At 43.9% G+C, this 72,089-nt stretch overlaps 4 protein-coding genes and 1 non-coding gene across 9 annotated transcripts in view; 3 read left to right on the top strand and 2 right to left on the bottom strand.

Moving 5' to 3' along the window:
• LOC111273890 (transcription factor Atoh7-b) overlaps positions 1 to 7,812 on the top strand; it is a 22,157-nt gene extending 14,345 nt beyond the window's left edge. For 2 of the 4 annotated variants that reach the window (XR_002688094.2, XR_015310149.1), the window contains 3 exons: positions 1 to 2,888; positions 6,279 to 6,405; positions 7,628 to 7,812. The exon at positions 1 to 2,888 is cut by the window's left edge and continues 613 nt beyond it. The gene's annotated coding sequence lies outside the window, so the exon portion shown is untranslated. Of the gene's footprint in view, positions 2,889 to 6,199; positions 6,406 to 7,627 lie in introns of those variants that run through there. The other 2 variants (XR_002688092.2, XM_022855909.2) reach the window with 2 other exon arrangements.
• On the bottom strand, positions 3,335 to 13,983 carry LOC111273889 (DNZDHHC/NEW1 zinc finger protein 11). Of its 2 annotated transcripts, XM_022855907.1 has the most exons (8): positions 13,349 to 13,983; positions 11,972 to 12,801; positions 7,153 to 7,303; positions 6,294 to 6,403; positions 5,499 to 5,673; positions 5,052 to 5,244; positions 4,222 to 4,440; positions 3,335 to 4,071 (listed from the first exon to the last, which is right to left on the bottom strand). In XM_022855907.1, the coding sequence occupies exons 2-7, from the start codon at positions 12,100 to 12,102 to the stop codon at positions 4,370 to 4,372; spliced, it is 831 nt and encodes a 276-aa protein (XP_022711642.1). In that variant the 5' UTR covers positions 12,103 to 12,801; positions 13,349 to 13,983; the 3' UTR covers positions 3,335 to 4,071; positions 4,222 to 4,369. The 2 variants fall into 2 exon arrangements, with proteins under 2 accessions (XP_022711642.1, XP_022711643.1); XM_022855908.2 differs by lacking the exon at positions 13,349 to 13,983 and having other exon boundaries at positions 11,972 to 13,315.
• A 10,882-nt stretch (positions 13,984 to 24,865) lies between these two features.
• On the top strand, positions 24,866 to 27,573 carry LOC111273887 (F-box/LRR-repeat protein 14). The gene has a single exon (XM_022855904.2). The coding sequence runs from the start codon at positions 25,792 to 25,794 to the stop codon at positions 27,310 to 27,312; it is 1,521 nt and encodes a 506-aa protein (XP_022711639.1). The 5' UTR covers positions 24,866 to 25,791; the 3' UTR covers positions 27,313 to 27,573.
• A 12,815-nt stretch (positions 27,574 to 40,388) lies between these two features.
• Positions 40,389 to 48,001, top strand: LOC147753777 (uncharacterized). Its single transcript, XM_086967458.1, has 2 exons — positions 40,389 to 42,372; positions 42,853 to 48,001. The coding sequence occupies exons 1-2, from the start codon at positions 42,078 to 42,080 to the stop codon at positions 42,879 to 42,881; spliced, it is 324 nt and encodes a 107-aa protein (XP_086823584.1). The 5' UTR covers positions 40,389 to 42,077; the 3' UTR covers positions 42,882 to 48,001.
• An 11,126-nt stretch (positions 48,002 to 59,127) lies between these two features.
• TRNAK-CUU (transfer RNA lysine (anticodon CUU)) lies at positions 59,128 to 59,200 on the bottom strand. Its single transcript has one exon. It is a non-coding gene; the product is annotated as a tRNA-Lys (tRNA).
• Positions 59,201 to 72,089: the final 12,889 nt, after the last annotated feature.

Here is a 72,089-nt window from a genome sequence, read left to right as displayed (position 1 = left end):
ACAAATTGTTGAGAACAGAAATTAATCTCGAAGTTATTTGTTTTAATTACATAATTTTCACTATGCGATTTTATAACTAGCGCGACTCACTTTATTTTATCTAAAATTTAACTAATTTCTTCGCTCTCTCGATGTTTATTCATTGAACAATTAGTTCTACAACATTTGCGTCTTTCTTACGCAATTACACACATATTCTTATCGTACCAAAACAGAAACAAAGATCAATACTTGTTTACCTTCCAGGTAGATTTCTGTCGAATTACCCTTAGCAGCTCTAGCTAATTCCGTCGAAATTGCACAGCACAAGGTCAGATGTCGTTTGCAAAATAGCTAACCAGAACATCAGGTGACCACTGACCTTTATGCAGTCATTTAGCGATCTGCCGCTGCATGTGACGTCCATGAGGCGTACGCCGAAACGCACTTTCTCTCGGACCTCTCAAAGCTGAATAGTTTCGCCAGGCATTCCATGAGCATCGGTGTCTCTTCGAGCGATTACCATGATAGAATCCGACACCCGCTAGAGTGAATCTGTTTACTGACTCCAGGCGTGTTTCTTCCCCAGAACCTCTCCTAGCCCCTCGATGTAGCCTTCTATTGCACCTTGTGATGGCACCCATCTTTTTACAATGCCCCCTCATCGGTGTATGTTTACCCCCTTCGTCCACCAGACAATTGGCTTAGGGGTACTTTTTATATCATGTCTTTCCTCCGCACCGCACCGCTCAGTTCGGTTGATCTAGCGAGTACGCGAAAATTTGTCCACTTCGTTCAACAGGGGTTTCAGCATGTATGGTTCACTGGAAGGGTGGCTGGATCGTCCGCCAAAGCGTCGACTCCAGTGCGCCTCAACGAGCTGCTGGAATGCCGCCTCTCGGGTCGACTTCAAAAATTCAAGTCGATTTACCGATTAAACGCTTTTTAGACGCCGTTTATCGCTAGCTGATATCTATGAAGCGAGATGCACTCTAGAGGTATTTGCAGATGGCGTTCCATGACGATCGTCGGTAACGGTAGATGTTCTCTCGGGATCGGGTAGTGATTATTCGAGTAGGTCGCTCCTTTTCCGCGTTTTTTCGGTAGTCAACAAACATCCCCTCTTTCGTCTATTATATGTGGACTATGGGTGTTATAGGTGTGGGTATGTGGGATCAAGACTAAGCGGCGACCAATGATGAGGTCCGGAGTTTTTGTGACATCTGAAGCGTAAACAAAATAAGCGTCGACTTCGGAAGAAAAAACACTTCTAACTATATATGAGCCCGTTTTCACGTACGAATCGTTTTGCAGAAATTAATCAAATCAGTCTGTCGTGTGTTTGTTGAATCTTTGCCAAGAGCAGGACGGGTACTATATTCAATATTAATATAACAAAGATGCGGAATATATAATGAAACTTGAACCGAACTTTCATCCTAATCAGTAACTTCAGCAGAAACGTTGCGACATAGATATCGCTTTAGCTTGTTTCGAATTGAACTGTTTCAGGGGTAATTGAATTTTGGTAATAGCGAACGTTATCGTATAGCGAACATACCACAGAACGATAATATTGTCATTACTCCGTAAAGTGCTGCTCTATCGATTCCAAGTCTACATTTTTCTATAAGCAAATGTAATAGAAGATAATAACTGAAAGTATGTTTGTGCGGTATATACGTTAAAAGAGCGCATATTTTAAGTGGCAGAAAATATATATAAAACCAGAGCAATGAAAAATTTTTATTTGGAACATAAAATAGAGAGAAATTGCAACATATAATCGTTTTCTATTGTATTCTGATACTGGTAAATAAAAGGATTTGGACGACAGAATAGCCATTGTTCTAGGTACTGTGTCTTGTAAAAACATCAACGCTATGCCACATGGGTATTATAGGAACACAGAAATTGTTTGTTGTGTTGCACATTCTTTACTGTAATGATATGTGGATCTTTTGCTACATTATCAGGCGCGAAATGAAGACCCTCCAGTTGTCATTCATGATACGTTTTTGACCCGTTTACGGAATTTTGGCTTAAAGTGATTTTATTAGGAAACATACTTCTTCAAGATGTGCTAAACAAAACATTTTACATATCTCATCATTGACCAGGATGCTATTTGTGTGAAATGAAGAACAAAAGTAACAGTTCGATAAGATTGATTTATTTTTTGGGAACTGTGTTCATACACAACACTACAACGCTCCATAAAAACCTACGAGGCGTATACTAAAATTAAACACTTAAGCATATGAACATGTTGTTTCCAAGAGATCATGGCCTAGCTTTAGACGAAATGTACTGGCACTATTAGATGTCATCCAGCTATTAAAATGAAATCACCTACATAAAATTCTCGCCTTCTCACCATCTCGCCTCCTATTAGGTACACCAGGCCTCGGTAGCGCAGTAGGCAGCGCGTCACTCTCATAATCTGAAAGTCGTGAGTTCGATCTTCACGTGAGGCAAACCCGTGATCTTTGCACAAAATTAGCTTCCCACAATAACTGAACATCTATACCGACTCAAGGATTCTCTCCGCTACGAGTTACATTTAGAAATTTCACGTGAAACGGCATCGTCAAGCGCACGAAATAAATATGAACAGTGTCGTAATCACAGGCGTCGTTGGTTCAGTAGTAGAATATTTGCGTGTGATTTTGGTAGGATGGGTTCGATTCTACCAAAGTACACCGCGAATATCCCGTAACAAAGATCGAGGTTTGGCTCGGGTCAAGGTTTTTTCGTCGCTGTTTAACTACAGACTTACGTAAACTACAACCTAAAGAAAGAAAGAAAGAAATATTATAGTCTGAGTAATTCGACAAATTGTGGAATCAGACTGAGTAGCCCGCCTTCAGAACTTTCAACCATGTTTTTGAAATTGGAAAATATGCACGGTTAGTTTTTTGGTTATTAGCCACAAAATGTTTTTCTTATGGAACCGTATCTGACGTACTGGATCAGCAGATTATTCTAAATACTTCTTGTACCTTTTCGTTATGAAAGAAAATTTATTGTACATCCACAGTCAGTGTCACTGAAAATCCAGAAATTTCCTTGTTTCGTGTATTATACCCATCTTTGCAGCGGGAATTCCATGAACAAGAGTGTGGGAAATGGTAAAAGATTTTGCTTAGTGACAAATGGCTGAATAAAATTCAAAAGTTATTCGAATTCTGGTGAATTGATCTAAACGTTGAAACTGATGAAACGTGCACAAAAGAAGGTGTTTTGGATGAGTGGAGCATATGGACAGTTACGCCTTTAAGCAACAACGCTTTTTTTGATGTGAGGAGAGAAGCGTTTTCACTGCTACTTTCACTTGCAGTAATCAAGATACATATTTCGAATCAAAAGTTTTGTTTATTTCAACGACATCATAACTACTAGATTGAAATATATACACGATCCAGATGAGCGGAAACACTTTGTTCCACCCTCATCGCATAAGGATAATTACCTAGATAAGCTATTACGTACATTCAACTGCACACCCAATTATACTTCTTATGTACTATCAGTTACAAATGTAAAGAGAAACATAATGTAAGTACGTAATAACTTTGGTTTCACGTTTACTATTCTTATATATATATATATATATATATATATATTGGACGATATGGTCTCACATGACAGAGAGATAAATACATTCATGTTTACCTGTTAAGATTGCCATACATTGAGCACTCGCTCCTACGATTCAGTGGTGTCATTTTTTTTTGTCTACAAAAGCGCACTTCAGCTTCATGTACAGAGGGGCAAGTAACACGACGAAAACGCTCACTTGCTTTGTTATTCCACTTTTTAGCTTCAGATTTTCCAGAAAATTTATTTCCGTGTTCGAACGCACCGATGACGACGACGCGAAACCGAGGATCGATCATTTAGCTCGCTTCTCTTGGGGCCATGCTGATGATTCTAAGGTTTATTGCCACAAGAAAATTGTCGCTCGTCCGAAGATAACTCCAACACATTTTCGTGTCAACGCTTTTCTGCTTTGCTTACTTAGAATGTACATTCTAAATCCTTCCGTGTCATCATGCCAAAAGGTAGCAGCCATGCCTATGTTTGGGTTACCTTTTCGAAACAAAATAGGTTTCGTTACTTGAGCAGGCAAAAAAAACTTAGTTTTGATTCCACCTCTTCATATACGGCTAGCCCTCCCTTATACTGAAGACACGAGAACTTTACCACGACTATGAACATTCATGTATTTCAAATACGTACTCAAGGTAATCTAAATGTGCCATAAGTGGAGTGACGTTGTTCCTGGCGGGTGTAAATGACCGTCACGGTGGTCAACCGCCGTTCCCTACGGCTGCCATTGTAATGGTGGTAAGGCAATTGCACCTGCATATCGGTCAGGGGCCGTAGGTCAGACTTCGTATGATGAGCAGGATGAACGTGGCGGTGCTGTACACGGGATAGCCCACGTCCAAAGCGGTCCTGCAATAATCGAGCGAGGAAAATAAAAGGAAAAATGCGCTCAACATGAATGTCATCCAATCAGCCTCTGTTACTGTCTGATGCCACATATATCACTCTCTGTGGCGGTTTGTTTTAAACTGACGCTGTGGATCCTGTTGCATATAAAGCACAAAGCACGCACCCCATGCTGTTAAGAAAATTCCGAACCGGCTAAACTCAAGACAGTACTACAACGATTTAATTGGATCCAACCGCAGATCAGGTCACGCACTATCCGGTGATGTGCAATAAGATAACGCGGAAGAAAATCCGATTGCTGTCAGAACAGATTCTCAAAACATCAGGTATCTCTCACGCATTATAATTCAATGAATGGCATGTCATTCACGGTTAGGGAAGACACCACGTTATCCACTATAGGAACTTGATTTTTGAAAGGTCAATAGAGAGGTTCGGTAGCATCACAGTTTGGCTTACTTCATCAAGATAAAAAAGGATATAGCATTCGGAAAAATTTACGAAGGTAATTTGAATATGATTTTTTGAAAATTTGAGTTCCACAGAGACGACTTCAGGGAAAATGGAACAGCTATGAGAGGTAATTTGTTAATGGTTAATAGGATTTGTACCTCTGCCGCAGAGGTCTCGCATGCTACCACGGCAGGATTTGCTCCTTCTGTTGTTTTGCTGGTGTACGGAATGGTCACCAACATAAGCGGGAAGCTTGCCTTCCTGTGGGCCGTGCATGACGCCGCCCAGCTGACCGCAGAAAATGGCAACGACGAACAAGCCAAAAAGCAAACACTCCACGAGAAAGATCACCTAAACGGACGAGCAATGCACAAGGAACAATAATAAGATCAAAAATGAAAATTTTTAGCAAGCTTTCGATTAAGAATGACGAAATGTTGTGCACCTACACATTTGCTCATGGATACACCTAATGCATTTCTTACCTTGGTAAGAGGTCGACAACCTAGCTGAACTTTACTTATTATGAAATTATTCATCATGTGGCTGCTAGATACCAGGACGATAAATGAAATGGCAACTGAATAAATTCGTAACTAATTTACCGTGTGCATTAGCCGACTCTGACGATACTCAGAAAGGGATGAACTGTCAGCTTTTGGTGACTCGAAGTACCAAGAGATGCCTATTACTATTGTTCCGTACAGGCAAGTGATTACCGTGTATACCAGGAACTGCAGGAAGTACTTCCGATTCAACTCGCCCACGCAGTTATTGATCCTGCAACAGTTTCACAAAAGAGCAGGACTTAACTCTAAATCCGAAATGTGCTAGGTCCTCCCAAAGTTAAAAGTATCAACATGGTTCTTTCGAGATAAAAAAAAATTGGAAGATATTTATGTCTATGTGTATGTCTAACAAATAAGAAAAAATGTCGTGCTCAAAGAGCTAGATAGTTAATAGATATCCTCGGCATACTATACCGATACGTGTTTACATACATTGTTTTTATATAACCTCTAGCGTCATCGGTAGTTACAAGCTTGCAAAGAAAACATGCATTCCTTGCGATCAACACAGAAGCCAATGCTTGTCAACTAAAAACTGTTAATTGTTAGATAATCTAGTATAGTACAACAGGAACTGACTTTCAACGTGTTAGCCGGCGAATTCGATACTCGTTTAATATAATAATAATCTATAAACTGGTTTAAACCTTCTTTTTTTCACTAGTGTGCGATTCCAATCAACCATTATAGTCAGAAACGTTTTTTTTTTTGTAACAGTAGCACCGGTAATGTTCCAGAGTCACTAAACACGCGGCATACCATTTATTTCCCCCGTGATTTTCATCCCGCGTTATCCTGTATACGGCAAAAATGCAGGTGGTTTTTACGTACCAAGGACAGTGATGATCCACTCCTCGTATGCATCGGTCGCATATTCGGCAGTGGTACGCGTGGGGAGGTCGAAACGTCTCGCAGCGGATACAAATTGTCCAATCACCGTTCTGTAAGTTTTACCATTATTATGGAAAGGATGCTGTATACTAGATATGTATCGTACAATATTGTTTATTTACTATATTTGCTTGTACCATAATAGTTTTTAGACGATTGCTCGGATTCTGATAATTACGTACGCTTGTCTATTGTGCTAACTAGAATGAAATAGTTACAATTCGAAGATTGCTCGCTTGATATCTGAAGTTACTGAATTTGATGCTTACTGAATCGTGTCCGTAAGACGCTGAAGACTTACTGCGCAAGACCTTAACAACAATCACTGATCCCAACTATTTCGTTGTTGATAAACTTGATCTATATCAAGACATTAAAAATGCCTAAAAATGTGGTGTGGGTTAACATGATTGTTGCAAAAAAACACCTTGTTGGAAATGTATGAACTACTAAGCTAGCTAAAGTGGCGAAGGTGTGGTTACCAGATGTTCCTTCTGGTAAAACATGGATTTTAACGCCAAAAATGCAATTCATATGGTACATAACTACATCTAGCAGGGATATGGAGTACTTTACGATTGAAGCAAATCGTTTAGTTATTATCGTTAATTAAAATTATACATGGTACGCAACATAATTTTCAATGTTGTCATCATTGCTTTGCATTTGTAAGCCATTGTTTCTTTTCTAATGAATAGAAGCGGGCAAGTAGGAACAAATTTGCCTTTTTATATTTTGCTATACCCAGTACCGCTTTAACCCAACACGTGTTTTATCGGCCATACATTTAATAACTCACACAATATCGGTTTTGTAGTACAGTTGAAAAGTCGATATCGGTTTTTGGTAGCGGCACAACCCCTGGATCTCCAAAACTGGCGCGGCCGTGAGCCCACAGCGCCAGGATTAAGAATGTGTTGAATAGTACGAAATGCACTGCGCCCCATAAACTGCAAGGAAAAATATAAAGAAATTAGTCGAGCTTTAATATACGTATGAAAATACCGGTGTTCATTTTAAACATTATATGGGGTCATCCATTCCCGACGTATCAATGTTTATCAAACGTTTGCGTTACAACCAAATCGTCGATCGAGGTAAACTGCTGTTTACAAGAACCTCCAGAAGATGCGGTTTTATCATAGACTTGAACAGAAGCATTGAGTTTATCGAGTTTTTTTTACAATCCGAGGCCCAACATTTAGAACGATACCCGGCACTTTACAGTAGGCATTCTGCACCTTCTAAAACATTTTTCCGCTTTCGTGTGGAAGGGTTTTAAGTTCCTGGATCTGTAGCTGCTGACTTACGTCTTAGACGCTCAGGAAGAGTCCGTATGGAGGAAGTAGCTGAGGACATGTTAGGGAATCCGAACACATCAATTTCTCGCTGATCGAAAGCCTTCTACGGTTGAAACTGGACGACTTGGATAATATGTGGTTCCAACAAGACGGTGCTACCTGCCATTGCGCATTCGAAACCCCATGGTTATTGCAGAACAAATTTGGTGAACGTGCAATTCTCTGCGGGGCACCCACATCATGCTCGCCCCGTTCCTGCGAATTCATGAACGCGAATCCTGAACTGACTTTATCCTGTGAGGTATTTGACAAGCAAAATTTATAACCTTCAACGTTGAAGGAGCTAAAAGGAAGTATCCGACAACAAAAGTAGGCAGTGATGCCAGATTTTTGTAAAAAAATTTATAAGTGTGTGTATCATTTTAGCTCTGCAACGGAATGCCGATTCTGTCGTCCGAATGACGTTTTGTATACAACATTACGAGAAGCATGGCCATTTGCATAAAGATCTTAATACAATACATATTCGATTTAATTTTATGCAAATAAATTTCATTTCTGTGAGCTGCGTAAGGTAAATGCGTCAATATGATAAACTGTGGCTTCTGTGTATATTTAAATAAATTCTTAGTGTTGATATTTATTTCTATATTTTGATATTTATCTTCAATACCCACTGGTGTTGTCTGCTGGCTTTGAAAACCTGTTTACATCAAAGATACATAACACCGAACTTTTTTTTGTTTCGCTGTTGTTAAAAATTGCGTATAAGAGTACGTCCCATTACATACAACAATAATTCGCAATAATTACAATAACCGGTTGGATTCAAAAGCATAGCACACGGCACCTTTAGTTTTCTGGTCTTGTTTTTATATTTACTCGGTGTCCAGGGTATTCCAGGATTTTTGCCATTAATAATCGGCATGATAAACAAAGCATTCGTTTCTTACCATTATAACTTGTCTGTCTATTTTCTAACCTGAACCTTTTGGCTTATTTCATAAATATTAAGTCGTTTTTCTTTTTAGCGTATGCCTGCGTGAGGCCAGCACAAAAGCCCGATGGAGACCTATTGATCTTCGATAACACAGGGTAGCAGCAAGCAAACTAAATCAATTTTGCATTTCTGCACTTCATAGAGCAGGATCGAGCTATAACTAAATATGAAGGACATTATGTAACCTAAATATGATTAGCTTATCGTTTAGCTTATCGTTTTTATAGACATAGGTTATTTTGTCAGCCTGCAAATGCTGAGAACCGGTTGACAAAACACAATAGTCCTAATTTAAATCGTAGCGCGAAAACCGTAGCACATGGAATATGAAGAACATTTCAAAGTTAGCAGTTAACAGGCAAAAACTACGTGCTAAACTACCTTGATGCGGGCTCACGGAGATACCCAAAGGAGTGAGCAATGCTTATTGTTGTGTTGGACCTATCTCAATCAATTCAAAAACACTAGTTATGTTGTTCGAACTGATCCGTTTCTTTTCATTCATATTCCTGCTCAGTCGTCAGCTATGATGACGACGACGACTACCAGCGACTATATACGCCCAAGTGCTACGGTCAAACTTTAACACAGTGAGCAATCTCATGCACAATTCCAGAACTGAGCATAATACCAACTGCATCGTTAGAATAGAATATTATACTTCTATGACTAATAACATCTGCTTAGCTAGTTCGTCTACGGCGGCCGTGAGAACGACTGATTGGCTTGAGCAATGGTATCATACAATAAATAAAAACATGACTGCTGTTACTTTAAAGGACAAAGAAATCAACCCGAAAAATCTGCCCGCAAAACTGTTGACTGAGATCTAAATACGTTACGTGACATAACGCTATACAGTACGTTTGTAACGAGAAAAACAAGTAGCTTGGACAAATGGAAAGCGTTGCTAAACCTTACGGATAGAGAATCGTTAAGAATTTTACCTGCTGCTTCATTCAAGAAACGAATCAGCGTATGCTTTACACTGTATTGCAAAATATAGTTGTATAATTTTCATTATCGTAATAGAACCGCATTTTGATGTTTGACGGATGATCGAGTGAATTTAACTGACCCGGGCTTATTCCTTCTAATGTAGCAAAGGGGTCATACCCAGGTATGACACACCTGACGAGATCGACATTTGCATTTAGAGCGCTACTTCCTCTCGACAGCGATTCCTGCTTGAAAAATATCAGTAGAAGGTAATTTACATCAGCAGCCTTTATGTGCTGTTTGTCAAAACTTGAGTTACCCAACTAATATTACCTTACCCTTACACCCAACACTACCCTTACGAAATTTTAAAGCACTTTGTGATCACAGGCGTACAGCAAATCGCGTGCTCGTTAAACTTGACAGACAGTTGCAACTTTCAACTTACAAATACTGATAGATACATAAATTAATTGCTAAATGCAAAATGCGGATAGGCTCAAGTAATATAAGAGTGAATCAACAGGCACAAGAATACTGAAATTGAGCATAAGAGTACTAAAGATAAACGTATCGAAACTAAAAGCCGTGCATTAGTTCCGTTTGAGAATTGTGTTAAAAGATGTTTTAACGGAATTGAGCCAAGAATCGCCCTAAGATTACACCTGAACAAAACGTTACACTGCAATATACTGCCAGCATCAACTTTTGAACTCGTAAAAACAAGTTTTAATCGTAAAAAACATAATAACAGCAGTTTTTCGAGTATATCGTTTCTAGCCTAACCAGATGGATTGGACGCGTCGCTCCGCTAGTACAGTCGACGGCTTCCTTAATTTTTATTCTGAAGCTGTATAATTTTCCTTGTAGTTAAAATTATAGAAACAATTAGGGTCAGTTGCATCATACCCGAGATCAGTAAGAAAGCGCACAAACAAACAGTTGGTGAAAATGTTTTTTTCCTGGTAAAAAGCGGTCTCATCTTCTAAACGGCTAGCTACAACCGAAACAACAATGGTTGCACTTCCACTAAGCCGTCTGTTTTCAGTCTGTTTTGAGAAACGGCTAAAGCCCATATATATATTTTATACAATAGATAAATTATTTTATACAGACAGCTTTCGGACGGCAAAACAGAAACTGAAAAACCTCCAAAACGTCACAGATGCTATGGAACTGTCACAATTCTTTTGCTATGCTAGTGAGTGAGAACGCTTTAGCCACATTTATAGTAGACGGTTGTGAGGTGAATGACTATTGCAGACTCGTAGCGATGGAACAGAATTACAGATTTAGCTGACGACTATCTCATGACGTTCACATCTTTGTCCCTCGTTTTTTTTTTTTTACTAACGATCGTGTTGTATGATTCAGAACGAAGTTTCATCATTTCACCGACAAGAACCAATAGGGAATGCAACCTCATACGCTGTCGTAACCCCATAATAAGATAGGCAGAAACAAGAAAATATTAAGTTGAAAAATTTCCTCGACTTCCTATTATGACAAAATTCCTGTTGATTTAAGATGTTTTCAGTTGAATCAATAATATATCCGCCGCAAATAACGGCTATCAAGTTCACATTCACGATGGCCACTTGAGTTTATGGGCAACAAGACAAAGGTTACACAGTTACCAAAGTATATATACCCGACGGAAAAATGTTCGTAGGTATTTTTTGCACGGGGGCAAGAAGTTACATTTAATGGTTGAAATGCTTTATAATAGCTGGAATTGTTTAGTGAGTTGGACCCTTTATATGGACAAATGGTCCACCCTTCATTAAGAGCTACACCTTGGCCACCCCTCGCTGTTACCTAACTTATCGTGCCAACTGTCGAATGACCTCTGAGATTTGACCATGCTTGTAGGCGTCAAAGAGAGTTCTGAAATGACCAACGCACAAGTAGCAGCTGTTCGTTCGGTCCAACCGATTATTGGGGTTGCATAGTGCCGTGCTGTTCTAACTATTGTTACCAGCTTACTGCATTGACCTTCTAAGTACCCTCAGTGGGATTGTGCTCCTTTCACCGCATTTCGAGGAGGCACCTCAACGGAGAGAGGAAGGGAGAGAAAAAATCAGGTAGGATTAAAGAAGAAGAAACAGAGAATCCAAGAGAATACATTTCGTACCCCTGCAAGCCAATGACTTGGTCATTTGTAAGCTCACATCATACAAACACAAGAAGAGTGTAACAATCGGTGTCCGTTTAATGTTTGTCGCTTATGAATTGCAAAGGATAGACGTTTTTTGTTGATTGAGGATCTAGCTTTGTTCACACTGTACCTGTATACAAATATATGGTTATCGATTTGTTGAGAGAATTAAACTCTACCGAGCAACTACATCGCATATGAGTCGCCTCGACTTGCTCACCTGTCAGCTAGAACCGGTAGAATCATCCAGTAGATTAGCGCGTACTCCGCATACGCCACGCACCCGTATATTACCACTAGACATGATACACCGCAGACGTCAAATTTCGACATGTTTACACTGCGTAACATCAACAGCAGCGACCCACAGCGACAGCAGCCGACAAGAACAACAACATCGACACGATGAGAACCAAGGGCAATTTTAATTATAATATTTCACTGGCCATTGGTGGCCAATTCGTACATCACCGGTTATCGCCCTGAGCTACTGTTAACACCCGCCTATACTGCCGTATCTGCAATTCGTGCCGGCAGTGAACGTCAGGCTCGTCTCTTTATTTTTCGTCTGGTTTTGCACTCGTCTACTTCGTCGGCATTGTTCCACTGTTGTTTGTCGGTTGATGGACACCGCAGTCATCGACTGCGTCGGTGGGCTCCAGCCCGCTCTGCTCTGGTTTTCTGCAGTACTCCTCTTGCGTTGTCGCTGTTGTTGCGTACAATATTATTTTTACGCCGCGAAGCTTGTTGTGTCTACTAAGCAATGCTCCGATTATTACAAAATGGATACGGCTATTGACGGCGGCAGTGGTGTTGTGCCGTGCCACTGCTAACAGTGGTAATAACAGGATGAAGCAATATTTTCGACCGTAGTAGCGAAAGCCACCACCGCAGCAGCAGCGCCGCTACCGCAGCAGCAGCGCCACCATCAGTCAACTCCCAGCTGTTCTGTCGACAGATAGTGTCTAGAGAAAGGAAACTTTTATGCTGTTGGCAGCAGTAGGAAGCAACAATAACCGTAGCAGGCCAGGTGCAGTGGCAATGGGACACCTGGAATAGGACAAAATGTCCAAAGACAGATAGAATGTACGGAAGCTCTGCGTTACTTCGCTGTAAGTCAGGCAGACTGGTTTGGTAGGCAGACCAAGCCCTGAGGGCATCAACACGGAAAGGCACGACGGGAACCGAGAGGCACGTAATGAGCAGGCGCTGTATTAGTCGGCCTGTTTACTAACTTTTTGTTTTCCGCCTACACTGCCTTTCGTACGCGTTTACGTGACCAGCTCGCCAACCGCTCTCCGCTCTAAATAGTGTTAAAGAATGATAGCATGAAAGGGGCGAGCTATGTCTTCTGACTTGCCTTGTGGCTAAACAGACTATGGCAAGCTATACGATGGGAATGATAACGGCGGATGATCAGTTGACCGCCACTGTTAGGATGTGTAAACTGATCATCAGCGGCGATGTCAGTAGTACTATAGTACCTGATAGTACTAGTACAGTTACGATACGTAACACGTTAACAAAAAAACCTCAATCATAATTAATTTATGTATAAGACAAAAGTAGGGAGTACGTAAGCTTCTAGACTACGAACCTAATCGGTGAGTTCAGAGATGCGTTCTAACACATTGTCCAGTCTAATATTCGACACTGCTGTGCTGCTTGTAGACCGCTGACACGTTCTTTTCTTCGGTCAATTATTGCTACCAATCCATCGGTCCCAATCTGCTTGCGCATATTAACTCGACATGTTTCGCTTGCGTAGTTATTAGCGAGCTTGTCTAGGTTTTCGATAATCGCTGCTTCGACTACTCACTCCATGACGACGGATTTTATATAATATCCAGACATCGAGACACACTCATTGTTCAAATAAGTCGGTGATAGGTGTGGCAAAAAGAATCCAAGCAATAGGCATCCTACCGACGGCTAACTGGGTGACAGCCAAGTGTAGTTCAGTATTTTCGTACTCGCCATACCCAAATCAGTTGAAGTATGAAGGCAAGTATATCTTACTTCTTTAAGTGCAATGTAAATCAACGTACAACGATTCTTCTTTCACCATTGACGATAACCCCATATGCAAACGGGCCAAATCCTATCCTATAACGGGCGAACAAACGATAGCACACAAAGGGCACATTTCATAGAACGAGCACAATTTGAATATCGTGCTAGGATCGAGAATGTTTTACCTAGTCAGAAGTGCCCAATAAGCCAGCTAGCCGAACTTACAATGTTTACGGATGCTGTTGATTTTTGCTTCAGCTTTTGGACTCTTTCCCACCGTTTTTCCTTTTTCGTCTATCCCGTTTCGCTTACCCAACGTCTAAACCGATACAATATTACGGACGACCGAAAAAAGATAGCGGAACGTGGATGGTACGGAGTCGACTGTGTACAGCGAAACGTACCGAAGCGCTCAACAGTTAGAACATATTTCGGCGTAGCTAGAGGATCCGCAGAGAGGACACACAGCGTTTTAAATATAGGCATTGTAACTGTCCATCCCGACGGTAATATGCAGAATTTCGACCTACAAAAGTTTTGAATACGATCAAACGTACGTAGAGGACGTAATGAGAAGGAACAAGAATAATACGGTAAACCTGGGCAAAGGTGTCTTTTTTGCATGTTGATAATTTTATTTCACGAGAAACAGAGGCCGACAAAAGTTCGTCAACGGACGGAAAAAGGTAGCTAATAATTTTATGCATTTGTCGCAAAGGTACATTTTTCATGTCTGCTGTCACATTAGAACATAAAGAAAACGGACCTGCGATATATTTATTGAAAGTAAATCATACACTCTTATGCAACAATATGCAGACGCATTTTTTTAAATATTTAACTCCAATTACAACAGGATATTTATGCTATTTTTAGCCTACACATGATCTCATCGCTGGTATTTGGGTCATTTTTGAGAGGAACTGATGATTCATAGAGGCCAATAAACGGTAAAACAAAGCGTTGTTTTAGTGTCTTTTCCTTGGAGCAAAATAGAACTATATCAAGACATACGAGTACGTTAGCTATTAAATATAAAACATTTTAAAAAAAGCCGAGTACACTAGCTGCAGAACTGCAACTGCAGCTAGTGTACTCGGCAAAAGCTCAGTAAATTGAAGAAAACATTTCCACGTACGGCTCTTTTTCACTAAAATGATTGAATTTTAATATTTTAATATAGATTGACAATTTGTAAAAGTTTTCTTATAACTTTTACACTTTTCACTGTGGTTGTTTATCCACTTTATAATAGTTAATTCGTTTAGGATAACAGACAGGTCTACTTGATGGATGTAGATTGTTACCCACGCCAACATGCACATATACAGTGTAGCCAGTTTGGATAGATACAATATTATTGCTTTCAGAATCGAGTCTGGGTTTGTAATTGTAGCTGATCTGTACCTCGCCATATGGGGCATCTTTCACGCAAACCTCTCGATTGTTTTCGTCCGTACCATAACACACGGTCACAGTTTGTCTTGAATTTATTGCGTGACCATCCATTTAAGTGTAAGTGACCATTTGTTCTTACAGGCACAAAAGCAAATAAAAATCTGTTCTATTTCAGTTTATCATACCTTAGCTAAGCATTGACCTCGAAATCTAGCTTAAGATGTACTAGCCTTCTATTGCTTAATTGGATACATCGTGAGAGTTATTTAGCTTAGTTGAGAGCTTGCGTACGAAGCTTAATCCTAACTTCCACATATGTGCTATTCCTAGGAGCTAACAAATTGGTTTTAGCGAGAGACGGAGGGTCTTCACTCTCCTCTGCTTTTATTAAGGTACAGTTTATGTTCACCCTTTTGTTGCACGTGTCGACCAGTCGTTGGGTTTTTACATCCTCTACCACAACTACTACTACTACTACTACTGCTGCTACTACAACTACTGTTACTACAAACATCAGACCTCGCAGAGCCAACAGAGCCCGCGCAACAGGGTCAAATAGCACATGATACAGAGACAAGTGCTGGCACGTCAACAGATACATGGACGCGACGAAGCAGCTATCGAACGGACATCAAAGAAGCCGATCATAAGCCCATTCCTCATGAGTCTTCAATCGTCGTCATGGTTTTCCTCCTCTTAGAAGTGCAACATTGTATTCGTAAGCCGCTGCCGAATCTAAAGACTAAAAGAGGAGGCTAAGTGGTCCATATTAAGATAGGATAGAAACACAGCCATTATTTGTGAACTCGAACCGAGCTCATAATTCCCAAAACGTCCGCCTTACCGAGAGTCTGCCTTCGCCTGGCTCAACAGCTTCTCGAAGAACCACATCCGCTAAAAACCTTAGCAGGCATAGAATCACAGCGACACAGGTAGTCCAAACACAGCAGGCCTCCAGATGCGCACTGCAAAACCGAACTGAGCTAGCGGCGGCTGTAAAGGTTAGCTAGCAGGTCCAGCATTTCGATCCACACATGCACGCGTCCTATTTAAATCCATTCGCGCCTTCGCTGACGCTGCTGCAGTACAAGGGAAACATAAAGACAGTAACAGTGAAATTCGTTGTCACTGCCGCCCTATCATACAGTTACAGCTATATCGGCAAAAGATGCCGCAAGGGAGTCGCAAACGTAGCTTCAGCTTGTCGTTTTCGCGGCAGTGGCTTTCCACGAATCTGCGGCCTCAACTTTACGCCCTAAAATGAATGAAGACGATATATGCCGAGACAAACCGAACGATAGACCAAACGGCAAGCACTGCTCGCGTTTTCAAAGAGACGATTTGTTTGTTATCTGCTGACTAACAAACAGACTCCGACTCGCAAGAGAAGGCGGCATTGGCCGTTTTGGCTTGCCGATACGAATAAATTTTGAGGCCGTCAGATACAAGTTCTATAGATATGCATTACACTAGAAACACAGCATTTATACTTGTTAATTTGTTTGTTTCACATGTGCAAGTGTTACATATCTGAAAACGGGAAATTATTATGTCAAGAGCGTGTACTCATGCAGCCCTCCTACTCTTATTCAAACAAGTGAAGATAATGTTAACAAACAAAGTGACTGGCGACCTTAACTGCAACAAAAGCAGAAAGACGATATCGGTGAAACATGATTGCTACAAGCCGAGTTGAACTTGCTTGTTAATATTTCAGTTGACAGAAAGTGCGTTCGCATGAAATTCGTAAACTTTTATCAAGATGAACTTGGAAGAAGTCCATCCGTTCGTAAAGTTAGCCAAACGTCACGCGTATATATATACTACTATGAAAACTTGTTCCAGGTGATTTATGAAAAAAAAACCTTACACTTGTTAAGCTGACGCGAAGTTTCTAAGACGTTATCGCTTACTGGATTTAACGACAGATGAGGGTTTGTTGTGCTAGCCTAATATAGCTTGTTCTGATAGCCCTTCGAGATAAATGTGCGTCATCTCAATTCTAACTAGCTCTACTTTGTGAACTTACGAGTCGAATGCGTCTATTTTTAACCCATTTTTACATACTTATTACCTATTTAAGACAAAGACAGCAGTTTGTCAATGGGGTAATTTAAAGGTCAAATGATATCCTAAAACAGATTCGTATACAGCTCCAGGTTGAAAAGTTGTGTTATACGTCATTTTGACCTACTACGAAATGATATCGCCAACACTACTGGTAACAGCATTTTCTTGATTTTGATAAGAACGCCCTAGCATAAAAAACGATTATTTTTTCCATAGTTTAAGTCATTCCAGAAACTGATTCTGGAATGAGTTGAATTATGCTTAAGGCTCCCTTTAGCGTACTTTGAAAACATTGTCTGGCCAACGACAAAAAAAATTCGGCCAAACCTCAGCTGAGAGTGGCAGCGACAGGTAAAGTCCTGTCGATAACGATGACAGTGGATTCGTTCTAGGTTCGTTAGGGGGGGCATTATTGATGCCTACTTGTATTTTTTTTATCCAGCCTAAATATTACATTGAAAGCAGTATCGTATGTGGAAGATTTTCCACTTATTTTGTTAAGTTGTACACTTCGTGGCAACAGAGCATCTTCGATTTAAAACCAGTAACAAGCAGTACAGGCCATTCATGTGATAATATTACGCTATGACGACAGTTTCTAACCGGATCCTTCAGCTAATGTGTCGTATGCGGACGACGAACGTACTTAATTTAGAAGAAAAATGCATTTACGTTTTACGTTTTAAAATGCAAATTACGTCGTTTTAATAATATATCGCAATGATCCAAACAACGAAAGATAATAATAATGCAAGAAAATAAGTCAAACAGCAATCTAAAAAAAATGACGATCTGGAAATTGAGAAGTGGTATTGTGTTTGACAGATGAGAAAGACTACCGTCAATGTCCTTTATATTAGGTTACAATAATATAGTTTTCGGTGTACGGCTGCAAGAACGTCAATGGCTAAGCCATCGAAGTTCGACAAGAAGTAATATGATTGCCAGTGTTTTGTGTAGACAGCATAAAGAACTGTCTGCCAGATGAAACATCTATTTAGAATAAAATTTACGACGTAATTAACACACTTACGGATACCCTGTTAATCGGAGTATACTACGATTTCAGGTTACCGCTAGTGTTTTTTGTACTGATTAGTTGAGTCTGAGGCCGATGCCCACTTTACGTATGTAGCACCATGACAAAACTATTATTTTTCATCAAGTTGATTCACGGCTGACTAGGACAACTAGATGATACAGCAACGAGGCTGAAAAATGTCTAGTTTAAACGCTCTGGACGAACGTCTAATATGAGAATTTTTAGACATATCAACAGTTACGAAAACGATAGTGAATTGAAAAGTTAATTCTTACCCAAGAAGGTGGTATGAACTGTTACATAAATGCTAAAGCACCGATGTGAGAAAATCATTTGGCCTATTTCGATTTGAATGTACCAGCAAGAGCACAACGTATAGCCCAGAAGGTATTGAATCCGTGACGAGTTTTTTGTAGTTTAAGGGTTTAAAAGCGTACAAAAAGCCGTCAATATTTTTTCCTATCTACTTTATCCTATCCCCATGCTCCTGCGGTCGTCCAACTACGTTTAATGGACTCATAAGGACAATCACTACTATATATTTGTTCCTACATGTACACATTGCCCAAGTTAAACTTTTCAGACTGCAGTGCCATGGAGTACCTTGTCGTCGCACAAGCGTCTCATAGCGTTTTTCTATAATATTTTATAACTTACAAGCATACGGGCGGTTTGCCGACTACTCTTTTTTTGTCTCTCATTTAGTGCCCCTACCCAAAAGCTACTGGAAAAGCACTTTCGTTTGATGCCTTTCTTCTTATCGCTGGCTCCATTGTTAGCCTGCGCCGTTGTGAAAAGGATAAAGAATACAAGAGAGACCGGGACTATCGTTAAAAACATATCTCTCCATCTGATGGGTAAGCAGCCGCTGGTTGTTGGCTGCATCAAATTGCAACACGGTTCCAGTGGAATCGACAATTCAATTGCTGGTCATCCTCGTTCCGATATTATTTACTAGGCAAGAACCGCCGTAGGGTCTCGCCGCCTGGGTTTCGTATTGAGCTTTGAAAGCAGCAGCAGCAACAAAACCGAATGGGCAAAGTGGACAACGTCTTCATGGGGTGGAGGAGGTGGCGGCGAGTTTTGTTTATTGGAGGATCTAGAAGATGCGGCTGTTATGTTCTCCACCCAAATAGAACGGGACCGTGATTGGCTTTTCTAGCAGAGTTTGCTAGCATCTCCTCTTAAGAAAAGACTCTCAAGGTCCCGTTGCCGCGGATCGAATCTTTCCAGCTAGGATCTCGTCATCTTCAGCATGCCTCTATCAGAAGTTAACTACAGACGGTGGCTTGAAAATCAGGCAGAATAGTGGACCCGACTGTTGGACACAGTTTGTGCTCGTTTTAGGCCTGCGTCCGGCGGCATCTTCAAGACGTCATCACCGAAAACCTAAAGAACTCGACGCATCCTAGTACCATGTACCAAAAACCAGGATAACAGTCGTTGATTCTACACATATCCCCCTACCACCGTTACTGCAGCTTCGACAAGACGAGCAGCGGGAACTCTACGAGAGATAGAACGTCGTAGACAGACTAACTGGGCTAGCACAGGCGGTATCGGGTGCAATAAAACTGCGAGTTCAGCGAAGTCTACGATGACGAAGCCAACGACAATAAGGAAAGCGAGCGGTTTGAACTTAATGAGGAGTGCATCTTCGTTTTCTTCTTTTTATTATTATCAAATGGAACCAAACGAAAAAGCAGGCTGAAACAAGAAAAGAGCGGGGAGTGCGGTACGGGTCGAAGAGACAGGCAGCGAGCGAAGTTGTGCATACGAAGCTGCACGCCGAAGGCGAGCAGAGTGCCAGGAACAAAGAATAGTTCTTTTGAGAGCTGCCGCTTCGGCCTTCCCACTAGCGAAGGGCAAAGGGTGCCGAACAAAGAGTAAAGTCGTATTGAAAATGCAGCCGGAAAGATGGCGACAGATTGAGCACCGTCGGGGCTGGTTTGCCGCGGCGTTTCGCGGTTCGCCGTAACCATCGTTGTCTGCCGCGGCTTTCGTTTTTCGTGCATTTCACCAACGGACTACCAGGAGACCGCAGAGCCAAAAAGGGACGAGCCGCCTCGTTGCAGTCATCTTCGTCGATAGTGCATGAGCGTTCGTTCGACCTTGCTACGACTCCAACGATGACGACAGTGCCGATAACAATAATAATAATAATAATAAATATAGTAAGGATAATACAGAGAAAATAATATAGAACTAGTTCTGAATACGAGTATTGACAGTTTTGTGCGGGTGGCATACAGATATGGTTCAATCTTGTCCGGTTTTACTTCCCGGAAGCGACTTCACTATACCTCTAAGTAGAATGCTTCATTAGGGGCAACGGTACCTTAAGCTATGTATGTTGTGGTTGTTCTCGCAAGCGGCAACTGATTGGTGCAGTACCGCATTATCCTGTGTGATACAGTCGCCTGTGATGAAGTCAGAATAGAAATGTGTATTGGCAAAAAGTCTTTAATATATATGCTATAATTCAAAGTGCCATATAATCCTAATAAGGTTACGTTCTCTAGTAAGCTGTAGTCTGCTGACCATTTTGAGACAATAGACGCTCCTTGATTATAGACACTGAACAGGTTTGAAGTACGCGATACGTTTCATTACCAATGATACTTACTGGTTTGCTGTGTCGAGAAAAAAAATATTACTAACTAAAGTTTTTGAGGCCTGCCCCTAGTACAGTCATTAAGTATTTTTTCAAACGCTGCTCACTTCTAGACATAGAGAAAAGAGTGACTGTGCCCGGTTCTGAATTTAGAAGCCAGAAAATCTGCATGAACGTCATCGTTTCGTCTGCGCCCCTTGAAAAGACAGTAATTACGTGGCCCGTAAATAAAGTGACTGTTGTTTTGTTTCGTACTTATCATTACGTATTTATAAGTGAAATATTATTCTATAGTAAAGCCTGATTCGAATGGAAGCGTCATAAAGGAGCCAGTTTCAATGTTGGTGTTGGCAGCGAGAAAAACTGACATTTTTCAGCTCGATCCATACACTGGGAGGCTATATTGACTTGTGTTCCTGCATGAACAGCTCGTGTGCTGAATGAAAATTGTCCGTGTGACCCTGAAAGGAGCGCTCATGCAGGGTAGTACAAATAAATATATATATATATATTGAATGGTGATCCACATCTGCATAATGATCAAACTCAGATTCGGATGGAAACAAGAGGTTTATTTATCGCGGGTGGAAACGTTAAGGGCAAAACTTTTCTTTTTATCGGCAGGATTTGACCAGTCGGAGTAACATCTAATTAGTTGCCAATAAAATATCGGTGCCGATTGACACTTGGCATGCTTCCTGCTTAGCTATCCAGCTTCCTACTGTGGTATTATTTGGTAATAGGTTGCAGTACATAGATGCGAGCTGGCTAGACTGTAATGACTAAGGACGTCAGGAGCTTTTCCCAATATACTTTAATACTCTCAAGATGACGATGTTTCCCCTGGCATAAACTTAGATTACATAGAATATGGTAGACGATCATAATGTGAATAGTTCTATAGTTTGAATGGCGACATCTTCAGCAAGATGTGATTTTTATAAGACATATATTTTCCAGCATAGCGTCTTGCTATCAGCTCCAACCAACTAGAGAGAATGATAGAAATCATAAAAGTCTCTTTGAAATTCTCCGCACACATATCGTGACATGCAAACATACTGAGTTCGCTCCGGGTAATGAGATACGTTTAAATTACGGGCTGAATGGTTTGTTACTGTCATCGTAGAGAACGCGGCATAGTTCCTCTAGCATTTAACTTGCGGTAGGTACATCGACAGTATAACTTTCTTTCTATAGGCGATAAGCTGCCAGAAGAAACATGTGCGTCAAGGTAAAATTTTTTTGTCTTTTTCTTTTTGCCGTAGTTGTCTGAGTCGCTAATTGGTCGATTGATATTTCCTGCTTCGATGAAAAGCTCAACTTGTTCTTGGATCGTTCTAATCCGCCAGTAGTAATTTTTTGAAATCGCAGTTACGGAGTATAACCAAATCTCGAAACCAGGACTGACTATGTCTGTATATAAACTGCGTCACAAAGGGAAAAAAGCCACAGAAATACGAGACATTCTGTATTTTGGTTGTAGTCTTGATTTTCGTCAGGCCAATTAGAAAGAGCCTTATAGAGATTTTGTTCCAATGACCGTATCGATTTCGGATTTCACTGTAGAGCACACACTTTGTACGTTAACGTTAACGTTAACGTTAACGGTTTAAAGAGAATAGACAGCAAAATGGTGGCATGTCGAGAAAGCAACCTGTATTTTAGCAGCTGTAGTTGTTGTTGTTTGATTCTGTTTTGAGTGGGATCTTTAGGCGTTTTTTACTATTTTATTAAGTAGTTTATTTACTTATGCTTAATTGTTGTTGAACGATAGTGAGATGGGCAATCCTAAATTTGGAAATATTAATCTGAACTGAGCTGTTCTACCTCAAAAATATATTCTTTTCAAAGAAGAACCACCTCGAATCAAACATTCCGAACATAGCGAATCCTTTTTCCATTTAGGGATTATAAAAAATGTTCAAAACAATATTTATCTAGTAGGATATCGAGATCCAAACAGGTAATAGCACTATTACAATTAATCAATCCTGCGTTTTCGGATAACCCATAACGACATCTGGCACGGATACGGTTATTGTGGGCGCTTTTTTGTTCCAAGAAGTGCTCGATACGTCCCTGGTGGTCAGCCAAACTGAGTACGCTGCTGACCGTCTGATTGAAGGCCAGTTAGAATCCCAAACATATTCACGTATGTGGGGCGTTTCGAGTACAAACTATTCATTGGCTCGGTCAATTCAGTATATTTGGTTCATCCCTTTTGCCAGTGGCGCACATACATTGTTCTTTAAAGAAGCGGTTAAGCTAAATATCCTCCGGAAACTTTTGCTAATGCTTGAATGCATCGGGGGTTTACTGTAGGGGTCGTATAGCAAAATAGTATATACATAATGGATAAAATATACATAAAACTGGTGAAATAGACCACTATATGAAAACTACTATACAAATTATATTTCTAAAAGTCAAAGGACGAACGTTTATCACAGGATTTTCCATGTGATCGTTATGCGCATAACCCGATTCTACGAACAAGCTGGAACTATACAAACACACCAGTGAATCGACAAAATTTGATAAATAAAAATGGCGACTTACAGTGAACAGCAGACCTGAGACATTTGAAGCGTCAGGAAAAATCTTTTTGTTTAAAAAAATCTTCGATTGAACTGTGTAAATACAATAGTTATAAAAGTGAAATAAAGTGGAACAAAGATCACTCTAATGGATGCTATCCGTCATCAGATATATAACGAGCTTTATTCTAACGTTAAAGTTACTTAAATAAGTAAAGCTGAGGAAGTGGGTATATCCGTTGAGCGGAGAATGGCAAAGGGATATTGAAACAGATGTATGACGTACAAAATCCTAAACCTGTTAATTGTGTGACAAGTACTGAAATCCCTATAGGTCGAAAGACTACTACTAGAAAGTGGATCTTATTATCGTAGGCGGATAATACATTTTTTATTATCAAGACGGTAGCTTAAACGACCAATCCTGTAGTTGTTAAGCGCCAAAGGCCGCTGCTTCGAGTCCTATCAATGACTCAAAAAAAAAAAGTGATTTGGATGAATAAAGAAAACTGTATTTCTATATTATTTTATACTGAAAATTCACTGAAGTATCTAAAGTTAGTTAGGCTGATGCCGCAAATTGACTAACTAAATAAACACCATAAGTATTTGACAGAACCGATAATTGGCTAGCTGTAGCGAAATCCATAGATCATACATGGGCTTCTAGCCGTTTCGATGTTTACGTTAATTTCCTGCTTGCATATGTCATAGAGACTAAACTATGAACTAAGTCGTTTCTATTTTCTTGTTTTTTTGGTAAAAATTGATCAATTATGTGAAAACTCTATTTGTTCTAATAAACAAACAAAAGGCAAACTGCTTATAACTCAAATATACTTGTGTATGGATACAACCCAGAACTGGGGCAAATCGTTTCTTAGCTCTTATAATCGCCTGGAAAACGTACAGCACAAAGGCACTCCCCAACCACGATTACTTCCACAACTACAGTTTCTTGGTACTGGTCTACCACTACGGCCCTGCTATCCTTCCACCAACCACCACTGCTACTAGAAGCAGCAGCAGCAGCTGTTGGACGGCTACGCGCGAACTCCCTTTGGTATTCTCTCCTTTCTCGTCGATGGTGCATTTCAAAGGCGGTAAAGCGATCTCCGCTAGGCTACCCACTCGACTATTAAGAGATAGTGCACATTATTAAGGGATAGGAAAATATGTTCGGAAAAATCCTTTAGTTTTCCTATTTGCAAGTTTACAGACAGTGCAATATCGGCAAACTTTTCGGTAAAGTTTGTTCAGACAACTTTCTGTTGCAGCGGTTCGCCGCACTCTTCCTGGGCTGAAATACTTGCAGGAATGTGCCACCGATGGAGCTACTGTTGCGAGCTGACCAATGAGCGACCGACAGGAAAGGGCAATTCGGAAAGGGAGAGTCGTTTTGAAGACGCTTACAGGTCGGGCTGGTGAGCAGATTGTAGAGCAAGCCGCTAGAGTGTGATGACGTTGGTCCTGCGACGCGGCACTCATGCCCGCTAAAGGCTCAGCCACCGAACTCGCAGTCACCTCAGTACAGAAAAGCAGTTGCAACAGAGGCGGCCGCTGGTATTAGAGAGGTACAAGCTACTGATAGGCAACAAAGAAACAGTGGAAGCAGGGAGCCTCCATAAACAAACCGTTCAACTCGATTTAGGTGTGTTTTATTAAAAACGGACTTCTATTTGTGTGCCTCGATAGTGTATATACGACTATACGTTTGTGTGTAGTACCTTCCTATACTGCTCGTATGTGTAGATGTGAACAAATCGTACTGCGCTCAACCGCTTCCTGTTCCGGCCACTCCACACTGCGCACCGATCGAACAACTGTTCTAAAAGCACTGAAATTGTTCGCGCCGCTTTATGTCTTTAATACTATAATTTCATGCACAGTTCTACATGAACGGCGTTTCATAAGGCGTCCGGATCAGCCTAGAAGTTTTGTGTAGAAGAAGATCTATGCCTAGGAGCCTAAACGCAACTCGGTGCTGTGCTACAAGTGGTGATAGCGAAGTTCTTTACAACTCCTAAAAGCATTTGTACTAACGACATATTTATCTGCACATGTAGAACACATTGAGCACGTCACAAAAACATCTTTTACAACGGTATCACTGCATACCGCCTACACATATTACTCCTGTCATTTCGCCTTACCAGTATCGTCGATTAATTAATGTGAGCTGTGTGTAAATATCAACGCAACAGGGCGTTGTTTTTTTGCTGTTGTGAGGCGAGTGTGATAGAGCGTAAGAACACCAAACTCGCCGTGTCTTCACTGCATTATACCGTTAGTTGTGAGAGAATTCCATATCGATCTACAGTAACAATATTATCCTACCTGTGAACTGGAGTACCGAGAATAGTATGCCAATGGTGTTACAGGCCAACTCGCTTGCCTGGGATAGACGGGCTTTGGCCAGCCAGCTGTTCGCTCAGCAGCACCTTCAGCAGCTACAGCAGCAGCAGCAGCAGCAGCAGCAACAACCGCCACCTCAAACTCAAGATGCCTTCGGAATGCAGCTGCTCCAGGTGGCGGGCGGAGGTGTCGGGGGTGGTCCGGATCCTATAAAAGTGGATCCGTGGCCGTTGACGACGCAGCTGCCCGCGCCAGCCGCGATCTTCCACCCGCTTCATTTGAGCACCCCCACGCTCGAGGTACGGTCACGGCTACAGGCCCCTGCCCTACAACCGAGTCAAACCCACGTGTCAGCACTGTACCCAGAAATTTTGGCAATGATCTTTAGCTACCTAGACGTACGTGACAAAGGCCGAGCCGCGCAGGTGTGTACAGCGTGGCGAGATGCCGCTTATCACAAATCGGTGTGGAAGGGGGTCGAGGCTAAATTGCATTTGCGGCGTGCCAATCCATCCCTGTTTCCATCGCTCGTACGGCGTGGGATCAAGCGCGTACAGGTTCTTAGCCTACGGCGATCGCTACGTGATGTCGTACAGGGGGTGCCTAACCTCGAGTCGCTTAACATGATTGGCTGCTATAATTTAACGGACAACTGGGTGAACCAGGCCTTTCCGAGCGATGTCAGCGCTTTGACTACGCTGACTTCACTCAACCTATCGATGTGCAAGCAGATTACAGATTCATCGCTTGGCAAAATCGCTCAACAGCTGCACAATCTTGAGGCACTCGAGCTTGGCGGATGTTCGAACATCACCAACATGGGACTGTTGCTGGTTGCTTGGGGCCTCAAAAAGCTCAAGAACCTGAATCTACGCTCGTGTCGCAATATATCCGACGATGGTCTTGGACATCTAGCTGGCTCGTCAAAAGAACAAACCAATGGTGTCACCTCACTCGAAGTTTTATCGTTGCAGGACTGCCAGAAGCTAACCGACGATGCGCTAGCGCATATCGCTGCCGGATTAACCAATCTCCGCTCGATAAACCTCTCATTTTGCGCCTCGGTGACCGACTCCGGTATGAAGCAGTTGGCGAAGATGCCGCATTTGCGCGAGCTCAACCTCCGTTCATGTGACAATATTTCAGATATGGGTATGGCCTATTTGGCAGAAGGCGGTTCTCAGGTATCCACATTGGACGTGAGCTTCTGTGATAAGATCGGCGATCAAGGCCTCGTACACGTCTCGCACGGCTTGTGCCACCTGCGTAGCCTAAGTTTAAACGCGTGTCCGGTTAGTGACGAGGGTTTGCGTCGGCTGTCCAAGGCGTTAGTGCACCTGCACACGCTCAATATTGGTCAGTGTGTTCGTGTTACTGATGTGGGATTGGCAGCTATCGCTGAAGGCCTTCAGAAACTCGAGTGCATCGATCTGTATGGCTGTACGAAGATCTCTACAGGCGGCCTTCAGAAAGTGATGCAGCTGAAGGGATTGCGCGTTCTCAACTTGGGTCTCTGGCAAAAACGGTGACATGAGGAGGGGGTGGAGAGGTCCACCCCCGCCCCGATCGCCCCAATGGCGCCCATTGCCAAGAGAAGGCGTACACTTGTCGACTCGATCAAGTCTTCCAGGCCCATTGTGCACCATCAGAGTACTGCTACCACAAACTATCTCCTAAGCTAGACTTGAAACTGGTCAGCTTTACCGGATATCTGTTACAGAAAAATACAGTACTGTGTAGAACAATAAGGCGCTCGCATCAAACTTGAACAAAATGACGAAAGAAGAAAATTTAACTGAAAATTTAATATGAGAAGAACAACAATAGCTGAAGGTGCACTGTGCAATACTACCTCCCGGCTGTCACGAGGATTTCCAGTAACTCTTCTGATTAAGACGAAACGATCACAACGCTCCCATTGAAGACGCAGAAAATAGAGGATTAAGGTTAATCAGCGGCAGGACAAGATATGTAAGGAGAGACTACGTATTTGATCGCCTCGATGATAAATGGAAATGGCGTCGGTGGACCGCTACACAGAGTTTTAGAGCAGGGTTCAATATTATTTTCTGTACAGAGATCCCCCTGTATATTGTACAGTACTATATGCTTCTATAGGAACATCTTCATTGAACGGCAGGGAGACGGAGAAAATGACACAGAAAGACAATGAAGAAAAACAATAGATTCTACTAGTATAAATTAGGGGGTGCTGCTGGTTCCATAACAGCCTCTAACTAACCGGCATCTAGCCTGCTGAAGGATAGATGGTGGGTCCGGTATGTCTTCGTGGTTAATTGAATAATATTAGGAATCTGTGTGAGAAAAACAACAACGAGCTGAAGGAATGCAGCAGGTGATTTCCAGGAAGCAGCAGGAAATACGGAAACAAGCACACTAAACAAGCTAAGGGCATGTAGCTCATATTCGTTGGTCTTGGTCGCTAGTCAGGACAACAACAAGGGCATTCATTGTAAGTCCTTTTCTGGGAGTAGTGTTTTGGGACTGATTAGAGTTGTAGTGGTTCCCAACAGTCGGGTTGAAACTCTGCGGAAAAGGTATTTTTGCGTGGATTGAGGGCTGGTTTGGTGGGTGGGAATGAATGGGGCACGAGTAGCGTTAGGGCTCCGTAGGCCGCCTCCACTACCTACTTATGGAGTCAGGAGGCCACGGAATCCTGACTATTGTAATCAAGTGAGGTTAATACTGGACTGACTGCGGCATCAGAAATGGTCTGGATGCGAGCATCAGTAGGTACCCTCATCTGAAAACAAGATCTCAATTGTGCAAAGTGTGTAAATATGTTTAAATGTTGAATGAATAACAAATAAATGGAGGATTTTGTTACCCCGATGTAAAAAAACTTGGACGTTGTCATGATTTTCGTAGGTTCCTTAGCTTGGTTAAATTATCACAGATGCGGCGGATTGCTGATAGAATCGAAGGCTACCAAAAATGGTTTGATTTTGCTTAATGTTCGAAAATGGGCCAGTGTCGATGTTTGTTTAATCGGATTTTTCTTAAGATTATCAACGTTATAAGTACATATATAAGATACATAAAGATGGCGTATTCAGTAATAGTCATCTGAACCAAAGCAGAGACACCAGTAACAGTCGCAATGATACGAACTGCAATTTAGCATAATTTATTTAAACAATAGACCGATAGTATAGACGTGTTTCCATCGCGCAGATATATAGGTGTGTCAGTGAACGCTGGTCGAGCATGTGCGAAGCAGGTGGCGATCGGCAACAGGTTCTCGCTACGGGGGCACGCTCGATATGTGCCTATTCGAATAAATGAGGCAACTGCATGGGTCGACAACACAGCAGTTATTTGGAACAGTAGCATCTAATAGGATTTGGATCGGATGCGACATCAGCCACCACGATAGTTGGACATCGTAGCAAGCAGCACTGCCACAATAGACAGGGCTTTACCTGCCGCTTGTTTTAGCAGCGCCAGAGACCAAGGAGTCAACGACTTCAACGAGCTACTAGAAGACGTCAAACGATAAACTCACGATCGACCGAAAGAAAGACTACGGGTGCGCTGAGGTCACAGGTTGCTGACGATGTAGCAGTCGCAGCTGGCAATGGCCTGCCGGATCGATGCCGCCGTCGCGGCGGTAGGCACCATAGTGTTGCAAAACGGTGTTGCTGCTGATGGCGGCTAGGCGGCTTTTTTTGTCCTTAACCCTAAGGACATTCTGATGGGGATGTGTGAAACGAAGCGGCGACAACAGCAGCGTTAGTAACAGTGACCGCCGTATGCGAAATAACGCGAGAGCGCCGAAATAGGCGCATATATATATCGAAAGGAGCGAGCTGATGGATAAGGCATATCTCTACAAGGCGGCCGTGCTGAGTGCAGTCGGAGACAACAGAAATAATAGCTTGTCGGCCATAGCACTGGCCAGCGAGTGATCGGCCACGGAGGATTTGCTGTTGCTACTGCCTAAGCCGTTCCAGCTATTCCTGCTACGACGGAATCCTAACGTGTGTAGTAGAATGAAATACCATAGATAACAGTATAGTTAGACGATGTTGTACGTTAGGGATAAATCGCAGAATATACCCTATGATGTAATACAAGTATTGATTTTGATACCTTTTGAGGAAGCGGTAATACCGAGAACAACAAGTGGATAGTCACATAGATATGAATGAGGAGGGTGCGTGTACGACGAACAAGACGACGACCTGTTATAGTATGCCGTTTATAGAAAGCGCAAGCACTTTATGCAGGATTTCTGAGATAATCTTTTACGAAGAATTAACACGTACAAGGCGGAACGGGGAACGGTCATATAGGTGTATATAGTCGGTCGACTAATGGCCATTACCTTAATTCAGGTTTCACGAATTGCTTAGAGGTACGCTGGCTTTAAAAGTTATTATAAAGGACGTTTTTGAACTTACGATAGAGACGATCTCAGCAATGGATATCAACTTAGCTGGTTCCGCTAAATAATTGCGTAGCCCGTTGAACAGTTTATATATATATATAGCAACATTTTGTTTTATTATAAAACAAAACACAAAGTTCTAAAATGTTAGGTAACCCTTGAACTAGTTTAGGATTAGAACATACGACACGTCGATACGAAATAATTAATCCAGAAATTAGGTTGATGCGGTTCATTAGTAGACTATTGGCACGGTTGGTCTACGCGATTAAAGACTGACTAGCTAGAAAGTTCAGGAAATGCCTGCCTATGCCCTAAATGAAAATTTGCAAAATTCTTGTTTGAGACTGTAAAAAAAAACGTTTGATTGACATTTAATATTCAACCACACTTTAGAATATTTCCAGCATAAAAAGTCACTTTGTTTATTGATTGACAGAAGCTGACAGGTTTATTGTACTTTTCTTCTTTCTACTTCACAGCCTAATTCTCTTAAAATATAAACTGTTCTTTATAATTATGTTTAATATATCCGAAGGCATTTATCTAGTAGTTGAAATAATCTGCAGTGTATGTTTTCAATTTATGTTAGAGATTCCGTTTTTCTGATCAAGTGCCTGCGAACGAATCTGCACAATCTGGTCGCATTCAATATTTGGTAATGTTACTTACATAAATTACTGCTAGTTACATCAGTAAGGCGTAGAAGTTAGTTTTTAAGTCGGGCTTTGCTCTTTTCGGATCGCTTACCGCCACAGGATAAACATACTTTTCAATACTAAGTTCCGCGACGACTGAAAAAAGATGTTCTCGCCTTTGACAGCTTTAACTTGCAATACGAACAAAGAAACGCTAGATGTCAATACGAAAACAATAATGTTTGCTGGGTCCAGTCGAAGGTAGTACCCGGGTCCGTAGTATGAGTCAGTTATAAAAACTGACCCAGCAAAATCGATACCATTTCAGAGCATTTTCTGTGTGTAGGATGTTATTCAGGTTTTCGTAACGTCAATTACGACAATTCGCTGAAATCAACATGTCGCTTTGTGCCGTATCCAGCAGCAAGCTTTAAACGTTAGCAAGTTCCTATGTAAGCATTTTATCCGAAGTTGCATGTACTTTTTTTTCTTTATACATTCAGTATGTTAATTACTTATCTAACTTAAAATGTCCAGACTAGGTTCGATTTGCTGATGCTACAAACCTAGATCCTTGCCTTATTAGAATGCCGACCAACACGAATCACGCTAGTAACTGCATGTGTGGGCAGATCATGCATCTCCGTTTCCTAACTTTAAAAGTTTTATTTAGGTGAAGTACTGCTCTAGCAGCTGGTGGAGTTAGAAGCCAAGCAGATTAAATTGTTGGCAAATCATGAAATACCCGTGCACTAGTTAGGCTGCTCGTACAGATCGGCTTATGCACCTGACATCGAGCTTTGCTTTCTCCGATCAGACGCAATCAGAGATCACAAAAATTGCTTCGGAGGTGATGGTAGTTGGCTCTAAACGCCTGCGAAAGCTCTTAGCTCTGTGTGTCGATGCTTGAGCCACCACAAAGAAGGGGCTGCTGAACGAAGCAGCCCAGATGAGACTTACGTAGTTCTCAGGTATCTGAGCGTTGATTCAATCAAGAACGGTCTAAACCGAGCGAAAATCAGCTTGCTATCATTGGAGTTACTACGGTAAGGTGAATTCGAGATGAACAAAGTGCTAGACCTTCCCGGTGCTAGTGCTGCCACTTTTTGGATAATCGGTCCCTTCCAGTTTAGTTATGGTACGATACGGACCCCTGATGTGGTGTGACTGCATGTGCCTATATAGCTGAGGTGATTGACACAACGCTGGCGATAGTGATGCTGGACAGCGTCGGCAGCAGAAGCAACAGACTGGAGATGCGTGAGAACGGACGAACAACTCAACGCGGTGGCCATGAAAATCACGCTCAGAAGCCGCGGGGGTCCAAGCACAATATATACACACTGCTAAGCTGGCCTTGTTGAATGTCTTACCGCGGCCTGTTTCGTTACGATTGATGGATGTTCAGCTTTATGGGGAAGAAGCACGGTACTTTGATTTTTGCCATGGGCGTAGGTATAGTTAAGAAATTTAACAGTGTCAACTGGCACATATGAACTTGATTCCCTCGATTAGCTCGATTTCACTCATAGGCGGAACAACGGAGACAGAAACACGTGTTGAACAATGACTCTATGATATTAATCCAGTGGAATCATATCCCTAATCAGTAAAATTTCTCCGCAACGAATGCTCCATATGCAGACACACTCGTCTCGATCTTCATTTTCATGAATCTGCTCTTAGAAGAGCAGCGCGACGTGCGACAAGCTACCCCATACGATGACTTGCGGATGTATATAAGCAAACAAAAACATGGAGGTCTAGCTGGAGGCAAAGCTCAGTTATGATGACGCACGCCCCCATTTACTTCTATTCGCTCTCAGCGTACGTGCTGGCCGCAACAACAGACATGACTCCGGCTTTGAACTCGTTCCGATTCTAGGTGGCAGACGAACGATTGGACGGGTACGGGGCAAAGTAACGCGACACTTGCTAACCACTTCCACATTGAATGGCGGCTGTCTACATTGCTGATAGCAAAAGATTGCCGATCGTCACTGTGGTCTTAGTCGGGAGACGACGGAGCAACAAGCTGGTTTGTCGCCTGCCGACTCAGGGAATGGTCGTACCTCGAATGCGGTCGTGTCGCGAACACACCGAGGGCCTTATGACGTCGAAGTTTCTTTGTAAAGCTGCATGCGCCCAGAATCTAAATGCAGTTTAATGCAGATTTTGCGATACTATTTCGATTCAGCGAACTTAAATGGTTTTAATAGCTCATGCGAATCGGAAAGAGAAGATGGCTGCTTGTTTATATAACAGTGACAGCCTGTCCCTTCTAAGACTACTGGGTAATCGGAAGTTACTAGATCGATAACTTGAAAGTTACGAACTGCTTTGACTGTAGTTTATGTGCCATTTGTCAACCAACATGTCTCAGGATATCGGGGGTAGCAGTAGTAACAATGTTAATTACGAACCAGAGATCCAAGCTCGTACGCTAACGATTCACATTTGGCTTAGAGCGAGTACTAAAAATTAGAATTATTGAAAACTTCGAACGACCTCGTTTTAATATCCTAAAAACGAATGCCGGATTCAGCGAATTTCCATACATGGTTCAGCTTGATAGTTTTCGAATCATCTTGAAATATGTAGCCATGTATGTGATAATACGCTCTATTCTTAGGTAAAAGACGAAATACGGTAAAGCAATGCGTTGACTATGTAGTAGTCACTGGTCGGAGATTCACCAGCAGCTTTATTCTGGTTCTGGGTCAGATGTGGATTCCGACTGATCAACCGATCGACGGTCGAATGAACAACGGGCAGGCCGGCTGATCCCCACCTGGAGACTCAGCTCGGAGCTAACTACGCCAAGAGTGAGGCACCAGCACTGCCAGCCACGACCCCTCGTCCGCCAAAAACGAAGCGGCCGATCAACCAGCCAGCAAGCAAGTAAGTGAACCAGGATTCATCGTTCGGCGCGGTAGCCTATTTCATAAGCGTCAGAGCACCGATCGCAAGCATTGATTGGTTTTCGTGACGACAACGGCGACAACAAACGGCGATATTCGACGAACTCGTCGCAAAATCCGAGCTTTCCAGCGGTACCGCCTACCCCACAAATAACGCGTGTTTTTAACTGCGAATCACCAACTATGCCATAAACATGTCCACCGTTCTACTTTGCCCTTTTTAAAAGCCTTGGCTTCGAGAATATGGAAATACCTTGTTTATGAAACGATTTTGTGGGTTATCATCGTTATCTTATGCAATCGCAGCGAAACGTGAACTTGCTATTGTTGGTTTCTTTCTCTAAGTATCCCTCAGAAGAATTGCATTGCGTTGCGTTATCTCGTTTCCTATATGCTATGGCTTGTTCTTACTAGCTGCTGCTCATTGCTGTACTTCCTGTCGACTAACCGTTTTTGTCTTGTCTTGCTTACAAGCCTACTGCAACACATATTGGGGGCTGGCGTTTTCAGTACTACGGTCCGACCTATCGCTCAACTATTTGGGGCGGAGCGGCCGGACCGTGTGGGCTACAACGCTGTCAAACTGGTTCTCTGCCATCGGCGTTTGCGCGCGACGAGGCGTGGAATACTTGGCGCAGAACCACTTCCTTCGGCAGCAAAGGTCCTCAGTCGCAGACGCGCAAGTAGTGGTAGCGGCAATAATGCTAGTAAGGGCGCTGCGGGCGCACTTTTTCTCTAATACTCCGTCGTTGCTGGTACAGCTGCTGTTGGTGGTAGCTCTGCTGCTGGTAGAGCTGCTTGGGCCTGGCGATACTGTGTGGATAGACCTGCAGGCGCCGGGCCTGAACAGCCGCTTAGCTGGCTTGCAAGCTAACCACCTATAGACCAGAGTCCAGGTAGGGTCGCTTGTTTCAAGGCATCTGTCTGCAGAACCAGGAAAGTTGCGCTCACAAATTGCTCACAGCAGTAGGCTAGACTGCGTCGCAAAACAACCGCTAGCGGAGTTCAGCGGTGGCTATCATGGTATGGCCGTTCAGCAGTTGGTGCTCGCTTTTGTGCATAGACGCTGGTAGGAAAAAGATGCCGGCGGTAATATATATATATATATATATATGTGTGTGTGTGTGTGTGTGTGTCAGCAGAATGCTCAGACAGAAGAACTAAACCACCCAATGAGGCGACGGCGCCGTCGCTACTATTGGCATGCTTTTGCTCTGCGGATAGTGGCTGTTATTGGTGGCCCTGCTTGTCTGCTAGTTCTGGGGTGTCGCCACAGGCCCAGCAGAATGTTCAGCCGTACTGGGTCGTCCCGGTAGGTTTCTCTATATTTTACTTGTCGGGCTATCTATCTATCTATCTCTACCTCTTACCTTCTCTCTCTTGTTCGCTTGGCCGGTGTCCCGGTGGCGCATCAATGGCCATTATTGTGCTGTTTGAGGCCTGGGCTGTAGGTTGGAGGTACCTAGAGAAGGCCTGTCTACATCGGAGAAGAGAGGCTTTCTAGGCTGGAGGAAGGGGAATGAGAGGAGACTGAAGGGGGTGTTGGAGGTGTGGGGGAGCTTGGGGTATAGCTTAGAGCCAGAAGAGACAGGTGGGGTGAAGGAGCGGGTGAGCACAGTCTAGTGTAGAGGAATTTGAAGGCAAAGGGACGATGTGAAACAAACACTTCAGTATAGAAGTCCAGTACAGTCTAGGAGTAAACGGCGCAAAGGAACTGGCTTCCCTGAACTGCCGGTTCTGTTTTTCAGAGTTTTATTTTCCCTTTCGTTGCCACTATAGAGGGAAAAGTCGTGCAAGTGAATTTTACTCTCATCGTTCAGTTCTTAGAAAACTTCAACGGAATTTTAAAGTCGATAATGATCCAGGGTTAATATAGGATTACTAAATAAAGAGTTTGTGAAACCTTTTTACTATCATTACATCACCTTTTAGTACTCTGATTTGTTTTATTTGCCGTTATTGTCTAAGCAAATTGCTTAAACAAAATTCAAAATGTAGAGTTAAGGAACTAATGCATCCGTGGAAGTTATTTTAACAAAATGGCGTTGGACTAAAACATTTTTAGTATTTCCCAAATGTACAGGTTACCTTACCTATGTACAGTGTCGATAAATATAAATTTGTTAAAATATATATACATATATATATATCAGGAATGATGATAGCGGCTCGAATATGTGATGGTATAGCACGTAGCCATTGTGATCCGCTTTATCTACTAGAGTTATATACACAAAACTTTTTAGATATGCTTCCTATATAAATTTGTCATTAAAATTCGCACCCACTCTCACAGAAACTCTCTACAATAATTTTACGCAGGCCATGGCCTCAGCGATAACAGCAGCTTTGGCCAATTACCGTATCGAGCGTTTGTCATCGATTTTGCCTGGAGATACAACAGGGAATATAGATTTCAACCTATTTATCAATACTTTGCCATAGACCTAATCTGGAGATCCGACGGCCTGGAAAGCTGGGCAACTCTGCGATGAAAGTTTTACAATCCTACAATCATAGGACGTTCAAAATCGTGCACTCTAGTGAGGGTAAATCTAAGGGTAAGTACGTAGTCACTTTTGTTATTTACTGCTGCCGCCTTGTCCCATCATTTGACATAGATTTTATCAGCGTATCTACCGTTATGTGATCGTTTACAGCTTCCCGCTGCTTTCGGACTTTTCCTTTATGTAGGAAGATCACCATTCTATCCTACTCATGGCGGTATTTCAACACCAGCAGCAGCAGCAGCAGTAGCCCCAGCATCATGAATTACCATTGTTGTTTCTATCTACAGTATCGAATCGGCTTAGTCATCCCGCTTGAAATTCCGTTTGTTGTCAGTTTCGTTCGGTTTAGTTCGTAGATGACGCGTTTTCTTGTCCTTCAGTCGTTGATATAGGCAGCCGTGAATGGAGACAGGGACGGCACTACCTCCACGTTCGGGTGTCGATCTCAAGACAGGAGCCCGAAAGAGGTGCCCCTCTGGGGCGCTTGGTTCGGGGAAACGCCCGCTTGTTCGACCGCCCGCCCGCTCGTCCGTTCGCCCGTCCGTCCATCCGTTGATCTGTCCATGGCTGAACCGAAATTCTCAATGTTGAACTCCGCGACTATGTCCGGTTTTTTCGTTGCTACTTTGAGTAGGTGACGATGGCGGCTCCGGCCAGTGCAGCCGACATGGGTACTTCGGCAACTATGTTCGTGCGATGCTATTGCTGCTGATACAGCACCGGTCACTAGCGCTGCTTTGGCAGTAGACAATTTTCATCGTCTTTTTTTCTTATGATTTTCGTTGTTGTTTTCTGTTCGACCGCTCCTACGGACTGTTTGCTTCTTACCTTTCTTGCTCCGCTCGGTGCCTGCGCCTAAGGCCGCTCCTGCTGTTGCTACTGCTACTGCTGCCCTCTCGTCGGCTGGTGAGCCTTACGCAGTTCTATCTGCCGGCTATGGCCGAGTGCAACGCACGGCTGACCGACAGAGGGAGGGGGCACAGGCCAAGAAAAAGAAGCAAACGCAGCGTTAACTGAACAATGAACGCCTCTGCCCCGTATTCGTGGTCCCGCCGCTTTCTCTCCTCTTATATTAATGCCAGCACAGGCGACAGCAGCAGCAGTGGCGGATTCAACTGAACCAAGCAGTGGCCATGGCATCATTGCCAGCACGGGACCAGCAACAGGATCTAGTGAGAAAAAATCCACAGCTACCAACGCGTGCGTCTGTGATGCTGTTTGTGACGTAAGCAAGACAGCAGCGGAAAGCAACTCCGCTACCTGGCTCGACTGCGTGCTTCGCCTGCCTGCCTGTTTCTCTCTCAGACGGCTATAAGTGTGTTCAGTATATATATATATATACACATCTATATGTGTCTCTGGATGTGTGTATGAACCTCAACCTGAGGCAACGGCAAGAAAGGAGCGAATAAGCCGGCATCAACTGGCTCGGGTAAATCCAGAACCGGCTGAATCCAGAGCTGGATCCGACATCGTCCCAAACTTCGTCACTGTCGCTAGTGGTGAGCAGGCATAAAGGCAGCAGCCACGCAATCGGCAGGTAGACAGGCAGGCAGCCGCAACGCCCTAGCAACCCACAGTAACTACGACAGTATATTTATATACTACTACAGACAGACATTCAAGTCGAGCATAGCCAAACCACAGCTAGAGGCGGACCCGACGAAGAGGCGATCCGGCGAAGCCGTCGACCGACCGACCAACCGACCGTCGATCGGTGGAGCGACTCAGAGCAGCAGAGAAGAACCTACAAAGAAGCACGAAGACCGAGAAGCGACCAAAAGAAAAAGACCGGAATGGTCGGGTAGAAGAAGATCCCCGTGGATTCAGCAGCGAGTTTGGTTAGCGACAGCAGCGAATGAAAGACTGGGATGACGACGGGGACGAGGAAGAAAACGAAGGAGGACGAGCACGAAGACGGCTGCGTAGCAGAAGCAGAAGCAGTGGCTGCTGCCGCCGATGTTGCTGCTGCTTCTGCTTTAAAAGAGAACGAAAAAGAAAAATGGGGAAGGGGAAGTCGGAGAAAGAACGGCGAAACGCCGAGGGGCCGGGTGGTGTGGCTGTTCTTGCCGCTGTTCAATTTGAGGACTACAGCGGCAGCGATGGAGAACTCGAAAAGGAGCGAAAAATCATGAGAGCAGTCGAACGCGAGCGCACCCGTTGACGGGCCCGACTGCAGAAGCCGATGACTGAGACTGCTTAGGCCTAGAACTCGGGGGAGGGTTACTATTGATAGTAGAACGGTGGCGATCGACAATTACGACGAAGTCAGAAAACCCACTAGCCGATCGGATCGCCAAGGCGACATCAAGCAGCGAGCGGCAACGACATGGTGGCCAGCAGCGGCCGTTCCCGAGATCTGCTACTGCCTCGCCGATCATCCTATATGGGAAAGAAGCGTCCCCTGTGCAAAATGACACAAGGATAACAACGTACGACAGTATTCATGCGGCCAAAATGACGGAAGACTTTATAGCATGTTGTATAAAGAAGCGTAAGCGACGTCAAGAATTGCAGTCTAATTCTCGCGGACGACAGTGTAAAGGAGGTACTTCTTACGTTACATATATCGTTTAAGTTGCGCAATTCGTACACGTTAGAGGGCGCATTACTTGGTAGCCTACAGTATACTTCATGCGAAATTGAATCTGAATACAATTTTTCTTTTTCAGCGAATACGCGTATTCAAGTCCAACTTATTTTTAAAGTGTAACGGAAAAAGCGCTCAAATGCATTTCTGTTCAAACTAACGAGCACCTTTACTTTCTTCGTGGGGGTATCGACCCTCGAAAATTGGATACGTTTGATCGAGTTAATGGTGCATTGGCTTAGAAAATCGTCTGCTAAGCTCATGATTCTGAGACTCTCAACAACTGACATAACCCCTTCAAATTGCTAGTTAGTCAAGAAAGCTGTTTTAACTCTAAAAGGAGTGACTCAATTCCTTTGGCTTCTGGTTATTTCTAAAACGTTTTTCTTTTGACCGACGTGCTTTAAAAGATGGCTCAAAGTATTGTTAGAGTCTAGTAAAAACGGCATTGTAATTAGGCAAAAATGTGCACCTAAATACTATATTTGTATGTATATGCATGTATAATGATACGACGCATCGGTTAGCTGAACGCTTTTTGAACCTTGCCTAAAATGTATTGTTTTCATGAGTACTAGGGCCTCCTTTGATACGTTCCGTGGGTTTGAAGACCGCTGATATTCTGTTACATCTCTTCGTGTGAGAAAAACCCTCTATCACTGCTGAGATGTGAATCGCACATTGTGGAATATTTGGTGACATGTACCCAGTCGATCCATTTAGTTTGACTAAAAACAATCATAAAGCAATATATTGATTACTTATTTAAAACTTGCTCAAGCCAATTGTACCGCCTGTTCGTAAACAATCATATGATAATTAAGTGCGTTTTCAAAATGGCCAGAAGTGTGATACGTACGGGTAATTTAATTAGCTATTTGTTCGATGCACCTGTTTCATGACAACACCGGTGCACTCCATACGACACAAAAACTACAGCGACCTAGAATAACTAAGAAACGTACATTCTACTCATATATGCGTTAACCGATGTTGCATTTTCTACGGATCGTGTTATGACGCAATTTTCATCGTCAAGACCTAGCGTAGCAGCAAGAACCGTATCGGAATAACAGCGGTTATGCGTAATATAAGGTCTACCCCTAAACCCCCTGACTTAGTACTATTTCCTCTCCGGGGATTCACATCACGCCGTTGATCCATTTTAGCCTCACGCAAGGTTTAGTGATGATCCTACCAAGTGCACATATTTGAGTTCGGCTTTGTTGAAGAAGGCTGTGTTGTCATCAGTGGTGGACTATTTCCTTTTTTTATATCCTAACTACAAATTTCGGAACCTTCTTGCCCTGCCCTGCCAGCGCAGCCCTATTTGTAGCATCACTGAACTTTATGTGATACTTGTATATATAACCCGCTGGTGCAAGCACCGAAACAGTTAATGAGATTTTTAAAGTAAAAAGCGCTACGGGAACGTTTTCTGCTTTATGTGTAAGGCTTTGTTTGTAGCCGTTTGCTGTTCCCCCATCGTTTGCAATATTTCCCGTTGCTCATTCACACACAGTGTATGTATTATTACACGCAGCATTTAAATACATCGTGTTCTGCTGCTTCACAATCAGCAGCGTTACTGTGACCCAACCTTCGGACCTCGGCGCTCAGCCTGACTGAAGTATAACAGCGAGCGGTTTCTCTCTGTCCTTAACAGACGAATCAGTGGACAGACGGGAAGGCAAGTGTTCGCCAGTTTCTTTTGGCCAAACGTGCGGGGCACTAACAGAAAGAAGAAAAAAGACAGAAGGCCCTATACAATATTTATAGGGCTGACTGCCCTACGACCGTCTGCCGTCGCAGCAGCAGTTCTGAGCTACCGCTAACAGCAGTAGCATCACCGCAGACATCATCACTGCCGCCGCGTCTACCGCCGCCCTTACTGTCGCTGCTGCCGCTGCTGCTATAATATTAATGATATCATCATAACGGGGCTTGTAGTAACGGCGCAGTCGGAGGTTACCAAGTATGGAAACAGGAGTATCAACTACACAGAGCTACTACGGACATTGCGGCCACTGAAACGATACCAGCAGCCACTGTGATACAACGACAACTGCTACGATTAAGTCAGCCGTCGGTTGTACGTGGTATCGCCGCTGCTGCATTTCGGCGTCGGTCGGCCGGTCGGTCGCTTAGCCGTTACCGTCTGGTTCCCCAGGCCCCGTTTTTTCCGGCCTGCCTAGACATCTATGCTTGCTTGCTGCTGCTGCTGCTGCTGCTACTACTAGAACCGCCTAGCTTGATGAGTCATTGGGTACGAAAATTTTTATTGAATTTTTAATTAGATCTTATTCATCGTCGAAATATCCGCCCAACGGACTCGGACTCTATCTATCCCGCCCGACAGCTCGGCGGGGATGAGAATGAATATAAGAGATCGACACGCGGCGAGGGAGAGACAGAGAGAGAGCGCGCGAAGGAAATTGGTCAGAATGACGAAGTATAAAGAGCGAGAGAAAGTGTGCCGCTGAACAGCATTGTCCAGTTGTATATATTACTAATAACATGGTGATATTAAGCGAGGTACGTACACTGATTTTATGTGAAGTGCTGCAAGTAAGCTAGAAAACTTAATAGATTCACATCAAATACCGCGCCGAGCTCAATTAAGCTTACCGGCTTAACGTAACTTGCAAGTACTATCTTATGGCTGGCTCGCTGCAGGTTGCTGTTTGATAGAATAACGGAAGTTCTTTTTTTTTTTACAATGTGTCTATACCATTCCTGGTGATTCCATTTACATGTGGCTCATACAGTCCTTACCAGCTGTACATTAAATATAACGTTTAACCCTTTCGAAATGACATCGTTTCGCGCTGTTTTGAGCTACAGATTTTCCAATATACAATATAGAGAAAATCGACAATATGATGAGAAAAAATAAAGTAAACTTTATTTTTATCCATACGCTTATCGTGTGTTACTAGAGCGCAATAAGCTACGAACGCCGAGCAAACGCTGCAGCGTAGCAGTTCCCGCTGGCCAAGTGTTTGCCAGGCCATACGACGTGCCGCATCGCTTGGCAAACGACCATCCGTTCCAAAACAGCATCGCGGGCGAGCTGCCATCAGCAATACAGGTCGTCGACGTTAGCAACGCCTCGTCTTGCCTTGCGTGCCGGTGCATTCCTTTGTATAAGTAGGAGTAAAAAAAGAACAGCAGCAGTCGCTCGTCGCTGTAGTGACATCATTCCGTCCCGTTTGCAGGACCAAATGAGTACGACGGGATCATCACCTTTAACCCGCCCTGAGACGAAGGCTACGATGGAAGCGCCATCGACAGCCGCCGAGGCGGCTACACCAGCAACTGCGACGGCGTCGGCAACCCCGAGGTGGTCCATCAGAGCAAAACGCAGTGGTCCAATGCAGCTCGAAGCGTTGTGGAAAAAACAGGAGTCTCTGAAACTCCAACACGTGCGCGTAAAGTCACGAGGGAAAATCAAGCAGGATATCGCGTTCGTGACTCTTGGTTCGGATCGGGCCTTTTGCAGGTTTAAATGTATCCCTGGTAAGCATGTGGCACAGATAAAGCCCTTTTTACCATAACATAAGACGGCAATAGATCCATATATGTTGAGATATAGTAGTTGATTACGTTTTTGGGGCTCTTCTAGTTTTGCATCATTCAATGTTCAGCGACGGTTTCGTACCCGATCAGGTGTACCCGACCCGCATAAGGATACAGGTTTCATAACCATGATGTAACTTATGTTTAGGGGATACAGAATGGTTTGAGATTTCTAGAAGCTAACGAATTTTGCTGCGAAGAAACATAACCTTTATATAAGCAGAACGGGTACGACAGATAACGACCCCCATCTAATTTAAAATTCGACTAGCGCGAACGCATTGAATTAGGCAGTGAAAAGTTCTCTAGTTTATGTTCGCATGTAGCTACAAGATATACTATTTGTTCATATTTATCTTCCGACCAAAAACACCCTTCATATGCACTACCCGTGTTCTCTGTCAATGGCTGCTGGCGTAGTTGTCACTAAAATCGATGCAGACCGGTAGCGAAGATAGGAGCCTCAACTGATCCCGTCACTATTTCGACAACGGTGATGTTGCGCAAATTGAACTCGAGTCCGTGTTGCCAGGAGCCGTAAGAACGACAGTTGCTGGATAGGAGCGCGGTTGGTAATCCGCGTGCTGCGATTTCTGAAGGAGCACGGACAAGACGGAAGCTAACGATGACAACGGTGAAGGATACAGAGGGAAATGACTCTGCGTATCAGTGTTATGAGATTTATAACAGATTCTCGAACATCGCTAATAATAATGATGCTACTACAATCCATATAGATTAATTACGTGTGATGTGGGGCAGTCGAACGTCGGGAGTCGAACGTGGCAAACGGGGTGCGTTGTAACCTCACAGTTCATTGGGTGCGGTGCCAGCGGTAACAGTGACGATTCGATATCGAATAATTCAGTTATTTGGAAGGAACCGCACGACGACGATGATGATGATGTGGCTAGCCAATAAACCATGTCCACTATTGAACACAATAGAGGACTCCCTCACAGTCCCTGATGTCCAACGCGAATACCACCTATAAAGTAGATGGTGTGACTGAGGTCGAAGCAAATACGAGAATCATAACTAAACATAATAGCATTGTATTAATAGATATGTATAGGTTTTAAATAGATGCGAGCGTATTCGTTAGCCAAAAGTGGTCTGCGTAAGTTTATTACGAGTGAAACATTGCTATAGTTAGCAAATATCCAGAATCCTACACTGGTTCTTAAGATGCACTGGCTGGGAAGCTACGTGGGGCTTGATTCCGAAATCCGCTTTTTAGCCATGTAAGTTCGAATAGTATACAGCGTAGCTTGAGTTTTAGCCAGCTGAAAACGCACTGTTCAGTCCATAACACAATGTGCCTCACAAGGGTAAGTGTAGACTTGTCGTTATTTCAATTGTACGAAGATTCATTGCGCGTGTATAGCTGGACACGATATCTTCAGGTCGCCTTATTTGCTATCGTGGCTGTCAGCCTTAACCGCACCGGATTTGTCCTGGGAGCTTTGGCTAACCACCCCTGGCCGGCCAGCACTAGTTATTAAACTCATCGTCATCCCCACACATAAATAAACAAACAGATACCGTCCATCACCGTGCTCTTACCGCAACCGCAACTAGTACAGTTTCTGAAAATCTAGTTCAAGAAAACAACAATAACAACGCACACGGATGGATATCTTCCCAAGTTGCTTTTTTTGCCACGGGAAGGTCCCTAGTGTAAAGACGTAATGGCATCTTAGATATGCGTATATGTAAAGCAAAAAAAATCATTAAATTCGTTTTAACTTGTACATATATGGCTACTGGAACCCTTAATCCGTAGATAGGTTGCGTGCAAGACGGTGCTCAATGTACGCGATGATATTCCCATCCAGAAGTACAACAGTGGACGTAAAGATCAGCGATGTCAATAGACGACCATAGTCAAATGTACAACGCACTGTTCTAGCCGCAACGTTACCACCATCTTACTGCTCATTCTCGACTAAGTCGAATGAAACGATTATACTCGCCGACTGATGAAGTCACATAAATCGATGGACCGACAGGCAGATGGATGGATGGATATGAATAAATCTCTAGCTGCATTTTCCTTTTCTGTCTTCTTCTCGCAATACGAACGTCTTCTGCGATTTGACTATCGTCACATCTGTCGTTCGTCACAGTGACGCCATTGTGATTACAATGCTGTTTCGTTGCTGAGCTGCCAGGGCTGCTTCTAACGATGCTTGCGGTGGTCGTCCATCGCTCTGATATTGCTGATTATGGCGCCTGTGACGGTACTTTCACGATGGAGTTGCCAAGGTGTACTGCTGCTGCTGCTGCTGCTGCTGCTGCTGCTGGTGACGCTATGGGCAGCGTATACGCACTAACCTGTACTTATGTAACCTTACTAACCTGTGTAGCAGCGTCAAACGCCCCCAACAAGATTAAAAACAGCGGAAATGGCAACAACAGACCAGTGGTGATGCTGTTCTCTGGCGCGGCAACATCGGTGGTAATCTTTTAGCAATGTTACTAGCGTCCATGTCGCCCCCGTTGCCTAATCTCCTCCATCAACGTCATATCATTTCTTTCCCCTTCCTTTTTTTGCTGGCCAGTTGCTGGAGTTGCTGCTGTCGTCGCCGTTGTTGTTAGTGTAAGCGCTATTCGTTTGCCCGTCGTTCTACAGCGTGAAGAAGTCAACGGAACTCTAACAGCTCTGGCGTGGTAGCTACTAGAACATCTGCGACAGTTATGTCAATGTCTTCGTCGAAGTTCTCGCCGATTTCTCACCATCAATGAAGATTATGGTCGTGCTCGTGGCTGCGATGCCGATGATCTTGATGGCGTTGGGAAGCACAAGGCCGTTGGTGATCACAATGATGTTGATGTCGATGTCGATTATGGCGGCTTGTCTGTCGACTTCGTCTTTCTTTTTTATTCTGAACCGCGAGAGGGATGATACGAGAGGCTGTTTTTATCAATTCGAAAGAAGATAGTGGCGACCGCCTAAACATCAAGCCGACGCACTCGTAGGTCACCACTCTAATTCCGCTTCCGTAATAGCTGCGACGAAGGCTTCAACTCTGTCCACGGCCACTACCGAAAAGTCGTCGCTCATCATCAAATATGGCCGTCAACAGTAAGAGAAATAGTGACAACAAAAATAGATATCAAACGGTAACGCTGTTATCGCAGTACACCCGTCATTACCTGTTCCCAGCAGACATAAGTTGCTCTCATCCAATTTCCTTTACCTTTATTTCGTTTCACAAATTTCTTTCATGTAACAGACTCATTGATATTACAAATAATTTACCATTTCTAATTCGTGCTACGTACCACTATCAAAATCTACTGTTATAGGCGCAAAAAGATAATCCCGCGTTAGCTGATACACCGGCAAACAGCATGGACCTTTCTCTACCGCCGACGACAAACTCAACAATCTACAATGTGCATTCGCTGTACACGGTGGTCATTCTAACAATAACTATTGCTAGAGCCAATAGCACGGTTTCCTCGCAAAACCCCTCAGTGCGTTCGAGGAGAGCAACACATGGCCACTGAGCATCCAATAACATCAAGAGTTGCGTTCAGACCGGACGCTGGTTCGAGCTGATTGTCGCACCTTCGTTCGGGTGACTGAATTGCTTAAGGCCTACTATCCTGGTTTTAAAGATGCCGGTGGTGAAGTTCTGCGAGGTTAACTCCGGCTCTGCGACGTATTCTCGCGTTCACATTGCAAGGGGTCGTCGAACACCCCTAAAATATCACAAAGCGCGTATTATGCACTGTGTGATCAATGCGCGAGCCTGTATATCTGTGAGCATGGTTCTGCGCTATATGTATGCGTGTCTAGCGTTATGGCTGGCACAGTTTCAATAGATCCGGCGACCGCGGGGGTGAAAGAAGGGACCAGACCTTATGGATGAATACGAGAAATATGCACATGCGTTCACATTCTTGCATGGAAACTATATGTACGGCTAACCAACGAATAGAAAGCGAATGTCCTGCTACCAAAGAAAGGTCGAAGAATAAAGATCAGACGCGTACACAGAACCTAACTATCAGTCGGTACCGTCGAGTTTCTGGATTAGATGGGGGTCAGTCTGCCGCTTGTGTTGCGAGAACGGCGTACCAGCACAGTAGAAGTGGGTTTAGTTATAAGTCGGACACATTCACATGGGAACTATATATATATATATATATATATATACAGACAAAATGGCAAAATACATGAATTACTCATTCAACGCTGTGCTTCACTCTTATAAGTGTTTAAATACTCTGAAATTATGTTCAGAAGCTTTTTCATTTTCCTGTGTTTAATAAGAGCTATTATTTTACACATGTAACTAAAATTTCGAATTTTCGCGCGTTACAATCTAGAATTATTTTAGTACGTGACTAAATAATAGTATAGTCAATCATACACTTTTTGTGGTGAACTGATAAATAAGGTCCTATAGGATGCGTAATACCATCCAACTAGCAACAACTTTTCCAAGTAAGAAGAAGAAGAAGAACTTTTTCAAATACTTATCTGTTGATGGTTGAATATTTCCGCAAGTTTTATTTTGGGTTTGGGTATCAAAGATAAGCTTGTCAAGTGAATCTGCGACACTGACTTTTCGGTAATGTCAAGAAGCAACCCAGGACATTTTTCCAAGGTACCATGAAGACTTTACAGCTAGGATATAGGAACGTATCTAGTAATCATCTTCTCTGAAAAAGACAGTCCTCGTCAAATCGTCGTACAAATATCGATAAGGTACGTTTTTAGGCCGAAAGTGCCATGTTTGAAAGTAGTAAGTTATTTTTAACAAGTACAATTAACAATAGTTTTTAGCGTATGCGTCTTATCAATTTAGGATTGTTTCGGCAGCTCTGGGACCGTCGCGCATAACGAATAATAACGTAATAATAAAAGTTCTGTTATGCGACCATTTTGTATCTATTTTCAGAGTTCAGACTCAAAAATAAAAGCTTGTTATCTGAACAACACGATAGCATTGGGTATAAACAAAAAAATAACGAAAAAAAAATGTAAAACAATAATAAATCGCCATTACTCTCCCAGCAACCTACTTTATGTGTACATATTACATATGTGAGCTATAGTGATCTAAGACTGGAGAGATTCAACGCTGAAGACTTCGTGAAACTTAAAAAGCTGCCTACTTATTTAAGTTCCACGCAAAAATTGCCAAAGTGAATTTTCGGAAGACGTCGATTTGGACCATGGAGTTCAACATAGTATTGAATTGTTCATAGTTCAACATAGGTTTGAGATAATAGTTGTATGTTTCTAAAGCATATCGGAACTTTCACTAGGCTCCTTCCGTAAGTACCCTAATATTTGAAAATTAGGGTCTAATTTTAGGATAACGGAAAGGTCTTAAGGAAGTAGTGGAATAATAGTATCCCTATATGACGGGAACCAGAGGTAAAATCAGGTAGGCGTATCGGATATTTGTTTTAGGGTCGCATTTGTTTTAGGGTAGGGGAACACGATAGTAGAAGATCTATATCAGAGAAACTAAGCAGTCGAAACAGTAACCAAAGCAATGCGGTTGAATTGCTAAAATAAACTATTCAATTAATTGAATGATCCACATTCTACAGTGAGTTTACTATACAGAAATGATAGTAAAGATGTCGCGTAACACTGGAACAACAGAAGCTGTTGTAACGGGGCAAGTGAACTAGTCCAGCCAAGTGGGTAGCATACAACGGATCCGACTTCAGAGGTCGGGTCAGAGCTCGTTGCACATTTGGCTGAGAACAGCAACAAAGTAATATTGAGTAGCGTTTAGATCTTGCTTATACGGATCATCTGCGAGAAATAGACAAAGAGGGTTGCAGTACTCGTACGTTTAGAGCGGGCCGATGTTTTGTTCCTCAGCCCCTATATCGTACGTAGCATAAGATATGGTACGCACCATAATACATAGTTCGATATCTATCGTGTCTTCTGATACCTTGTAGGAACACTAGTTTTGTTCCTATGGCACGTTATGTGTGTTTAGCGTGACCAGCACTTTCTACATGACGGCCGTTTCACTCCTAAAAAAAGACCGTTTACAGCCACTTCCGGCACGAGTAGGCGACCACGACGGATGATTGAAGGAAATCAGCGATAGTAAATTAACGGAAGGAGTGAGTTAGAGCTGGTGAAAAAGCAGGAGAGGCAGGGGCAGTGAGTATGGGGGATAGTCTGGGAGAGAGTTAACATGCCCATACGAAAGCGACATATCTAGCAGATTGTATAATGGTTGCCAGTTGCGATCGTGTCACCGGTGGCGACGATGATGCGGCAACGATCTAGCTGGTAGTGCTTCTGCGACGGTATTGGCTCGGTTTCCAGAAGTTCCAATGACGCTTCGTGCACCTACAGCTCGGCAAGAGTTGCGACAACAGTCCACTGCTGTTGCAACTGTTGCCGGTAGTGCAGCGGGGCAATTGCAACAGTAGCTGCTGGGCATACACAACTTCAGCGGCAACGACGTGGCGTTCCTTCTTTACCGCAGCTCATTTCAGTCCAGCACAATGCTCCATCAGTGGTGGAGAGGACGCCATTACTGCTGGCGTCGGCAACAACGGCCGCGACAGCTTTAATAGTAACGTTCGTAGCACCGGTGGTGAAGTTGTGGCACCAGGTGGTGTTGTTGTCAGTACCGTTGAAGCTAGTCGTAATACAGGCAGCTCAATCGTTGCGGGCAGAAACGATACTAATGGAATATAGTAATGGTGGTGATACTAGTAGCTGAATGTGGATGATGCCTGCTAGTGCCATGTGCCTGGCTTTCTGCCTGGGTGTCCTCCCGACCACTTGCTTCCTCGCCTTTCCAAGGTCCACCATAACGGCCACCGTCATCCTGCCAACCAGCGCCGCTACGATATCGCTGGGAATAGCAACTGTAGCATAAGCGGGAGAGCCACTTTTACCATTAATTCCTGTGACATGATCGCTAGCCTATAGAGAAATGAAGGATTTTAGTATGGGCTAGCGGTAGCGACAGACAAGACGTCGGCGTCTTCTTCTGTTATCTCCCTTTAGCGCCTTTTGTCACGCTTAGTAGCCACTTTACTATATTATTGTACTACACATATAACACTATTAATATGATTCTAATAAAGTAACATGTATATATAAAGAGTTTTTCGTCTGTTACCGTTGCGACATAATTTTTCGGCAGCGGCAGTGCACCACGGAAATGTTTGTGTTACTTCTGATAGAGCCACGACTTCAAGCAGAATAGCAACTGGTGTTGATTACGAGATCGTCTCACCGCTACCGCAAAGCGTAGTAATAATGTTGAGTAACGTTTCACATGCGACGACAAGAGGTAGTACCTAAGTGATTGACTTACGGCCAACTCATTGGTATCAGTCATTATTTCGAATTGGTTCGGTGTCTTATATTTTCATATTTGTCGCTCACACCAAATTGTCTCTGATGATAACAATACCGGCGACACGAAGCTATGCATGCAAATCGCGCACATCAAAGACCAGTGAGCTTTTCGAGAGACACTTTTCTGCCAACCACGGATAGCACATGTACATAATAGTGAGCAAGCGGGGGTGTGTGTGTGTATGTGCACGATATCCAAGCGGTAATAGGCGGGCTGGGGAAGCGAACAGGACTGCCAAGGACGTGATATAACAACGCACATGTGTTTGTTTATACGGCCGTATTTCGTGCGTGGGCATAAAGGGTTGTCGCCCATTGCTTGCTAGCTGGACCAATGAAATACTGCACTCGCACGATGAATATACCACTACATGAGAAGATAAAGGAAAAGAAAAACAACAGATAGAAAAATGACCGAACCTGTGCCCTGCTTGTTGCACGGAAAATGAGCCCTTGTCCAACAATATTCATTTGTACCGATCGTCTACTGCTAGCGTAGTCTGCCGATGAAAGAAAGAATGGTATTAAGTGTTACGTAAAGCGTTATACGACTTCGAATGGAGTACACTTGGGCAAGTTTGTCGCTTTCGTTCTATTTATATTCTATTGTAGAGGCAACACACGGTGAGCCGATCGTATGCGTTCAGTGATCATCGTACCAAATACTTTCCGGTGTAGAGGTTGGACTAGAAGTTTTGTTATTACGAGAAATGAGTTCACGGTCGATCCTGTAGGGTATGCTATCGAATCGCGTAAACTTTCTGCCTATTTTACGCGTTATCAAATAGGCTATTCTGTACCGCGACAGGCAGTTGACAGCTCTATCGATCCGTATTCATAACTTATCGAAAGCTTATAGGACGTTCCTAGAATAATACCGAACAAGATTGAATGTACAGATGAGCTAACTTAAATACACGCACACATAACTACGCCAATCTAGTCACAATGTGATCTGTGTTAGCAACGTAGAACATACTTATTTGTTTGTAGGTATATGAATGTGTGCTTCCCATATCAACTCCTTGCGGCGTTCTGTTGGCTTAACGAATTGTACGCTATAAACGAGTAGGGATCCTTTTGGAATTTACAGCTTGTGCATAATCAGTAGCACCAGCATTACTTCCCAATAAAGTCCCAACGAAGAAATGCGTGTATGAAAATGAATACATTCCTCTGCTGTGAGCAGAAATAGGGTCTTCCCTAGAAATACTGTCGTATGCATCTATCGCTAGTTGATATTTTCCACTGGCACTTTCGCTACGCCTAACAAAACATTTTAGCTTGTCTAGAAAACGAATTCAACTTTTGTCGTTTCTGTATGCCCCTTTCGTTTGCTTGCTCCCTGGCTCTTTCTCTCGAGTACAAGTTCATCCACGACATGCAGCCGCTTCACGTGTGGAGTGCGCGTGCTAGTGATCGATTCGCTTTGAAAGTGGCGGATCCTATTGGTCGCACTTGGTGGACAACTTGTCAGGAAATTCTTAATTCCCTGTACATTCGTATGAATCTTTCTCGCGATGTTTCTTCCAGCTCAGCCTTCCGACCCGCGCTTCCATCTTCTTTTCCCTCTCTTGTCGTATGTGTTGACTGTTCGTGGACAAAAAATCAACAAATAACAGCGACAGAAAACGCCTATCTAACTCGGGCAAACGTCCGTCCAGACGGCTATTGCTTGCGCTGCCCACCGTTTCAAAAGCGTCGTCCTGTTCTTCGGAGGACGACTCCTGCGCGTTCCTTCCGCTTTAGGGCGGAAAAGAAAACGCTCACGAAACGCCCACCCACTGAGCACCCCGCTTCTTCTGAAAGCAGCAGGCACTGGGCACTACACAGGCAAAGTGGAACGCCGAGTCAGCCGGTTGCTAAACGAACGAACGAACGAACGAAGACTAGGCTAAGTCGAGAAGTAAAAGAAGATCTGCTCAGAAATTCAATTACGAAAAAGCATCTTCTCTCTTTTTCTGATTCCCGTCTGGCTGCAGCTGCGGCGGCGGTAGCAGAGTTTTCGTCGTTGTCGCTGCCGTAGCTGTTGTTGGTGTTGTTGTCACCGTTGTCGGCTTTCCTGTATGAGCTTCGTCACGATGCCAAACTCCACCCCACTTCTCCAGTTAGGGGTTTCCTCTGACCCTAATGCCAGTGAGCCAGCGACCAGTTTCGCCAGCTCTGCTTTTCAATGGGGGCAAAGTCAACCCAATTGCCAGGGAACGGCATGGTCGAGTTCATCGTTCGTAGATCGGCTCCGTTGCGTTTCAAGGCAGAGCGCGACTGGCATCTTTACCGAAGTCTTTCGTCCCCCACGCTCCTGCTTAGCAATCGCCTCCACCCGAATTTTTATCTCTCTTCCCTCGTTTCACCGCCAGCTCGTAAGCGACTAGACTAGACTACGGCTGCCGCCACAGCCACCCCCATCGCTCCTGCAATAGCTGCTGCTAGAAGACCTTTCAACAGAAGCCGTGTGATCTAAAATTCCCCCCTGCTTAGTTCAGTCAGTAAGGCAGGCCGTTCTCCTAGCAGCTGTCCCTTTGCTGTTCTCGAACTTGCCCGTTCCCTGTGGCGCAGGCCGGACAGCTCAGGCGCTTGCACCCCCTACTCACTGCTCCTACGCACAGACACACACGCGCACTAGTCTTCCTGTTCCCTTCTCAACTATCTAGGCGTCTTCATGTCGCCGTTTGGGCTCTTGCAGAGAAGCCACGGGCCCGGCCACTCCCTTCTGCTGGCTGAGTCCTACCATTGAAGAAGAAAAAGAAAAAAGGAAAAGAACGAACAGCGAGCGGCGAAACGATTGAAGGATCGGGGATATGACTCGGGTTGAAGATTTTGTTAATGTTTTGTAGTCAACAGCTGCTTCGCCCGCAGGTCCTGCTAAGATCGTGAAAACAGGGAGAACTGCTGGTTGTAGGGAGATGCCTAAAGGGCCAATAATCAGTTTGTAGAACAGATAGTAAATAAAGTGTTCTCCACGTGAATTTCTAGGATTCATTGGTTTTAACTTTGTGAAGCTACGGTGAGATGATAAATCTTGCTGATACATAAATTTATACGTGCAGAGAAGAGCAGATACAAGTTAACTTGATTTTGCAAGTCCCTAATGGCCTGCTCTAGTAATGGAGGGTTGGAGTTTGGACCAGCCATACAGAACCCACCTGTAGATGGCACGCGTATGCATCTTATTTTTTTTTTTGCCTACTAACGTTATATATAATTTTCTTTATACTTTAACTGTTCTTTTGTTCCGCTATAGACTGGAACTCCGTAAATAGGGTGTCTGTAGAGGATAGGACAGAGCAAGCATGGCTAGTTTCGATAAATAATTTAAGAGGCCATTGTAATGACACTTTTTAACTTAGGCGCACATATTTAAACTAACAGAAGTATATACCTACTCTATTTCTGGTTGAACTTAATTTATTTTGCGCATGTAACAAAGACTCAAAAAGTTTAAAGTATTACTACTTGATTATTGATAAAAGGGACAATTGGACTACTATATAAGAGTCTTTGGGTTTGCTGTACTCATCAATTGAGTAAGTGGATCTACAGAATGCGGGGATGTATGGTAGAACAAGTGAATTTTTAAAATTCTATTCTGGTTCTAAAGTAGCTGAACGTACTAGGTTTAGAAGGCCTGCAATTCGATAAACGGATTGGAAAATGATATTACGACAAAAGCCATAACCTTTTATTTTTAAAATTTAAGTGGGTTATGTTCACGTATAATTTTTCTCGATCATGTGTAAGTGTATCAGTTTAATGATACAGACACACGCGTGGCCAGCAGTCACAAATACTCACAACTTCGTGCGCCATTATCAGTGGCTTGACCTGTGTTAGCGTATTGCAAGCAGACGCGAAACCTTGAGGTAGTAGAATCTATGTATCAAACACTCCGCTTTATCTTCTACTCCAAAGCCAGCCTCACCTGCTATATGGCGCTGGCAGTGGCATCTGGTGCATTTAGATTCGCGCTTTCCGTTTTCTTCCTTTCTCTCTTCTCGAGAGTCTGCCAGCTTGAAGCCATTTCTAACTTGCCCTCACACTGGCAACATGCATTCGGTTCATAGCCCATTTGCCCCTCGGCATGCCTTGAGTTTTAGTGCCTTGGTTTATTTGGCTCCTTACTGCTGTTGCCCCTTTGCTTATTGAGCAGCATACCCTAATGGCGTTGTATCCTCTAAATCCTACCAGCTTGCCATCTTGTCCCCTGAAAAAAAGGGACCAGGTCGAGGAAGCTGTGGAACGCAAGCCAAACCGAGAACTAACGGAGCTCGGTATGGAAGATCATGAGTACCGATGGGGCAAGGTGGCAGCTGCTGCTTGGCTAGCGGCAGATACAGCAGCGGTGCCAATCCGGTGCCAACCGCTTCAAGTGGTGGCTGTGCGGTGGGAACAATAGGACAGGCGGAAACACAAAGAGAGAGCAGCGTTTCAACATTAAATATGCATTCCTGATTCCGTATTAATAGGAGAAAAATGAAAGAAGAAGTTGAGTAAGGTACAACGAAACCTGCCTCTGTACATCAGTTTGTGGATGATGAGCCTAGGCGGAAACCAGGACGTCTGCCATCACCGTCTGGTTGCCTCATTGGATTGGGCTTGGTAACCAGCTCAAACAGGCCGTTTTTCTTCTGAGAAGTACGAAGAAGCGTGGAATTTCCCTCGATATAGCCTTCATTCGCCTTTGGTCTATATCAAAAACAGGATGACGGAGACAAAGTCGTACCAGTACCAATGAGAAACGATTCGTAGTACGGAGTGCTGCTGCCCGAGTAAAACTTAACATGATGAATCGAGCAAGAACCCATCGGAGAAAGGGAATTGATTATCTAACTTCGCTAATATACTTATGCATTATAAAGTATTACAAGACGATTGCTATCTAATGTATTTCACCACGATCGAGGCGTAAGTATGACCCATGTTTGTTCATCACGCACATGAACACCTAAAGCGATCGTGCATATACAATTTTCGATGTGCATCGGTTACGATAAATAGTTAGCAGGGCCCGCAATCTATGCGCGTAATTGTATAGTAACTTTTGACCTTTTCTCAACAAATACGAGCAAAAATTGTAACAAGTAGTAAACGCTTCCAGAACTCAGTACTCTATAAGCGAGCGGAACTCTTTGATCGATTAGAACAGCGATTCCTCTCGTAAGCTGCAATCTGAGAATCTGTGAGAATTTCAGTGGTTTGTAACAGCATTTCATTTGAAATGGTACGTGCTCACTGGCCTCCACACTGAGTCATTGAGGTGGCGCTGCTTCTACTGCTCTTCTTGGTGCCATGTTAGTGGGGTTGAAGAATAGGTAACACTGCCAGAGGGGTGCGTTGGCTCTACTGTCATCCGGATTTCCACCGCTGGTCCGTGTCTACGAGGAATGCTCCACAGATAGCCAGCTAGCTCTAAGATGCAAAAGTCTGCAGTCGAATGCGCGTTTTTTCTCCCCTCCATTTTACTTTCTCTAACGCACTCTCCTTCTTTCCCTCTTTCTCAGCTTCGAGGAAGCGGAGAGTGTTGTGGAAAAGTCACGAGCCTCCGTTTAGTCAAAGCGCCATCGTGCCAGGCCTAGGCCTGCCTGCGAACGGCCCGCCGGTTGGTTGGTCCGCAGCAAGCGGCTGGCAGAGCGAGTGGATGGATGTCATTTATCAAAATATATCGTAGCCGCAGAGCTGTTTCCTCGTCGGTTCTTCTTTTCGTGCGGCGGGCAACTGCTAGCGAATGAATGAACCGGAGGAAGAGCGAGTGGCGAGCGGACGGCTGCGATGCCTGTGAGATCTTACAGCCACCCAATTTCTTTCTTACGCTTTACATCTTCCTGGCGTTGGCGGTTTGGCATGGTACAGATAGACACATAGTACTTAGGCAGTTGTCCCTCCTTACCCCTCGTCCCAACCTGCACATAGACCCGTATGTCCCTTGGCAGCATCCCTTCTACTTCAACCACTAAGATTGCTCACCATCGTTCTGCTCCATTCATAGCTCTGGCAGTTCTGAGCATTACCGGCATTGCGCCACTGTATCAGCACCGCCGCGAATCAAGCGCTTTGCTCTATGACCAGCCCTTGCCTTCACTGTACTGTCGGTGAAGGGGGGCAGGAAGGTAGCAGCCATCCGCTTCAAGCTGACAGGGACGAGGTTTTTCGACAGACATCGGCATCGACCGAACCGCAATGACAAAACTGAACTAAACGATCCTAGGGGACGGCGTGGCTCCCGTCGCAGGACCTCAGGACTTCATCCTTTCCCGTAGGAAAAGCTTTTCAACGAAGATACTGGCGGCAGCTGCAGCACCAACGCCTACGAGGACGTTTTCTTCTGCGTTGCTCCTAGTGCAGCAGCTGCCAGCAGCGATCTTCAAGGCCCGGGGTCTCGAAACTTTCCGCAATGAGTGGCATGGCACTACTAGAACCAGTGTTTTGATATTATCATTACATATCATTGTTGATATGGTGAATGTACGTAGAGGGTAACGTTTTCCGGATCCCACATTTCCGCAGCTAGCGCCACTGTCACATGTTAACTCCTCCAGCTCTTAACGTCTGGCCTTGTGCTCAATTCACTTCTAGGTCTTCGTTACATGTGCGTTTGTGTGACTACTCTGACCCCAGTGTGCTCGGCTATACTTAAATGTTTGAACGCAGGCGAACTTGTATCACTACATAGGCTAGTCCTTCTATGTACCTGCGCTGATGATACCTGGTACGTAACATGTTATGCCTTAAAGCCGCTTGCGTGGATTCTACACGAGGCAAAGTTACATTGTTGGCATAGTAATCGCTGGCTGACGAAAAGCGAGGCTCTCTTTATTTGATACCGGAGTTCAATAGGCCTATATTGAACCCGTAGGGTTTCAGTGTTAAGCTTGCCCCAACGTGGCTCTCAGCAAGTTGACGGGACGATGGAGAAACCTGCTTGAGGGTTGGAGGATGGGCATAAGCGAGTTTTCGTGTAGTGGACAAAGAGTACTCGTCCAAGATTGACGTGAAAGGTACTCATGTCAACGACTACGCCGATGGCAGATCTTTAGTAATATTTAACAAAAATAAAGGAAGAACATAGACAAAAAAAGCTGTCAAATAAAGAAGTTATCCAAACGAAATCGTCAATTTATGTGTAATGTAATAGACTCTAAAAAACCAAGACTGGATTACATGCGAACATCTTATATGTCAATAGAACTATAAGAGAATTAACAACGAGAGTATTACAATGTTTGGTAGCTGGCATTTTGATCATTTTTAATTAACAACCGATATGAACAAATAGATTTAACGAGCAAGTATTGTTATTACAGGATAGCAATATACATAAACAAATCCAAAGTGATTTTCAGTTGTCTCTGATGATTATCGATAAGTAGGTAGATACAATTAAGGCCAGAGCAGAACTGTCACTTTGAGCGACTCGTTCGTACTTTTTGGTTTGTTTAAGTATGTTGATCTTAAGAATGCGCAGATATCAGAGAAACTATATAGATTTACGTATAGTTGGGTGGACAAGTTATATCCTAAAGCGGTTATCTAACAGTACCTACACAGTAGTTATTTTATGCTTCGTTTGTCGTATGTGTAGGAAAATTCTGAACCCGTAATCCGTCAACGTTTCTATAGCCCAAGTTTGCACGTTGATCTGTGACCCAGGTTCGAATGCTAACGCATTGGTTTTAATTTTCCGTTAGTTTCTATCGTAGCACGTGCAGTGCAAACAATACCGATATCCCTTATGACGACTGATCGTTGCTTTAGCTCTCTGCAAGACACTATAATAAATATGTGCTTAATAATTATAGCCATAGTGTGGATATGATGTATTGTGTATGTTTTGTGTTAATCTACTGCGATTTAGTACGTTGCAAAATTCGTGGCCATGCTACACCACATACGATGACAAAAGCACGCGGAAAAGTTGTAAAAACAAAAAGAATGCCGGCAAAATCGGAGATGTTGTTCTTTGCTAGTTATTCCGGTAAGCACAGGACTGTCCGACATCGTATCCGTACGAGTCAGTTCCTCAGTGCACATAGTGTAGTGGTAATCAACCGTCATTATTTTCCTTCAGATTGCGTCGTTTGAGGCATTAAGAGCTCGCTTTACTATATTTATCTTATGTAAACCGCCTTTCTATTGATGTAACTCGGTTATCAATCAGCGGTTTTTAACATTTACAGCTGGAGTGTTACTAGCTCCCGCATTTTGATTGACTATATGTCGTTGACGGGAATCGAATCCTAGCTTCTTTTTAGCCAAATTTATTAGAAAAATATAAATATCTACTGACTTTTCTACAGTTGAACACCTGGTTAAACTTTTCAACTGGTTTGCTCGTGTTTATAATTGCTTGTACATGGTAGCCAATGTCGATTTTATATGGTTAGCTGTGTGTAGAAGTGTTATTATGTTTCAAATTGTTTGCGGCGAAATATTCGTTCGCGGTGTCGGACTTGTAATCTTTAAATAACAGATCCCAGCTACCAGCTATAGCGAATCAATGTGAAAAAAGTGTATCATCAAGAGAGATGGCGATAACATAATGTGAGTTTGTTAAAAATTGCGCCATAACGAGCTGTTTGGTTTAATGAACGAGTACCGAATCCAAATGTGATTTGTAACAGAGAACAAAGTCCATAGGGAGAGTGTATTGCTTTCCACGGATTGTTTTGGCTGATCCAATACGCTATGCCAAAATCTCTGACTAGACCAGCGGATCCAAAGCCAGGCTTATGCATCATAAATGGTTAAGTTTATACATAACACTAGACTCGGGTGAGTCGTTGAGTTACTATAAGTTGAAAGGTTCCGGTATCAAGTGATCTAAATCTAAACTTTAGCCACATGCAAAAATTCCACTCTTTTCACTATGACAATTCGAACGCTACGTGTTTACCAAAAAAAAAAAAGTGCTCAGATTGTCGAGGTTATTGAAAGGATTAAGCGATATAGATTAGAAAACAACGCCTTCGGCCCACGTAAATGGAAGGCTCTATATTTATTTGTTTGTTCCCCTATTCCCAGATTTTTATTGTGCTTTTGTTCCGATTCGCAGCAAGCTTGTTGCAGGTATCAAGAGAATTCAGGAAATGTACATGACACGTAATCGACTAAAACTGAAAAAAAAAATGGTAAAAGTGACTAAATCCTTTTCGCACGGGAACAGGTGGAAACATAGAAACACTGCCAATCGCTACTGGCACTTAACCTGGCTACATAGATAAGGAACATTCCTAATTCGTTCAAAGAAGCTAATGGCTAAGTAATCGTACTTAACTCGTATAGTGGATATCCTGCACGTACAAGGAAAATAATGCTTTCAGAAAAACTTGCGCCCAACGTGGGGCTCGAACCCACGACCCTGAGATTAAGAGTCTCATGCTCTACCGACTGAGCTAGCCGGGCGGTGATCGCTGGCACAACAAACTTTATCCAAAATAAATGAGTATGCCATTCGTGGTTATTTATTTGGCTCTTTTTATTTTCTTACTTCTAATATTGATCAGCAAAAAAAAAAAAAGATTCATTAGTATTAAGCGGTAATTAATATAAAAAAGAATGAAAAGCTCAAAAATATAGTCTGTTCAGCCATTTCCTTATATTCGTGCCCTAACTCTACCAGACCTCTTTGCGAAACATCTGTATTACATCTGGAAATCTATAATAAAAAACAACAAACAATTTCCTTATTCGCGACCGTATATGTGGCCGGTAGAATAGGGATAACCGTCTAAACAGACACGGCTTGATAGAATCCTGGATAGCGAGCCTTACAGGAAAACAATACTTCGTTATTTATATCTACCCATGCCTTACACTCTATTAAAATAAAACAATTTCGCTTATAGTTGAACAGTTCATTATATACTTAGACAGATTGTTAGAAAGACCAAGATCAAGCATACGACGATACCATCAACAGCACGTAGTCATGCTAAGTTGCCATATGTAACCCATTATACGACACCCATATGCATGTGCGCATCTGTAGTATGATCTGCGTTTGTACAATCTGCAGCACGTAAAAAAAATTTACATGATTGTACCCTCGTGGATTTCTTTTCCTGACAATGGTCGCCTCGACAGGCGTGCAGTCTCCATACACATATCCGTATTACTCACCCGATCTAAAATCCGAAGACAAAAATGTCCTATATCATACACAGACGTACGTTGACATGTGCCGTTCTACGTTTGCTTGAAGAGACTGAACAGCTACGTGATCTTAACCAATCGTGATGAGTTCAAGGAAAGCTGCCGACGACTCTATTTTGGTCGATTCTCCGAAAGACCAACGCTTCGTATGTATTTGAATGTCGTCTAAAATATAATATGACATTACATAGATCATAGAATTTTCCCAAGCAAATCCTACCACCGATAGAGCATCCATTGAGACGCAGAAGCGTACAAACCTGTACTACCTGGCTCGCGTAGTAACATAATCGAATATGCAGGTAAACACATACATATGAACCTATATAATATCAATAACAGGGACATAAGCAGTAAGTTAATTATCTAAGCAGTGAAATTCGGAAATAAGCAGGACAAGGACATCATTATCTACAAACAACAGGTTTGTGTATGATACGCCAACTCGAAATGAGCCGCGTCGTTTTATACAGTGCAGATAGCTGATTAGTTATTCGTGCGTGATTTACGCACGCAACGGCCAGTCTTCAGTACCTCATATCCATTCAAATATACGCTATCCGCCTACCGCCCTCGCTACCGATATACTACTATGATGTATAAGCTATTGATAGATTTCGTTGCGGAGGCATCCCGATAAAACAACCCATTTCTAACACCGCCGCCATAATCACCAGTGTAGCACACCGCTGGTGCCCTCCATCGACAAACAATAGTCATCGTAGCAGATCAGAATAGGCAAGAGTCTACGTGCTTTACGACTCGCTGATGGCGACAGCGGCGCAGGAAGCGGCAGCAGATTTACCAGTCATTTAATCAATACGCGTAATGCAAGTAACTGGTTTAACAATATGGCCAGTCAGTCAAGCTCGCTTATGCCTCGGGTCGTCCGCGAAAGCGTCGTATCGCCTGTCACACCATTGTAGTCTGTACAGGTAGAGCTGTCTATGCTGGTTATCTTTTGTGGGGGGCCGCACTAGAAGCTGGCTGGCGAATGGTGACTGACGACGTTGGCCGCTTATAAACCACGTTTAGACACAGAAAGACGGACCGGTAACAATCATGTGCCACTAAATAATCGAGTCGCCATGTAAACGTGATGATTTGTTTATGAGACTGTTCGTCCGCAGCAGTTTGTTGATATCGAGGTGTTTGTGCCGCGCTGACGATGACGGCGACGGCAGAGACGCGATTGCATTGGTAGAGGCATTCACATTGGTTTTTGGTCACGGCGGGGCTAGTGGTCACCAGATATGTTACCATCATGCACGATATCTTCTGAATGTGGGGCACTAGACGCTGCGTTTGAATTTACGGGTGTTTAGGCATCGCGTCGAATTCGGTGTGGATGGGAGTGGGCGGGGGTTGTGAAGCCGTCATTTTTACTCAATCACGTTTACGAACAACGTGGTAATATGTCGACAATAGGTTTGAAAATTTCTGTTGGTTGACGGCCTAACTAGTGACTGAGCTTCACCAGGCTACCCTGAAGAAGCGATTGACTGGCTTTGTTACCGTTCATCGATCGAGCCACCGACAGAGCGTCACCGTTATTCTGCTCTACCAGGTCCACTGAATTTTTACCGAACAGACGACATGTGTGTATCCAGAGCCTCAGCGAGACAAGGTCAGACGTAGCTGATTAGCGCGAAGATCTAGCTAGCAATTCTTCTAAATTATACTGCGTTACTGTGAAGACGACCAGGATTTCGAAACTCTGACATCGGCTAATCACCGAAACAGGAGCTTGGCCGGTATCAATGTTTGGAAATATTGCGTTGTACGTGTGCTGATGTGCATACCTTATTGTATAATATCATCTTATTAGTTTCGCATACGCTGGTTTAGCTTATGATATTCATTGTTCTTCGAAGCTCGAACTTAATTTACGCTACTGCTTGTTGCTTTACTACCATTCGCGGTCGCGTGATTTGACGCTGGCTACAATGGCTCTGCGTGACAGCTTTCACCAAGTACGTTAATGTACGTCAAACGACCGGTACTCTTAACCGAGCCAGACTGTTTCTGCGGGTCACGTTATTGAAGTTGCTGTTTTTTCACGGTACGTGTTTGGAATGATTTAAGTAGGTTGTGGAAGCAGTAATGCGCTGCCAACAAGTCTTTGGCCTCGAAACTCTATGTACTACTACTATTAATGGATTTCTGTTTATTAGGGATTTGGCAGCGCGCGAATTTGAACTTATTATAGCATATAAACACGGAGGTTGAGCCGGATAGACTGATACTTCTAGCACAGGCAACGACAATGGTCCCCCCACGTCTGGTGACAAAGATTGGCTGGTACAGCTGTATGAGAAGCAAGAGTGATCACCAGTAAAAGCATAATATTTTAACATATGACTATTATCATTTAAAGTTCTGTAGAAGTTTTGCTTTTAATTTACATGCGTTTCTATATGCATATAACTCTGCAGATGGCGCCACCTTCGGGTTCATATTCGTTGACTGCCAGACATGCACACACACACAGTGAGAAGGTAGAAAGCATAACTCGAGCTACAATATGGCTGCACCCACGACATAACATGAACGATCTGATCTCATTGTGAGCAAAGCAACAGGAAGTTAAGAAGCCGAGCTTTGGAGTTGCGGTCGAGCCAGAGCAACGGCTTTATTCGCTACGTTTGTATCTGGTCGCTTCAACAAAGTTCACTTTGCGGCGATGACAACAGCAGCTCACGTGTGTTTTCACAGCCATCTACGTCCTCGAAGGGGGCTGGGGGCGCTGTTGCTGCCACTCGTATCTGCAAGACGTTTCTTATACCTTCGCGTGCGACAAACGCCTATACGTGCACAAGAAAAACAGGGAAACGTAGACTACCACCACGTACAGTGAATGAGTAACAAAAACCTGTCTTAAGCTAACGAGTTCCAGCAGCACTTGTGGCTGTGTACATATGCGCGAAGGCCTCGTCGAATAACAGGCCGAGTGACCCCGTTGCGGGTAACGCGCTTCGGATGCTGGTGTTGCGTCAAATGGGTGCGTTTGCCAATGGCAGCGTCTCGACTCGGTTGTTATCCCCAGTTCTGTTGTAAGCGTTATCAAACTACACTGGTGCCTGCGACAACAACGAAAACAAGCACACAACTAAGCACAATGACTCATGATTTCTTTTGGTCAATATTAACCCTGGCTTTCCCAGCGCTCAGCCTTTGGTCAGTTGTTCGCCACCCTTCGATGAGCTCAGCACAGAACTATCGTACCTAAGCAGCGTCCACCGTCGCTTATCTTATCGCAGTACCATGTTAAGGGCGAAGCGCTATCTGATCACCGGAAAAGTTGCCTGGGCTTTGTCCCATCTGGTCTGCCCTAGAGTAGAACGAGGGCGCGTGGATAACGAGGTACCAGACGCAAAAGGACGGCCATTATGTTGATGGTACGATGGTATTGTTCATGTTTCGAGTGAAAAAAATACATAACAACTAAGATAAAGAAAATTCGAAGACTGAAGAAACACGAAAAAAAAAACGACGTTAAACAATGATGATCAGAACTCGAGAACGAAAATAAACATAAAGAAACATTGATTAAGACGAAGTCGTATCATCTGAATGAAAAAAAAAAACCATGAGCAATCTGTTGATTAGATCAATTAACTTGAACGTTCGAATTCGACAGCAGATGAGTCGCAGCGGCAGATTGATAAGGAAAGCTTCGGCTGTGAAAATAAGAAATCAAAACGGAAATGCCATTGCCCACGAGAGAAAATTCACACTCACAGGTTAGTTAACAGGCATGCTTTATTCTCCAGGTTAGGTTGTGGTTGAGGTACGTATCGGACAGTTGCGCACTACCGTGGCCAATTTGAAGCCAGTATCTAGATGATCTCAACAATATTTGATCGCATCGCAGTCTTAGACACTTTACCGCTTCACCCCGTCGCCAACTATGGGCCTGGTTGTATGTCTGGCCTTGCTTTTAATGCTTAGTTAGTGCATGATACCTACTATATTTTGCTCGAGTACAAATACATCTATATTTATACATATGGATTATATGCTGTGTACTATCACCTTCCTTGTTATACCAACGGGAAAAGCCTGTCCAGGGAATCGCCTTCCTTGATGGCGCCAGATAAGCGCCTTGATCCACATTGGAGACTCGTTACGTGTTGTCGTTAATAGAGAAGACCCTTGGAGACGGTCAATTCAGTACTAAAAAAACACTTGCCAATAATATAATCCGACCGAGCGATAAATGCGAAAAAAAAATAGCGAAGATTCAACCAACAGAAGACCTCTTCCCGATCCGCGCGTTGGCTAGTTTTCGTTCGGCAAAGAGAAGATAAATGACAAGTCGTTCGTCTCCCTTGTGCGTCGTTATTAGAAATGGCAACAATCGTCATACCTACATACATATACAGCATATATATTTACTGCTGATACAGCCGGTATCTGTTGCATGTGCGACTGACGCCGATACTGCCCTGTGCACACGTGACTATCGGTCTAATTGAAAACTCTTGAGAGTGTTCATCTACTAGGAAACGTTTCGAGACAGGGATAAATACAAGGAAAAAGACTTTCTTCCAAGATAAGATTCTTTATAAATTACCTTTCCGTCCACAATAAGTGCCTGTGCGCCATTGTATCCGTAGCCATATTTTTTTCAATACCAGCGAGTTTATAACACGATTAGCTGTAAGCGATTGAGCGAAGCGTTGATGGTTTAGGTGGTCGCGGTGTTCACGGTCGCAGCAGACGTACCGTCGAAGGAAAGACTCGTCTTGAACGCAAAAGCTGCGCTAAACGAAAATTTAACTATCATCAGCGTTGGCTGAATTGCTCGCAATGGCCGACATCATACTGTTTGTTGGTACAATAATTGTTATTGTACTATAGCGACTCGTATGACAAACGTCTGTTGACCTTGACTGCTCACCTCTGTCGGCAAAACGATACGAAACAGCAGTTTTTGCTACGTACGTCTTGTCTTGGTCATACAATAGGACTTGTTGGCCAGTTTCAAGCAATATTGTTGTTGCCGTCACTGGTTAACGGAAAAGTTGAGACGTCCTGGAGGCGTCGGCAATGGAAAGGACTACGTGTACACATAAACGTGCAAAAATATACGCGGCTACATAGAAGTGGCTGTTGCCATCAGCCAACCAATTGAGCTAACTTCCGTGCAAGTTCGGCCTTAGTCACTTTAGATTATGCCCCGTGTGAGTATTTTCACTGCTCACACGAAAGCAGGCTGCCAAACTATTCGAATGGATACCGTCTCAGCCGTATTACTGAACGCCAGCATCAGCAGCAATTGCAACAACAGAGACGATCTCCGCTATTCAAGCGGTAGCGGTACCAACAACAATAACTTTCGAGATAAGTTATGGCTCCGCAACAGGAAAAACGTGTGAGAACGCCATGCGACGCCACGCGCTAATAAGCTAAAGCATTACACGTGCGTGGAATTAAAATCGAAAAATCATCTTTTTTTTTTCACGATGATGACGCCGGACAATGAAATGGAAAGAAAAGAGGGTAAATGAACAAAATTGGAATGAAATCTCATCGACTCACTGTTTGTCTTTCGTTCAGCCATTATCGCTGTTTTTTTTTTTTTTTTTTATCTAGTCATGGTATTACGACTCACGGACGATCGACCATACAGACTAACTAACAGCTGAAGACTACTCGGCTATATACTATGTTACCCTATTAGAGAAGGAAATAATACGAGGAACCAATCTATGGATAGGAGTGTAGGTAAAATAAGGAAATTAGCGCGATAAGCTTGTACATATAGTTTGTTTTACCTGGATCTAAGCGTAAACTTGCTTAGTTTACGATACTGTTTGGCGAATATATAAGTTATGAACAATACTCACTCTCGTAGAAGATCGTTTGCTTTCTGATTAACAGTCTCTTGAGAGGAAACGGGCGATGACGCTACCACAAATATATATTGCATACCTTATATGCGCCTAGTGTATGTGCGCTATACGTTCGAAACTTTACGTATCTTTACGTAACTGGAGGGTAGCCGGAAAAAATAGCTGGGCGTCACCTGGGTCGTCACAACAAAATTTTAAACTGAGGTGACAGTGTCAACGATTTCCATTGGTAGCAACGTTTCTTTTTACGTTTATCTGTCGTGTTTGAGCGGCGGATGAAAAATGTCGGACCCAGTTACGAAGCCGGTCCAGCTGGCGACCCAGGTTGTCGTTGTTGTTGCTGCTGCTGCTCGGATGTTGCCTTCTGCCGCTGTTCATGGTGATGTTAATTCCTGAAGATAGTGATGCCGATGCTCCTGCTGCTGCTGATTATGATGACGGTGCCGCCGCTAGCGATAACGTTCAAATACGGACGCGTAAGTGACAGCAGTTACGCGGAGTGTTCGGCGGGGAAGAAAGAAGCACACACCAACAACGGCAATCGGACACAACATCACCAAATGCTCGACCGAATCTAGAGCGAGCTGTTTTTTGTTTTAGCTTTTGCTGTTACAGCAGTAGCCGTCGTCGTTATAGTAACAGCGCGGTCGTATCATCATCGGCATCACCATCACCATAAGCGGAATTAGAAATAGTGCCAGTCACAACAGCAATGTGGTCTTTGGTGTTGATGTAGCAGAGTGTGCGTATGTCTGCTTAACCGTCCGACGTCCGGCTAACGTACCGCCATCGTTGCAATAGCGTCACCGCAGTACGCTTACAACAACGGCCCCCAGCGCTAATACGCTCTCTTCGAGGCCGTCCATAGCCCTGCTCGTCTTCTCGCTTATAGTAAGTTATTGTCATAGTTACTTCTTCTTTTTCTATTGCTGCCGCTACCGGTGCCGTTGTTCGTTCGTCGAACGGTTTGTTTGCCTCTGCTCCGGCAGTTTCATTTCGTCACCAAGCGGCCCGTCACAGTTAGTGAGTAGCCACGCCATCATTGCAGCCGTCCCCCTTATTTCGTAGAAAGAGCACGCCGCGGTACAGTGAACAGCTCTCTGGCCTGAACGAACTGGTTGGCGTCTTGCGAACAGGCCAACGCTGACGGCGAGGCGCTTAATAGCGCTTAATTGTGAGCAGCGGAATCAAAGGGCGACTCTTTCCGGACCGATGGTTGCGTCTCTTCTGACCGATTTCTGCATCGCGTCTGCCGCTGCTGTTGTTGCTGCGACTGTTACGCTACTGCCGTACGTGATGCTGCTTTTTGTTGTTACCGCCGTCGTTGCTGTCGGTACTGTTGATGTTGCTCTTTTTCGCTTTGCTTTTGTATAACCGTCAGGTCCGGAGCTGCGGCGGCAGCGACGGCGACGGCCGATACCAGCAGCTGCTTTTGTTGGTGTCATCATTGGCAGCACCGTGTTACATTGGCTGAGCGCTAGACCGGCTAACCTGTGCCCCCAGCCTCCCTGTTTAATCCCTGTTATCATACCATTGTAGTGACTTCAGTAGTTGTGGTCGTAGTACTAAAAAAACTAAACACAAGAACAGACTACAATATGTTAGCGTAAAGCAGCCGAACGACTCTATTTTTGCCATTAGGTTCTTCTGCACTCTCTTTGTGCATAGCTTTTCGTCAGGCTTCATGTAGTATATAATATAATAGCGATAAAGTAGCAACAGCAGTCCAGTGACTGATGCTAGTGGCCATCATGTCCACACTATATCGTAGGTAACCATTGCTATATAGCGCTTAGTAAGTGGTGGGTGTCGAACCTGCAAAAAGGCCGCGTTTCCCATGAGCTCAGGCAACAGCGGACGGTTTCGCACTGCCTTCCATCACCATTATCACCACAAGCAACGGCCGATGCGGGGACTGTTCATTACATACTACTGGGCAACCTGCGGATCTTCTTTTCTTTAAAGGGGTCGTTGAATCTGTAAACCTCGCTCACGAACATTGGGTGCCAGTTTTAGCTGTTTAACGTCGCAATGTGTAGCTCTAATCCGCGTTTTTCAACTTTGATGCTCTCTGCACACCCCCGTTTTCCACTGCGTGTTTCAAAAGCATTTTGATCGATTTAACTTCTGAGCAAACACAGCCCATGCGTATATATATATATATATATATATATATATATATACTCATAAAGATTTAAGTTTCGCCTCTGCTTAGATGGCTGGTTAGCTTATCGGTGGGTGGACAGGGGCGGTCAATGGTTGGAATTGTGGCAATGCAGCGCTTTATTATCATTAATTGCTTGAAGGAACATGCAAAAGGAGATTCAAGTGTGGCGCTCATACAGTGTCTAAGGCAACTATATCTGGTGCTAACGATTAAGGGCCGACCTGTAGTGGTGACAAGCATCCCCCAGGGGCCAGTATCGATTGGTCCTTTTCTGGTGGACTTTTCGCTGCTATTACTCTATTAGCGGCCTACTTAGTGTCTGCGATGTTGTATCTCATCTCTGATACAGTTATATACCTAGTTATAGCGTGGTGCCATGGAGCACTATCGCCATCAGTTCCACTGCCCGATAACCACAACAATAGTACCAAGAGCTTCCATGGCAACAGTAGCGGATCCAGCCGCTTTAGCTGAGTTGAAATCATAAACAGCAAAAGCGTGACAAACGTGGCAGTCGTAAATGACAACACCATAGGACACCAAAACTTCCGTGCAAAGGCAGACCGCTCCGCAGCCGACTGCTTGGAGCAGTCTGGCGCAAGCTTCAGTAAGTTTCATCAGCACCGTCGCAATAGCAGTTACCACGGCGGCGTTGTTGCTGCTACTATTGTTCAATTAGCAACAAATTATGAGCACCCTTAATAATAAGCGCAGTAACAATCGTAGTCCCTGGAACAGCAACAATTGGCGAGCGTTCCGTGGCGATGGGGGGGTAACAGGCCACGCCGTCGAAAGCGTCGACGTGCGTCAGCGAGACAGACAGATATAAGCGGACGTTTCTAAGCGCTCCAGTCCAGTAGACACGGACACCGGCATGGACATGCACGAACAAAAAGAAGCTTTCGTCGACGACGTCAACAACCGACCATCGTAGCCGCTCAGCTTGCAGCTGTAAATGAACTCGCGCAACTCTATCCAGCATAAGAACCTATGTATAATAAATACACTATCATCACTGGTGGTGCAGTCGTTGCCATGTCGGTGAACAGCACGGGCGCGCGGTTCGAATTCGTAGTTCGTCGGTTCGGTAGAGCGAAGCGTGGCGCTAGCTGACCATGCAGACGTAAACCCAGCTGCGAAAAGCCGGTATTTAGGAGACGCTGCCACTGTTCATGCTGGTGGAGTTTGCCTGTGATACTGGTGATGGGCAATCACAAAAACAAAAATACAGAAATGAATGAAAAACAATGAATCTCCAACGGCAGTTGAGGGCTCTATGGCTTATCTGTGTGTTCAGGAGCCCTACATGTTCTTTTAGAAGCGGCGGTGGTCGCTATTGGAAGTTGTCGTAGCGACAACATCCCGAGCCTAAACAGTGGCAGAACTAGAAAAGGCGCAACAGCGGATTTGCCAATGGCTGCGCCATTACCATCATCATGCGCATCGGTAGGAACGGTAGCGCTGGACTAATTGTGGTCACTTCGGGTTGTACTGAAACGGTGATGGTAGCCGTTGGCAAATATCGTGCGGGAACGCTGTGACGTCAAAGATGAAGAATGGTAACTGCCAGTCAAAGAGCAGGGGAAACAGGCGCTAGAATTGTCCTGACACAAATAGCTGGCAATCTCATTGTTTAATGAGCTCCCCTCTAATACGTACTCACGTGATACTATCTGGTACCGAACAAAGATACTGAATAATGATTACATTGCAAAATCGCAATCTCTTGACTGCCGCGTAGTTTATGGTGTACAAGGTACGTATCTAAAAAAACAATTGCGATTGTCCTGTCGATGTCAATGTATAATTTATTCGGCGACAAACAAACATATATAAAGCACTCACATGTCCTGATGATCATTTATCTGTGGGTGGTAAGTATTACATTCGAAAAGGTAATGGAGACTTGAAACTTATATGCACGAACGGCAGTTACTAACTTAGCATATGGACAATGTTAGACCGAGCAGCTCAAATCAATTACCGTAGTTTTACATGGACATACACGTTAGGTCATTTCAGAAGCTTTTGTTTCAGTTATGAAGCCGTTGAAAAGTATTGGAAAATATAGTCGAAAGACTAATTTCCAACAGAATACGTTACATCGTTTATACTCGTACTGTGATTACGCTGAACGATTGTTTTATCATCGCACATTGGGGGTGTGGAACTGGGGGGTCTGGCCTCTTGATCGACAGCGTTTTAGGCATAAATCAGTCTGGGCCAGTTGCCTGCCTATAGCAGGCTATTGATGCTGATCATGCTATTGTTATTTGTATCGTTAGTCCTTTCTTTCATATTCTCTTTCTTGCACCTTTATCCCATTTAGAGGAGCCTGTAGTCTTTATCGCCTGGAATCGCATCTCATACATCTACAGATGCCACCAACGTGGTCGACAAAAACTGCCTCGGGGCTGACTCCTTCGCTTATCCATTTCAGGTGTCGAAAACTTAGATCATCGGGAGGTGACCATTCTCTTCCATGTCACTTGCTGCCCGTGCTGTTGGCCCGCATTAGACTGTTCACTAAATCAGTCGTTTGCAGCGGCAGGCAGTAACAGCGGAACCATCATCGGCATTGGCAGCACCACAATCATCGTTGTCATCATCATCAGAAGAAGCAGGGCCTTCCTGCTGCCACAATGGTGCGCCCTGGCACAGTTGCCGTCCGAGGCCGTTGCCGTCGATCCCGTTGGATCGGGAGGCAAACTCACTACGGCAGCAGCAGCAGCAGCAAACTGACACCAGTGAGAGAGCCTCGTTCGGTTGTGCCACCTGCTGCCTTCATCTTTTCCGTTTCTCTACTTCGTCGTTGTCGTCATTTTTTTTTCGTCTGTTTCTGCTACGTCTTCGTCGTTGTCTTCCTCGTTGGTTCATTCGTTCGTTCGTTCGTTCGACTTCGCCGCTGCGTTTCGCCATCGCCGTTGCCACTCCTGTCGTGGCCAATTCACGGAAACAGCGGTACGTCAAGCCGCTCCGACGGCGCGTCCGTCCGGCGACTGGCCGCGCATCTATGCCTGCTGCCACTACCGCCTTGTGCCTGGTTATAGCTTGAGCGATAATAGTCTTAACGCTGTTTGTTGTTGGTTGCCTGTCGGCCTGCCTCGAGGCTGCGGCTTTGTTGCCTATTTACCTGCTGCCTGGCTCAGTCATTTATTAGACTCGCGCTTGACTCGTTCGCTCGGTTTACGGCTGCCACGCAGCCCCAGCGCAGCACAAACGCATCGAAGCGCTCGGTGTGACGGAAGCATTAACAACGCCGGCGCTGCCGGTACTGGCGATTGCGGCATCGGCCGCTGCACCAGCACCATACTCTGCCAGCAGGAACAGTGACTAGATCTTCCTTTTCGCTTTCGTCTTCCTCTTCAACTTCTTTTTCTACCGCAACTCTCCTCCGCGTTTCCTCTCCGTTCTCTTCATCTGCGATGTCGTCGTCATCGTCGTTTTTCGCTAGCTTCGTTGTTGTCGTAGTCTCGTCAGTGGCTATGCCAATGGCTGCGGCGGAAGCGACAGAAGACACGTAAGGAGGTGCTGCCTTCCTGCTTCACTTCGCTTCAAGATGAATTCCGAACCGCACAAGGGCACAGCGGCACTACTGAAGCAGCAGTAGCAGCGGCAGAATTTGCAGCGGCAAGGCGCGACGCAGTGCTACGTCCGACCGCCGCTCACAGTGCTGGCCCTGCTGCTCATGATGGCCAGCTAGCAGTACCTATATGCTGGCAACGGCATTTGACGCCGGCCGCCGCTACTATTGCGTTCCTTATAGCAGTCCAAACGCAGAGATGGGACAGAGTTCTGCCTCCGAAGCAGAGATGCAGTGGGGCAGAACTTGAGTGACAGCAGCAACTCCGCCAGTAACGCCACAGACACAATGCCAGGGTAGCTCATTGTCGTCATCATGAAGATCGTCATCGTCGTCATCATCATCGGATGGGAAAAAAAGCTAAAGGAAATCATTTCGCCATCTAGAAGAAGCTGCGTGTGCCGCACGACACCCGGTCGCTGTTTCGATAAGGCAATGAATCAACGAAGTAGACAATCAATACGGGGACCATGTGACCCAGGACCAACATGGCCAAGAAACGATGGAGAGAAAAAGCCATGTCTGGCTGTC

The sequence above is a fragment of the Varroa jacobsoni genome, unplaced genomic scaffold (genome assembly GCF_002532875.2).
Source record: "Varroa jacobsoni isolate VJ856 unplaced genomic scaffold, vjacob_1.0 scaffold_234, whole genome shotgun sequence".
NCBI lineage: Eukaryota > Metazoa > Arthropoda > Arachnida > Mesostigmata > Varroidae > Varroa > Varroa jacobsoni.
This window is presented reverse-complemented; position numbering and strand designations above follow the sequence as displayed.

What these genes read in the sequence shown, in the direction of transcription:
- LOC147753777 (XM_086967458.1), top strand. Translation starts at nt 42,078, where the DNA reads ATGAGTACGACGGGATCATCACCTTTAACCCGCCCTGAGACGAAGGCT. An exon ending in CAGGTTTAAATGTATCCCTG is followed by an intron (nt 42,373 to 42,852) that starts GTAAGCATGTGG and finishes CTGCTGGCGTAG; the next exon opens with TTGTCACTAAAATCGATGCA.
- LOC111273889 (XM_022855907.1), bottom strand. Translation starts at nt 12,102, where the DNA reads ATGTTACGCAGTGTAAACATGTCGAAATTTGACGTCTGCGGTGTATCA. An exon ending in TACTACAAAACCGATATTGT is followed by an intron (nt 6,404 to 7,152) that starts GTGAGTTATTAA and finishes TAAAACTTACAG; the next exon opens with AACGGTGATTGGACAATTTG. An exon ending in GTGGATCATCACTGTCCTTG is followed by an intron (nt 5,674 to 6,293) that starts GTACGTAAAAAC and finishes AAACTGTTGCAG; the next exon opens with GATCAATAACTGCGTGGGCG.
- LOC111273887 (XM_022855904.2), top strand. Translation starts at nt 25,792, where the DNA reads ATGCCAATGGTGTTACAGGCCAACTCGCTTGCCTGGGATAGACGGGCT.